Here is a 62,153-nt window from a genome sequence, read left to right as displayed (position 1 = left end):
ACTTCAAAATATCTTAAGTGTTAGACAGAACCAAGGCATTGCATGGTCCTCGGACTCAAGCCTATGGGGAAACTAACTACTTCAAAATATCCTAAGTTAGGAAAGGATCAGAACCCTACCTAACCCTTGGGACATAAGGGGACTGCCCACACATACATTCTTTCCCCTTATCATTGTTACTAACATAATTGGCCAACATATAATTCAAGCTAAATTCAGGCAAATAAAAAGAAAAGAGAGGAAGCAGATTGCATGTAAACGAATAAGCAACCAAAATAAATAAGAAGGGAAATTAAACTCCCATTACAACAATGTGTCCATAGAAGTTGCGTGGCAAGAGCCACCTTACATAAAAATAAAAAAGGAAGAACAACAAAGTAAAATAAAATAACATAAGATGAAAAAGCATAGAAAAAGATCAAGCAAGCAGCAAGGGCAAGTTGGACTGATACGCCGGGGGATCTACTTCTTCTGCTCATGCTGGACAGGGGCAACCTCTGAGTCCTCCGAGCCCTGGCCTAAGGGGACAGCCTGCAGGGGTACGGCGAGAATGGCTGCTTCCTCAGTGGTGGGGATTTGAGCATCAGAAGGGACCTCCGCTGCCTCATGGGGCACCTCCTCGCTCGGATTTTCCCTTAGTTCAGCAGCCCCCACCTCCTTAAAAATCTCCCTAGCCTCGGCGCCATCAGGGGCGGCCTCGCGGATAGTAGGGGGGTAGTACACGCTCTCCGCCTTCCACAGGTCGGACGAGGCCTCCATCCCAGCTTGTTTGAGGGTCTCAGCCCAGACCTGGGAGCAGTAGCGCCTGCATACCCCCGGAACTTGAGCTTTATAAAGGGTCTCTATCTCAGCCACCCCCTCAGCGTAGGCTGCAGTCTCGGCCTCCTCCTTGGCAGCCAGGGCCTTCTCCCCGCCAAAATCTGCCTCGACCTTAGCCCGCCGAGCCTCGTCTCTGGCCCACTCTGCCTCCTTCTGGGCCCCCTCGGCCGTAGCCACCTTAGCTTGAAGATTGGCGATCAGCTTCCTCGTGATCCTCAGCTGCTCCTCCGCCTCGCCTAGGCGCCTCGTCTACTCCCTGGCCTGGTTCTGGGCACCCTCAAGACCAGACTCTACGCTGTCCCGAGCCCTGGTCATCGCCTTTAAGTCCTCTCGGGCCTTGGCGAGGTCAACCTCGGAGTTCTTCAGAGTCCGAGTAGCCTGAAAGCGCCTATCACGCTTCTGGTTAAGGGCCTTCCCCTGGTCGTTGGCCGCCTCTTCCAACCTATAGGTGGCTTGGACAGCCTGCCAAAGTAGCCAATGCACTATAAGCCCAACTAAAAAAAAAAAAAAAAAAGGAGAGGAAAGGGAAGAGAGTCGAAATTATAGTTCTTACCATCCCCAGATACCGCTTAAGGCTGAGGAAGACCTGCTTACTCCTCAAAGAGTCCAGCTCGACTATGTCCGCTGGGAGCAGCAGGCACCTCTCCACTGCGTCGGCCACATGCGCGCCTTCACCCTCGTTGAATTCCCTGAGGGAGGCATCATCCCTCAGGGGCTCCCCATGGAGCATTGGGGCTGGGAGCCAGGCCTGAGCCTCGGATGAGGTGGTGTCGACCTGCCTGTCCTGACTCTTGCCGCCTATCTTAATCTGCTTGGACGGCCGCAGAGTGTTGTCCTCCTCCTGCGAGGACACTGGCTTATCCTCCATAAGCCTTTTGCCCTTATCCTTCTTCTTCTTGGGGTCGGCAGGCACGGACCCAAAAGGCAGGCTCGTCTGAGAAGGAGGAGGAGGAGGAGGGGGAAGCTTCTGCTGAGCGGAAGTCGACCTAGTCTTTGGAGGAGGAGGGGGAAGCTTCTGCTGGAACTTCCCCGGTTGGCCTTCGATTAGGTCCAACAAGCTAGTAGGGGGCTTCCTCTTGTAATCCATTATTGGCAGAGGAGGGGCTTTTGAAGCGAGGAGGTCTGTTTCGGTTAAACGGAGGTTGCCCAAGTCCCCGGGAGGGTCCTCGGACTGATCAAGCTGGGCGAAAATGTCAAACGCGTCCTCTTCCCTCTCTGGATCCTTCTCGGCATCCTCGGCGAATACTTGGGAAGAAGAGGGGACGGTTAGGGTAACAACTTCTGGATCGGAGGGTTCCTCGGGGAACATAAATCCGTCCTCGGTCACAGTAATTCTTTGAAGCCAAGGGCCGTTGGCTCAAATCACGTGCTTCAGAACCGGGAATGATTTCTGGACAGGAGTATACCCCAAGATTTTGTGGGCGGCTCTAACTTGATGGTCGTCCTCGTTTATAAAAACTGATGCCCTCAGTACCTTTTGCAAATCCTCCCAGTTGACCAGGTGGAAGTGGCGCTCAAAAGCGTGCGGGTCTGCAAGGAGAAAACACCACCACATTAGCAAAAAAAAAAAAAAGAGAGAAGGAAAAAGACAAGGGAACTTGAAACCCCTCCTACTCCCACTGCCCCACTTGGTATTCCCTCCGTTGTTGGGCAGTGAAGGCCATCGTGCCACTCCCCGGACACGATGAGGAAATCCTCGTTCAGCCCCTTGCTGGACTTAGGGAGGCACTGGATGAGCCGTACCCTGTCATCCCTCGTCTTCAGGTAATAAGACTTGCCCTTAAGGAGCTGAAGCTTGTAGCATCAGTTCACGTCATGGTGGGTCAACCTTAGCCCCATCTTCTCATTTAGGGCGTCCACACAGCCCAAAATCCTAAAGACGTTTATTGCACACTGGGTAGGGGCCAACTAGAAGTGCGTGAGGTAGTCCCTCATCACCGGCCCCATGGGGATCCTCATCCCCCCTTCAAGGAAGGCGACAATGGGAATTACCACTTCGCCCTCCTATCTTTGTAAGAACCAATCCCGATCCTCACAGTATCTCAGACCTACATTGCTAGGAATCTCATAGTCGGCAATGAATTTCTCCATCGCCTCCTCAGTGTAGACGTATTTCTTAAACCTACCCATCCCAATTGACGCCTAGAGGAACTAAGAAAGAACAGGTGAAGGAGAAGAAGGGGTAAAGAAGAAGAGAGCTCAGAGAGGGATAGAGCGACTTACTGGAAAGAGGAGGAGCTCCTCGGACAGGTTTTTTGTGCTAGAGATGTAAGTGAGAGTGTGGCTGAACTCAGGAAGGACGCGCGAGAATTCTTGATTGCAAATAAGAAACAGGAAGAAGCAGTTTGAATAGGTATTTATACCCCAAATTGAAGAGCCATGTGGGTTTTTCTGCCCATAAATGCGAGACAAACCTCCACCGTTGGATTGGTAACGCCTCGTTAGACGTGGGGAGCACAGAACCTCCTGAATTTAATGATGGACACATTACGCGCTCCAAAACGTCAGCAACGCGCCTTGGGTAGATGAATAGACCCCAGTGCTGACGTGGAGTAAGGCTCGACTGGGCACGGAGCAGGCCCGAGGATGTCAAAATCCTTCTCCCCGCCCGAGGATGCGTGCAGCAAGATTTTGAGGGGCTATTGTGGGGCCAGAAAATCAGGCAGCCTTGGCCCACTCCAAGCCAGACCCAGGGGCCCGCGCCCAGGATGCATGAGGGGTCCGAGGATGAAAGCGCGAGGACTGGCCCCTGAGGAACATATCCGAGGATGGTCCCATCCTCAGGCATCCGAGACCTCGGAAGAACACGAGCACCACCCCACCAAAGAGGGGTCTTCTTGAATATCTGAGGAGGAAAGGGTCCAGTGCCACGCGTCGGCGACGGGAGCACTGCGAAGGAGCAAGCCTTAGGCAAGCTGTCACCTCTGCATTGAATGCCCTCAACTAATGTCCTAGCCGCATTAATGAGGATAGGACTCCTAAACAGTGCTGCCTTGGGTGCTGTAACCCACTGGAGGAATGGGGATGCAGCTGATGGGACAGGCTCTCAAGTGGTGGCCTGATTGATCGACAAATGGAGGGTTAGGATCAGTTTAGAGAGGTATATAAGGTAAGGAGTCTCTCCTGAAAGGAGGACGGGAGATCGGCATTAAGAAGTTCTGTAGTGACCTATGCCCTCTGAACCTTTGTAATCGATCTTAAAAGAAGTAATAAGAACATCAAGCCTCGGAAGACCAGTCCGAGGAGCATCATTGTGCATCTCAATCCATGTTTAAGTTGATAAATCCACATGCAACCATGCAGGGCAGTTGTACCCCTTACTAGGGCCTAGTTCTTGAGCCCACTCTCTATAAATTCATTGAAGGGCAAGCTGGGTTTTGGTCCACTATCTCGACCTGAAGAAGTGTCCCAAATCTGGTCCATACAGAAACAATTTTAATAATTGAGAATTGTAATAAAAGATTTTTGAAATATAGGATTTAATTTAGAATGTCGTTCAGAATATTGGAAAAATAAACTAATTTATTCCATATCTACCTTTTTAAAAAATTTTTTTTTTTAGTATTCTCGATTAAATTTTCTTCTTGCTGGCTGATTTTGAGCGAGTTTTCAAATCACTTTCATAACATCATAAATTATAACCCTCAAACTATAGAGGGCAAATTCTCCTGTTTAGCTACCGCAACAACCTAATTGGATGATAATAACTCCTATATCATCGTGGCATAGTTTTTTTATATTGTATGATACGTGATACTTATTGTGTACAAAAAGTTAATTATTGTAAGGATGCATCGTAAGTGCTCAAGATTCATGTGATATATATGATCATATTTTATGAATCATATCGTATCTTAAAATTGTATATATCGTACGATACATAGATATGTGGGTTTAAAGTGAGTTTTTTTTTTTTGGTTAAAATTTGTGAAATTATATTATTAGATTTGTTTTTAACACAAAATTATTGGGCTACTTAATTGAACTTAATAAAATAATATGTCCAAAAGTTTTTTTTTTTCTCTTCTCTTTTTTTCCTACAAAATTTGCATTATACACTTGAGACTTCACTTTCATATTTGCATTGTAACTATAATTGTTTTTAAATGACAATAAAATTAATTTATTATTATTGTTAGGACATATATGTTTTAACTTATTTAAGAACATATGTCACTTAGTTATGTAAATTGACTAATCCTTTGACAAAACACACTCTGCTCGTAATTGGGTAGTTCTAGGTGTTTTTAATACTTCAAGAAACAATGTTTCAAGGTCAAGTGTTCAAGTCATCAAGTCTGTCCAAGAGAAAGCAAGTTGAAGTGCAAAGTTTTTAAAGCTCGACACCTCTCGACAGCTACCTCGACACCTGCTATCTGTCAAGATTTAAAAAGTCAGATTTCCAATCTGATTTTCTTGGGATCCGTGAATATGTTTTTGGGCCTTCTTTTCTTCTAACCCTAAACATATAAAAGGATTATTTTAAGAGCCTCATTTTAAAGAGTTAATATATATATATATATATATATATAAGAATGACTATCAATAATATTTAAATTATATATGTAAGAATTATACCATGCATTTTAATGTGTATCTTTTAAGTACATCTGTGCATATGCATGTGGTTACAAACTAATATATATAATGAGAAACCATTACATATTTTAGAAATATATAATTTTAAAAAAGTGTAAGCTAATACCTTGTATAATTTAAATATTTTCTAAAAAACTATGTATAATTTAAATTATATAATTGTGATTATTTTTAATTGTATCCATGTATATGTACGAGGCTATGCATCAGTAAATTATAAAGGCTAACAAATTTGTTTCAAAATCTTTCTATAGCTACTCATAAGTCATGAACTTTTATTCTCAATTACATGGAATAGTGTAAACTAAAATACCACTTAGCTCTGCTAATTTGTCAAGCAATCTAGCTAATTTCCATATTTTCGTGCCATTTTGCCAAGTCGTTAAATGCCTTCAAGTTCAACCATTTGTCCCAAATGCTGAAAATTGAAAGCACTTCTGACTTCTGTGTGCATTGGGCACCCCATCTGGACATATCTTCATGCCATCCACTCCCAATCATACACTGGCTCTTCATTAAAATTCTTCATATATCTTACACACCACTCTCCAAGGAGACAAAATCTGTACTAGATGGCCAGAAAATTTTAAAATAAAAGATAAACATTCTAGTGTCAAATGAAATGACATTAATATTATGAGAAATGATATGTCTATAACATTTTTACCACAAATTCTAAGTGATAAGTTGTTACTGGTTGTTATTGTTGGGGCAAAAAAGTAATCTTAGTGTTAGGTTCAAATTTGAACTAATAACAACTAACTACCTGTAATTTGTTGTAAAAATATTGTAGACGATCTCTCATTATTTCCAAATTAATAAGTTTAAAAACATCACAATTTTTTTTTTCAATTATTGATGTTATATGTTGTGATTGATGCATAATAAATATGTTGCCTAGAACTAATTAACAATGCAAGTTAAAAGTACGTAAATTTCAATTAATTTGACTAGTAAAAATGTTTTGTCACCCAATAAGAAACTTGAGAACGAATCCACTTATACTAAAAATAGATCCTTTAAAGCTTTTGACGTGGTAAATGAAACAAAAAGAATGTTATAGTCTAATTAGAAATCACCCTAATCAAGAAAGGGTCCTTGGTGTTCATAATATACTTCTTTTTCTTAATTTTTTAAAACGTTCTATATTTCTTGAATATATACATCTAAATCACAATTAAACCTTCTAATTTAATGGTATTCTTCAGGGAAAAGCCAAAAGTCACTTTATATATCATTAATGCGAGATTGTGAGCTAACAACCATTGTTGGTGAAAAAATCAATTCAATTTCAAACCCCCAAAAAAGAAAAAAAGAAAAAAAACCCAAGTGATGAAATGTCAACAATCGCACGCCAGCTAAGCTAAAGCATGAAAAAGCCAGCAGAATTTACTTCTATTTTTATTTTGATCATATCAACCACGTGCCATAGATGTGTCAAACCTAGCATGGTTCATGAAGGAAAAATAACAAAAGTGCCATTTGCTGTAGTGACAAAAGGGAAAACAAAGAAAAACCCAAAGGAATTAAAAGAATATCCCAAGTGCCTATTCTATGTTCAGTAGGGTACGCCAATGCTACGCCCCTATAGCTATATGCCGTATACGAATTGAAATGTTAGGATTAGGAATACACATTTTTTCACTCTGACCCATTGATTGTATTTTGTAGAAGAACACTATTTTTGTTCAAGTCTATCCAAAATTTTTTATAAAAAAAATGTAAAAATTGTGAAAAATATTGTATTTTTTTTAAAGGTTTCTATATTTGAAACTTATTAATTAAAATATAATAATGATAATAATAATAATGAGAAAATAGAATTCATATATGTAAAATAAAAGGGTCTAATAATAACCATATTCTTATAACGCTCTCACAGAAAAGAAAGTACACATTTCCTTGGACACAAGTTGTCATAAAAACCTTTGCTTTTGTAACTCTTGCGTTTTTATTTTTATTTGTAAAGCTGTGAAAGTCCATCCTCTTAGGCAAAGCCTTCTAAATCCTACGCTACCCTCTTTCTCTCTGTAGAATATCTAAGCAGCAAAGTGCCAATCTTTGGTTCTTCAAGGGGTCTTCGGCTTTGAGGTAAATAACTGCTTGTCTTTCTGTCTCTCTTTTGCAAGCCAAATTTGATAAAATCAGAGTCTTTTTTTAGTTCTTCATTTGAGAATAATTTGTGGGAAATCGGTTTAAATTTTGGTTTATTTTTTAATTCTGTTGAATACCCATTATTTCTGAGGTTGAATTCCATGTGGTTTTTATCTTAAAGATGAAGGATTGTGCTTGTATTTGTTTTTTTGGTTAAAAAATGTTTCTTTTTTGTGTTTTGTTGGTGGGGTTGAAAGTGGGGGTTTTGATTTTGATTTTTATTTCTGTTGCTTTGAGGTTTTGATTTTCTTGTGTTTTTACATGAATTGGTCAATGAATTAGGCATAAGGGTGCTTGGTTGTGATTGTGGAATTTGATTAACTCTGTGCAGTTAAATGAATTTTGGTTGTTGTATTGCCTGTGAGTTTCCTTGATTCTGTGTTAATATAAGTACAAATGCATGTGGGTTTTACTTGAGAGTTGAGAGTTCTGTTGATAATGTTAGTGTTTTAGACATGGATGGATCATGTGTCAATGGGGACGGTTGGTGTTCTTTGATCAAGTTCTTGTGTTCATCTTCTTAGTTCGTGAGGTTTCTTTTAGTTTCTGAAGGATGGAGAAGCTCTATTATAGATCCCATACTATTTACCTTTGTGTTTTCAGCGAGTTATACTCTTAAATCTATGTTAAACAATGCCTTTTTTGTTGTTTCATATGGTTGGGTTCCCCTCAAGCCAAATTTATGCGTTGTATTTTGAATTCCTATTTTTGGAAATTTGAGTGTTGGCCTGGTGTTAGTTTTAGGTTCAAATCTAAATCATTTGAAAAAATACCATGTGGAATTTCTGCAATCAGTTTGCTTTTTGTTCAAAATTTGGGACTAACGCTGTTGTTTATATTACTTCAGAATTTGGTACTAATGCTCTTTGTTGACATTACGTAATCCACATAAGTTCTTACCATAATCTGCTACTCCAAATTTTCTTATATCTGGGATATACTTGAATGTATTTATTGACATCAGCTGGACAACCAACATAAAAGTTTTAGTTTGAAAGATCAACCAACAAAGTTTGGCAATGAGTTATAGCTCAAATGACACTTCCTTCTCCCATAAAAATAAGTGAAAAGTGAGGTTGTGGGTTCAAAAATCATTGAGTGCTTGTATAGCTTACCAATAAAAAAAGTTTTAGTCTGAAAGGGTTTACTCATTCAAAAATCATAGCCATACTCATATTGTTATGCCATTGGCTTACTACAAAAGGATTTGGTTTTGCATTCTTTAGAAAATTACAAGAAAAGATATCCAGTCACCTTCTTGTTTAACTATATTATACTTTTACAAATTAACAAATTACTATGACTTAGAAATCATTGTGACATCAACATTTTGCCTGTTGCTCATTTGGTCGCAAGAGCCTTGTTTGTTGTTTCATTGTATGTATGTACGCATGCATACTTACGCATATGTACATATGGTCCCAAGAGCCTTGTAGTTCAACTAGCACTTCCTAGTTTTTCCAACGGAGACATTCAGGGTTCAAGATCCCCCACCCCCATTGTTATAACCATCAAATATGCATATGTACATATGTTGTTTCATTAAATGTATGTATGCATGTAGCTGTGACATGAATATGTCCATATCGTGGGAAAGGAGAGTTCTTATGAATGTTTTATAGTAAATTCACTCTTCCTTTGTATCTAATAAGCATTGAAAATTTTTAAGTGAGCAGGCTAAATTTTCTTCTAACCAAATCCTCATTTCCTAGCTCAGCTTTGGTCATTGCTTAATCTATAATTAAGGCCAATTGGGACATGGAAAGTGTCTAAACTCTGTTTGGATATGGGAAAATTGAGGAAAACTATCAAATTGATTAAGAAGTCAAGTTCTTATTTAAAGCAGTTTTTAAGTTTGCTTTCCATTCCTCATCCTTTGCGAGATTTAGTGGTAGCATTTATTGTCAATGATTTAGAAGGGCCAGTTATGAGTTCCTATGACTTAATTCCTTGTTTCTAAAGGCTTCATATTTGAAAGCATTTTGTGACTCAAACCTTTAGATTTGAAACTTACAGCTGAGTTCTGTTTTTCAAAAAATCCATATATCATAGGCTGTTGGAAAATTGAGATCTCAAATTGAAAGTTATTTGTCAAAACATTACCCAATGGATTAAAGATATGAACCAAAAATTGGTGAGATCAGATCTCTTTTGTTTGGTTTCATAGGGGACCACAAGATTGTTGAAGAGTGATACTGTATTTGTAGTTAAATAGGTTAATGATGAATGTGAAGTCAGAACACTCATGGGGTTAAAATATTTGAAATGAATATATATATATATATATATACTGGAGTGTCAGGCTTTCAGCCCTATGATTGTTATATAGAGTGTTCATAGGGTCAAGCCTTCTTTTCCTTCTGAATGTTTTTATCTTTTAGAAAATATACAGTAGGACCTGCAGTTTTTTAATGGACATTTGTCATTTGATGTAACTTATTGCCATTCTAAAAAAATTTCATGGTACCTTAAAATACTTATTGCTGGAGATTTTATGATCCATTACAGTACTTTGCATACTGGTTCTAATGGCTGTTATATCAGAATAATTGTCTACCCTCTTTTTCTTGTCTTTGTTGATGAATGTTACCGCCAATATATCGTTACTTAAAAATCAAATCACCCTACCTACATGCTTGTTTGTTACCCTTTTATTTAACTTAGATCACACGGAATTGACCAGTTTTTTAAATTGATCACAAATTCTTGATAAACCATTGAGGCCATTACCATCTATGGTTAATTACCGTCACAAGCCTCCTCTTTATTGGATGTCACTCATCAGCCGCATAGATAAATCCTCATAAATGCCTAAATTAGAAATCACACAGAAATTACCAGCTATTCCCTTTTCCGTTGCTGCATGACCTCCCCCCTACCAATTCCCCTTCTTTTAGATAATTTGTTCAGGTCACTTTGTATTACTCATGGATAATTGGATATACATCATACAATTCTGTATTTTTGTTTGCAAAGGAGTTATAAAGAGTCCACTTCCTTGTCACTGTTGCTTTTATGGTTCTATGGAGATAGTACAGTCACAAATATATGTTACCACTATTGGTGGTGATGCTTGCAGGCTTCAATTAGATGCTTCAAAAGAGAAACATAGTGATTCCATTATCATTTAAACCTTCAATTGCATCTTGATTTGTAATTTATGTTGAGATTCAATAGTGGTGACTTTGTTCTCATATATCCATATCCCTCTATATGTTGATCTTTCAGATTGCATATGTCAATGCTCCTGTGCATCAAGAAATAACCAGTGAAGAATCATATGAAAAGGATGAAACAGTGATTATTATGTCTGAGCTGATTGAAGGACTTCCTGACGCTGTTGCCCTGAGGTGCCTTGCACGGGTTCCCTTCTACCTCCATCCTAGGTTGGAGCTTGTTTCTCGTTCGTGGAGAGCTGCTATCCGTAGCTCCGAACTATTTAAAGCTAGACAGGAGGTTGGAGCAACAGAGGATCTATTGTGCGTGTGTGCTTTTGAGCCTGAAAATTTATGGCAGCTTTATGACCCTCTCCACGACCTTTGGATTACGCTCCCTGTTCTCCCCTCCAAAATTAGGCACCTTGCCCACTTCGGTGCTGTCTCCACTGCTGGAAAGTTGTTTGTGCTTGGTGGTGGCAGTGATGCTGTTGACCCCTTGACTGGTGACCAAGATGGGAGCTTTGCTACCAATGAGGTATGGTCATATGACCCTGTGACTCGACAATGGTCCCCTCGTGCATCTATGCTTTTACCTCGTTCTATGTTTGCATGCTGTGTTTTGGATGGAAAAATTGTTGTTGCTGGTGGTTTCACCAGCTGCAGAAAATCAGTTTCTCAAGCAGAAATATATGATCCGGAGAAGGATATATGGATTCCAATACCTGATCTCCACCGCACCCACAATTCGGCTTGTTCAGGGGTGGTGATTGGAGGCAAAGTTCATGTCTTACACAAGGGGTTATCGACAGTCCAAGTCTTGGATGATGCAAGGCTTGGATGGACGGTTGAGGATTCTGGTGGACTCCAAGGCCCAATGGCAGTTGTTAAGGGTGCGTTCTATTTAATGAGTCATGGAGTTATCTTCAAGCAGGATGGGAAAAAGGTGGTTGTATCAGCATCTGAGTTTCGTCGGAGAATTGGGTTTGCAATGATTGGGCTGGGTGATGGGATTTATTTTATTGGAGGAGTTCTTGGCCCTGACCGGTGGAACTGGGACATTGAGCCAATGTCTGATGTTGATGTACTGATGGTAGGGAGTGAGAGACCAACTTGGCGCCAGGCAGCTCCAATGACAAGGTGCCGCGGAACTATTTTTGGGTGTACACAGCTGGTAATTTAGGTCTCTTATTATTTGTTCTTGTTCCTTCTTGTGAAATTGTTCTCTTGTTGAGAACACAGATCCCTCCTTTTTAAAACACAAGGAAATGAGCTATTTTCTAAGCTACCTTGTTTTGTTTGTTTCTTTTAAAGCCATAATCCTTGGCCTTATTTTCTCTTCTATTGCTTCTTTGTAGTTCTGACAGGAAGTCCTTTTTATAGAGGCAGCATTCAAAGTCTAGCACTAGTAAAATAGTAATCAATCAATCAATATATCTATTACTATAAATAATTGCGGATGACATTTCCACACCCCATGTGTCATGTCAAATTCAGCACCGAACCAACACAATTGTTCATACACAAATTACAACGTTTGGGTGCAGCTTAGGTCCAATGCCCGTTGTAATCATGACATGTGTCTAAAAATGAATACATGTTATAATCGTAACAGGTCTAGGGCACTGGACGTAATCTGCACTAACAACGTTTTACGCAATCTTGTTCTCCTCGAATGAATGACCACACTTTTTCCACCACTTTCTTGCAGTTTACTCTATAAATTAAGTATGAAAGAATTCAACATAATTTCATATAATTATTATTGGGTCTAAACTTTTTTTTGGGGTGTAGATAATTTGATAATTGGTGGAAGGAGTATAGTTACAAGGCTCTTTTGCCTATTTTGTTGTACTTTTTTTTTTTTTTTTTTTTTTGAGATAATTACNTTTTTTTTTGGTTGATAATTTTGATACTTAAAATGGGGAAAGAAAATTTCAAGCTTCAGATGTAATGGATGCATCAAAAAATGCTAACCAAATAAAACCAAATAAAGTTTGAAGCAAGATAATAATACAAAATATAAATACATCACTCAGTATATACAACACTATATTATTATTATTATTATATAATTTAAGTTATAAACTCAACCATACCATTTTTATATATAACATAATAATATATTATAAACAAATACACAAACATCAATTCACCTTTTGTCACATTTTTTAAGTGCTGTACAACACATAAAAAGCTACTCTCTTTTTAACACACATTTAGCCAGGAGCTTTACTATATCTTCCCCCAAAATATAACTTACAATAAAAAAGAATGACAGTACATAATAGCAAAAACAGAGAGAGATAGTAATGGTTGCCATTGGAATTAATTGGAGCAGGAGCAGGCGCCTAGAGTCGAGGAAACGACATTTGTGGATGCACACAAAAATGACAAAACAACTGTATGATACGAATTTGTTTTGTTTTTGTTTTTTGTTTTTGGATTTAGAAAATGTTAAAAGGAGATTTGGGGCTTTGCCAATATTTGGAGAGCTATGGGCTGAGGAATGGGCCAATGGAGAATTTTTTTTTTTTTTGTTAGGCTTTTTGTACCAGATTCATTCTTTTTTTTTTTTTTCTTGGGTTTTTTTTTGCCACTTTAATTTGAAAAGTGGTACGTCTACAATATTTTTACTTTACTTTTACAACATTTTACATTTATAGGATTAGTTCAAAAATTTTAGATGTCAATTTTAAATTTTGAGAGAGTCAATTCTAAAATTTGAGGGGGCCAGTGAATAAATTTACATGTAATTTTAGTAATTTCTAATTTTTTTTTTACTAGCTCTAATGGAGGATTCAAAAAGTTAGGGGAGGCAATGGCCCCCCTAAGCCCCTACATGGCTTTGTCTCTGATTACAATATGCTGCTAATTTCGTAGTTCGAACCATTTACCTTACTTTAACAGTACTCACATGTCTTACACTTGTTATGTGTAGTTTATTTTCTTGTCATTTTCTAGTTGGGCTTCACAAAAAATGGGCTTGTAGTCTTGTATTGTTTCTTCACTTATCATATGCTCATTGGGCTTTATAAATAAATCCCAGATGGGCTAAACCCATCAGAACACTTTTTGTTGGGTCCGAAACCCTGAAACTGAAACTCAAAAAGAAAAACCCTAGTTGTCTCTTTTCGTGAAGAAGAAGAAGAAAAATGGAAGAAACTCTGATCGAAGAGGGAGAGACCAACAAAGATATAGAGGTGGCTCCGGCTCTTATAGCGGTTCACCCGACCCAGAAATCCATTGCCGTCGCTGTCGGGTCGGACCTTCGCGTCTTCGATTTCCAGTAAGTTAAAAACATGTTCTCCCAACTTTTGAATTTGGTTTATCCAATATTTATTCGGATCTGTTACATGGGTCAACCCGGTTTTAGCTCATTTATTGAAAAAAGATAAGCTTTTTAATATAATTAGTCTCTGTGTTTGTGTGTGTGTGTGTTTTCGTGAAGAAGAAGAAGAAAAATGGAAGAAACTCTGATCGAAGAGGGAGAGACCAACAAAGATATAGAGGTGGCTCCGGCTCTTATAGCGGTTCACCCGACCCAGAAATCCATTGCCGTCGCTGTCGGGTCGGACCTTCGCGTCTTCGATTTCCAGTAAGTTAAAAACATGTTCTCCCAACTTTTGAATTTGGTTTATCCAATATTTATTCGGATCTGTTACATGGGTCAACCCGGTTTTAGCTCATTTATTGAAAAAAGATAAGCTTTTTAATATAATTAGTCTCTGTGTTTGTGTGTGTGTGTGTGTGTGTGTGTTTTTTTTTTTTTTTGTTTAATTTCGGATTGGAGGTTAATAATGTGTTGGTGTTTGCTCAAGCATGAAGTTTATGCCTTCTTTGGTTGCTGAGAAATGTGAGAGAAACTTAATAAAAACCCATTTTTTGTTATAATGTTTTATTTGGTTCAATACTTGCATCAGCATAGTTTGGTAATTTTATTAAAATTCAGTTTTTTACGTTTTCTCAGCTACTTAGTGACCATTTGAAGATAGATTTTGATGAAAGTTCTTAACTTTTGGCTTTTGTAAATTGAAATAAAGTTCCCAAATTATCAGCATTTATGGGAAAAAAGTGCAAATTTGATGAGTGTTTGACTCTCTGAACTAGCATTGACTTTCAATGAAAGCGTAGAATGTAATTGAGCAACAATTTTTTTCTCTCTTTTTTTCCTTCCTATACAGAGGGGCTAGTGCAGTTTCTTTGGTGGATGATACCAGCGGGCCCTTTCATAGGGATTCCATAAGAGCTATTCGATATAGTGCCGATGGTAATCTCTTTGTATCTGCAGGGGATGATAAAGTTGTGAAGATATGGTTCACGGAGTCTTGGTGCTGCATTTGTACTGTGTAAGTTCTTGAAGCCTCAATTGGCTTATCTATTGTGAAACTTTTAAGGCTTAAGAGTTCTTAATAGAGGAGATTGTGAAATTTTCATGTTTAACGTTTTGTATTGTGCATGGCTGGTTAAGGTTAGGCAAAATGTTGGATGGTATCTGATTGGTATAACTTTGACATTGAGGATTTGTTCTGCTTGTCTCATCTATGCCATATGTGTCTTACAACCATGGCTTCATCTATGGCATTCAACCTGCCAGAGTTTCTCTTTGTTGTCTCATATTAAATTTTTAAACTTTCTGAATAGGCCCTCTGAGAAAAGAGTGAGTGCAGTTGCCCTGAGCAATGACAGTTTGTATGTATGCTTTGCTGACAAATTTGGGGTCGTTTGGGTTGTGGACCTAGATGGCTTTGATGGCAATCAAATGTTAGCCAATAAGAAGGCAGCGCCATTGCTTGCTCACTACTGTAGCATTATCACTAGCCTGGTGAGTATTGATATAACAGCAGAGCTTCTTGGTATGTAATTTTCAAATTTTTTTCAATGGTTCCTCGAGAAAAAAAAGAAAAGAAATTTGTTATGATATTAATTTTTATTTTTTCATTTATTTGCATGGATTAATTTCCCTCTTACATGATTTTGACATATGAGCTGGCTATGTATACTCTTTGCAGGAATTTTCACCAGATGGGAGGTTTGTTATTAGTGCTGATCGGGATTTCAAAATTCGTGTAATCCAACTTTTCCTACCTACTGCATAAGTGCTCTAGCTACTTTTGTTTCCCATTTGGCCATCTCTTGACAAAGTATTTGTCTAATGTCAGGTTACTGTGCTTCCAAAGAAACCTTTAGATGGAGCTCATGAGATACAAAGTTTTTGCCTTGGTCATACTGAGTGAGTGGATTCATCTTCAAAATAATTGTTCTATTTCCTTCTTCAAAATTCATCATTGGGTTTGACCTTATTCAAATTATCAATATCCCAAAATGTGAATTTGGAAGAATATCTCAATAAGCTTACTTTATTTGACTTGGCATTTTTCTTTTTGTAAGTATTTACGTGATTGGTGATTGAAATATCTGTGCCAATTGCAGGGTAGTAATATTCCCTGTTAATTCTTTATTGCATAAGTTATCTTTTATCTTCATGTTTGACTATTGTTGCAGCTGCTAGAGAGTAATTTCTGCCACTTTCATGTATCTATTGCCAGATTTGTATCCTGCCTTGATTTTGTTTTCACTTCAGATTACCCCCAAGGTTTTCTTGTCTCTGGAAGTGGTGATTCAACAGTAAGATCGTAACAACTTTGCAAGATTAAATCATTTGTTTTAAGGTACTGTTTTGGACTAAAAGTAGATCCATGCCTCTCTTGCAGGTTCGCTTGTGGGATATTTCCTCTGGATCTCTCCTTGATACTTGTGAAGTTGGAGCAAAGGTATTGCACTTGTTCTAAGTTTTTCTGAGGTTCCAGCTGACCTGCTGTTCTTCTGAAGTATCACTCATTGCTCTCACCTGGGTTGGTAGTAAGTCATGAAATTTGTCTCCAATGCCAATGAGCTCTAGCTCAAAGGGCATCTTCTCTCCTTAAAAAACAAGGTGGATCAGAGGGTGAGGTCATGCTTTCAAGACCCACTAGGTGTGTAATTACATTTCAGTGAGCTCTAGCTCAAGCAACACCTCCTACTCCATGAGAAGGGTGTAGGGTAAGGCCATGGGTTCAAAATTTACCAGGTGCATGCGTAAATTAAATAATTAAAAAAAAAGTAATTACCAATTAAAACATTTGTCTTTAAATAATTACCTGATCCTTATTTGGTCAGTGTTTGAACTAGGGGTAGAATGGTTTTTTGGTTTTGTATGGAATGGACAGTTTTTTAGCCGTAAGAAACATAAGTGGTCTTTGAATTACACCCCAGGCTGCATTAATGTTGTTTATACTACCAAAAATTCAAGGTCATTTACCTTCACCTAATAGGTCGGGATTTTTAAAACTAGGAGGTGCAATTTTCTTAGCTTTTCGCTGTTAACCTGGCTGTTTACTTTGTTTCATTTTCACATGCTTCCTGAAGGCAGAGCTTTTAGAGTCTAATGGAAAAGAAGAGGAGTGCAATCTGGCTGTTACCGATCTATGCACCTTCCCAGATGGTACACTGATTGCAGTGGCCACTCAAAGGCAAGTCACCAAGCCTTTCTTACAGAATCCTGTCCTCATGGTGGATTCTTTTTTTGGTTTGTGGTCTGAGTTCCTACTAACATTTTGGATTGCAGCTTGCAAGGAATAGTATTGTTGAGCTGTGACCTGTCCACTCGAACTCTTTCAATAACAAGGGTAAGGACATCAACCACTTGAGCCATAATAACAGTATTACAGTACAACTCCCCACAAGGACAGACTGCCTTTTGATCAGGCACTTTTTGATGCATTGATTTAATAGATTCATTGTGTCTAGTGGATCTGCTTCTTGATGTTGATTGATGTTACCATAGATATTTATAATTGCTCTATCCTGTTCAGCCTTTTAGAATTAGATTCCATCTGTCATGTTAGCATGAAATAGGCATACTTCTTGTCTTGTGTTAATAATTGTGTGAATTCCAACATCTTCGCTGAATTTCTAAATGCAGACTCATATATCATGAAGCATACTAAAATTTATGATTTTTATATTTTTATCCGGTTCAATTATTCCAGGTAGTTTCAATAATGGGTGAGGCCTTCATTCCAACAAGCCTAGGGATGAGCTCTTCTGCTGGATTATTGTGGATGGTGACAGGTGTCTCTAACTTACATGGTTTCGATAACCCTCCTTTGGCCCGTGTGAAGATCATCTCAGGTTTTGAGAAAAGTAGTCCTGGTGATCCAACCATCTTGGAAGATAATGAGATTCTTGGCGGAGATAAACTGCTTGAGAAGTTGCAAGGAAGTGTGTCAGTTGAGGAAAAAGTTTTCCTGGCAGCTGCTGAGGCTGTGAAAACATCAATGAGCAATTTGTTAGTTAAAAAGCAGTACTCTACAGAGAAACGAGAATTTAGAAAGAGGGCAAGAAATGATAGAAAAATTAAACAGTGATGAGCTGCTTGCAATGTCAACAGCCCATTTAGATCTGATTTTTGGAGCAACTGAGTTTGATCTATAATTTGTAGTTCTCAGGTTCTTGTAGTCCTAGTTATTTATATTACTATTTACAATTTAAGAGCAACTATGGTAGGGTGTAGGTGTGATATTTCTTTAGAGCTTAAAAGCTGAACACTTATATGGAGAGGGCCGACAGTGTCTCTAAGCCAGAAGACTCTTATTAGCGAAATCCGTACTCGAACTCCAACAAGAAACTTTAGGCCATCTTAAATTTTTTTGGTTGCTCCCAAACAATATTTCTAAATGTAAATTTTGTTTTCTTTGGTGATAATCCTGCATTCTCTTTAGGAACCAAAAACAATGCATAATAATCTATACTTCTACTATATAAAAATGAAAATTTCAGTGTACAATTATGTGCCAATAAATTTACTGGTGTACCAATACTCTAGTTGCTTTGTAAGCTGTAGATTCTCTCTATTGGTTTGTGTATATTGGTTTTAGATATGTTTTCTTGTCTTTAGTTGTTCGTGTTTACCTCCTCAATAAATAAATAAATAAATAAATAAAAGTAATACTACAATCACAAATTGTTTTTACAAACAGCAAATGGGTGGTTCTTGGTAATTAAAAATGTGATATTAGTAGTGGACTCAATTGAAAACTAGTAAGATTTTTTCGCATTAATATATTGTAAAAATATTGTAAAATAGTTTGTATTTATAATATTACTAAAAAATTAATGACAAGACCTGGAGCGCAGTTCTGCGGCTAGATGAATTAAGTTTCTGTTTCTCAAATTTTAGACACAAGCAAGTACATTCAGAAAGCAATGAAAGATTGCTGTGATAAATTGTATCTAAATAACAAACTAATAAGATCTAACAAAATAAAAAGCCAAGGGAAGGAATGTACTGTAAAGTGTAAACTAGTGTAGAAAAGGAGGAAACAAACTATACGCATTTCAAACCTGGGAAGATACAGCAATAACAAAGAAGCCAGTAATTGGCGAGGAGAGGACTCGGTTGCTGTCTCCGCGTGCGACAAATATTAGAAAATAGGATACAAATTAAATGGCTTAAAAATACAATAATCAAATTACAAGAATGTAAGAACAAGTAGTGTCAGCACAAGAAGAATGAAACCCCGTGGGCCATCACTAAGGTAGTCAAGTCAATACCGTGTGGAGCCCGATGTGAATCAAAGCTTGCATATAGGCTTAGAAAGAAAGGTGAAAATTAAGTGGAATCTGCCGAATCAAGTCCACGCAGTGTGGAGCCGAGGGAAGAAACTTACGCGTAAACTTCAGTATGGAAAAAAAAAAAAAACCCATTAGGCCATGAAGCACAATAGTTGATTAAGCATTTCTGTTTGGGCAATTCACTTCTCTTGAGCTATCCTATATTACGATCTCAATTTGTTGCCAAAGTGAGAGAGAGAGAGGATATGGCTGACATACTTATTTCTGCCCTGGTGAGCTCTATGGTGGGAAACTTGAATACTTCAGCACTTCAAGAATTCGGAGTTGCTTGGGGCCTAAGAACTGAGCTTGAAAATCTTGGAAGCACGCTGTCTACCATCCAAGCTGTTCTCCAAGATGCAGAGGAGAAGCAGTGGAACAGTGAGGCTGTCAGGAATTGGCTGAGAAAGCTCAAAGATGGAGCTTATGATGCAGATGATGTCTTGGACGAGTTTGCAACTGAAGCTCTAAGACGAAAGGTGGAGAGAGAATGGTGTGAAAAGCCAAGTAAGTAGTTTCTTTTCTCTTAGAAATAGACTTATATTTCGCATGAAGATGGAACATAAACTAGAAACTATTTCCATAGAGAGATCTAAGTTTCACTCGAGAGAGGGAGGCATAAACATGGAAGTTTTTGATACTGAAGCACGACAAACTAGCTCACTTGTGAATGAAAGTGAGATTTATGGAAGAGATGAGGAGAAAAAAAAGATAATTGAAGTGTTGCTCGCTAACGTTTCTGACCAAGATAACCTTGCCATTTATGCAGTATGGGGCATGCGGGGTTTGGGGAAAACAACACTTGCACAGTTGATATACAATGATCAAAGGGTTGAGAGGCTTTTTGGGATGAGAATTTGGGTGTGTGTTTCAAATGACTTCCCAGATAAAAAGGTTGGTGAGAGTGATCATAGAGTCCATGGAAGGCAGTGCATGTGGTCTAGTAGAGAGTTGGATCCACTACAGCAACGTCTGCAGGGAAAATTGCGTAGGAGGAGATTTTTTCTTGTTTTGGGTGATGTTTGGAATGAGTAACATGAAAAATGGGACGGCCTAAAAGATGTGTTGAGGTGTGGGGCGAATCGGAGTAAGGTTATAGTGACAACTCGGATTGAGAAAGTTGCACTTATGGTGGCCACACTTCCTATGCACCACATGGGATGTTTGTCCGAGGATGATTCTTGGTCCTTATTTAAATGGCGTGCATTTAGGATGAGAAGGATAGAGGAGAAATCAGAATTGGAATCAGTTGGTAAGGAAATAGTGAAGAAGTGTGGAGGCGTACCTCTAGCAATAAAGGCTCTTGGAAGCCTTATTTGCTTTAAAGTATGAAAAGTGAGTGGTTATCTGTGAAAGAAAGTCAACTTTGGGATTTACTAGCAAGTGAGAATTCCATCTTACCTGCCCTGAGGTTGAGTTATCACCATCTACCTCCTCATCTAAAGCAATGTTTTGCTTATTGTTGTGTATTCCCTAAAGATTGCTACCTTGAGATGGACAAGCTGATAAAATTATGGATGGCCAATGGTTTTATTCCCTTCAAAGGATCATCAGAGTTGCATGATATTGGGCTTGATATCTTTAATGAATTAGTTTGGAGATCTTTCTTTCACAATGTTAGGGAGGTATTTCCTGGCTGCATAATGTGTAGAATGCATGATCTTATGCATGACCTTGCTATGTCTATTATGAGGTTCGAATGCTCTACATTGGAATTTGGTAAAGAGCTAGAAGTTCCATACAAGATTCATTACTATTCTTTTACCATGGTTTCTTCAAATGAGGACATATACGAAGTCCGATCCCTACGATCATGCATTGGGGTAGCAACTGATTATAACTGTAAGCGTAAAGCATTTTTGTCCTTTCTTTTGAAACAAAAGTATCTTCGGGTATGGGGTTTTGATTATGATGCTAAAACACTATTACAATCAGTCAGCAATTTAAAACATTAAGGCATCTTGATATATCTTTTTCTACAATCAAAGTTTTGCCTGAATCAACAACTTGCCTCTTGAACCTGCAAACGCTGAAACTAAATAATTGTTGGTACCTTTGTAAATTACCTATTGGTATGAAGAACATGAAAAACCTCATGTATCTTGAGATGGCTAATTGTAATTCTCTTACTCGTGTGCCTGAAGGAATGGGACATCTGATTTGCCTCCAATAATTTGAGCGTTTTCATCGTTGGCACTGGCAGGGGCAATGGTTATCAGATAAGTGAGCCAAAGGGACTAAACCTTTGAGATAATTTGACAATAAAGAAACTTGAAAATATAAGAAATTTACTGGAGGACAAAACTCACTGAGTTTGGTTTGACAAAGAGAGGACAAGAGCCGTGTATTGGAACATGTTGAAGATGTTCTTGATGGTCTCCAACCTCATTCAAACCTAAGAGAGCTGTGCATAAATCACTATCATGGTTCAAAGTTCCCAACGTGGATGCAAGATTTATTTCTTCACAATCTCACTGAAATTCGGCTATCTTATTGTGAAAGATGTGAACTTCTGCCAACCTTTGGCAAACTGCCATTCCTCAAGGATCTTACTATAACTGGCATGCATGCTGTGAAATATATTGGCAACGAGTTCCATGGGGACAGTGCAATATCGTTTCCCTCATTGAGGAGTTTCAACTTACTTTGTGTGGATAATTTGGAGAAATGGGGAAAAATAAATGAAAGAGAGAGTTTTTCCCACCTAAGCAGATTATCCATCTCATATTGCCCAAAGTTAGTTGAGTTGCCTATAATTCCTTCACTTACAAGTTTGTACATTACGTCGTGCCCAAAGATTATTGAGTTGCCTATAATTCCTTCACTTACACGTTTGTACATTGAAATCAATTGTGCAACGTTATTTAGTTCAGTGATGAATCTCACTTCACTTTCTGACCTTGCGTTATTTAGTTCAGTGATGATAGTTCTTCCAGATGGACTGTTTCAAAAACATAAGATGCTTGAGTCCTTGAATATTCCCTTGGTGCGCAATTTCAAGCCACTGGCAAACCAGTTGAATAATCTTTCCACATTGAAAGATTTAAAACTTAGTTGTTGTGACGAGATTGAAAATCTTCTTGACACACTCCAGAACATGCATTCTTTACGGCTACTGGAAATAGTAGGGTTTAAATTTTTTTTGTCATTTCCTGCGAATGGTTTGCGGGACTTATCTTCACTACAGAAGCTATGGATTAAGGACTGTGACGCATTATACTCTTTATCTGAAGGAATTCAATATTTAACTAACCTTGAGGACTTAATAATTAAACGGTGTCCGAAGCTAATGTCACTACCAGAGGGTATTCAACATCTCACTGCTCTTAGTACTCTACGCATCTATGTTTGTGAATTTTCCATGAATGAATAACTGAGTATGTGCATATTTTGTGTGTTGAAATGTACTTGCTCCGTGGTAAAGCCTGATGGATCTTAATTTCCTATTGTGTGTGCTTGCAGTAAACCTGGTGGCTGAGGTTCAAGTCTACAAGGCACTTGGTATTGCCAAAGACAGTTCAAATCTCCCAAGAGCAAAATTTAGCCTTTGCTTGCTATCAGCCTTCAGGAGCCGAAAAGACTAAATCGACTTGCTGAGGTTCGAGTCTACAGGGTATTAATATTCCCTATTAAATCTTTATCATATAAGTTATCTTTTATCTCCGTGTATATATTGTTGTAGCTGCTAGAAACTAATTTCTGTCTCTTTTTTGCATCTATTGCCAGATTTGTGCCCTCCCGTGCTTTTGTGTTTACTTTAGACCACCCCCAATGGTTTCTTGTCCCCAGAAGTGGTGATTCAACAGTAAGATTGTAACAACTTTGCATGTTATAAGTTGTTTGCTTTAAGGTACAGTTTTGGACTATAAGTAAATTGATGCTTCTCTGACAGGTTCGGTTGTGGGATATTTCCTCTGGATCTCTCTTTGATACTTGTGAAGTTGGAGCAAAGGTATTGCAATTGTTCTAAGTTTTCCTGAGGTTCCTACTGACCTCTTTGTTCTTCTGAAAAATGTTGGCATATTCTGGAAGCAAGGCGGTAAATTAGAGTGTGAATAAGATTAAGAAGGGAAAACCATGGACAGACTAGACTTATTGCTCCTGAATTTTTATTGATAGAGCAATGGATTAGAAATTTCGTTTCTATCCGTATGATGCAGAGCTGCTGCTACTGCATAATACCAGACAGAATTCTCTGTTCTGCATAAGGGCATTACAACAATACATATTTATAATTGAAAAGCTCATTCTAGAACCAAAGAGCTAGCAATCTGGATACAAAGACTGGCCCTCGAATACTCCAACAGCTAGCTTATGATCTTGGAAATACAACATCCCTTCATCTAGAATTTTCTTTATTAGATTACAAATTAATTTCCAACAAAATATCACTCACTTCCCTTGCCTAGGTTGGTGTATTAAGTCATATGAAATTTTCCTATAATGTCATCTTCTTTCCTTGTAAAAACAAGGTGGAGGATGAGGTCATGCGTTCGAGACCTACTAGGTGTGTAATTACTTGTCAATTAATTTTAGCTCAAGTAGCACCTCTTACACCATGAGAAGGGGTGGGGGGTCAGGTCATGGGTTCAAAGTCTACTAGATGCATGTTTGTGTAATCATTTTTATAAATTAAAAAAAAATAAAAAATAAAACATTGCCTTTAAATAATTTCCGGATCCTTGTTTGGTTGGTGTTTGAACTAGGAGTAGAATGTTCTTTTTGGTTATGTATAGAACGGACTCGTTTTTAGTCATAAGGGCCATAAGTGGTCTTTGGATTACACCCCAGGCTGCATTAATGGTATTTATATTACCAAAAAATCAAGGTACGTTTAGTGTTACCTAATATAAAAAATAACAGAAATGAGTTGGGATTTTTAAAGCCAATGGCCTTGTAGCTAAGTAGCACCCGGGTTCCTTTGTAACCTTTTGCTCGGGGGTTTTATCCCCTGCACTTACCTAGTAGCAACCAAAAAAAAAAAAAAAGTTGGGATTTTTAAAAGTAGAATGTGCAATTTTCTTAGTTTTTTACCGTTAGCCTGCTTGTTTACTTGGTTTCATTTTCACATGCTTCCTGAAGGCAAGGTTTTAGAGTCTAATGGAAGAGGAGAAGAGTGCAATTTGACTGTTACTGATCTATCCACCTTCCCATATGGTACACTGATTGCAGTGGCCACTGAAAGGCAAGTCATTAAGCCCTCCTTGTAGTATCCTATGTTCATGGTGGATTCTTTTTTTGGTTTGTGGCCTAAGTACTTATTAACATTTTTTGGATTTTAGCTTGCAAGGAATAGTATTGTAGAGCTGTGTCCTCTCTACCCAAACTCTTTCAATTGCAAGGATAAGGACATCAACCACTTGAGCAATAATAATTGTAGTATAGTGCAACTCTCCAGAAGAACAGACTGCCCTTTGATCAGGCACTATTGGGTGCATTAATGTAATAAATTCATTGTGTCCAGTGGATCTGCATTGGGTCCAATACTTATCAAAAGAAAAAAAAAATGTCCAGTTGATAGTTTCTTGATCTTGCTTGATATTACCATAGCTATATATAATTGTTCTATATTGTTCAGCCTATCAATTTTAGGATTAGATTCCATATGTCATGTTAGCATGAAATAGGGATACTTCTTGTAGTGTGTTAATAATTTTTCTATTTCCATCTGGTTTAATTCTTACAAGTAGTTTCAATTATGGGATAGGACTTCATTCCAACAAGCCAAAGGATGATCTCTTCTGCTGGATTATTGTGGATGGTGATGGGTGTCTCTAACTTGCATGGTTTTTTGATCACCCTTCTCTGGCCCGTGTGAGGGTTGTCTCGGGTTTTAAGAAACGCAGTCTTGGTTCTACGGATGATGAACCAATGTCTTGGAACATAATGAGATTCCTGGTGGAGATAAACTGCTTGAGAAGTGGCAGGAAAGTGTCTGTTGAGGAAAAAGTTTTCCTGGCAGCTGCTGAAGCTGTGAAAACAGCAATGAGCAATTTGTTAGTTAAAAAGCAGTACTCTGCGGAGAAATGAGAATTTAGAGAGAGAACAAGAAATAATAGAAAATTAAATAGTGATGAGCTTCTAGCAATGACAACCGCTTTTTTGAAACTGATTCTTTGTGCAACTGGGTTTGGTCTACCGTTTGTAGTCCTCATGTTCAAGTAGTCCTAGTCATTAAGGGTTGTTTTTTAATTTTGAAATAAGGGAAATGCCTGTTACAGAAACTGTTGCATACACATTTACATGCTAGAAAATTTCACTGAAAACGCGACTTTTTTTTTTTTTTTTTTTTTTTTTGAGAAGGAAACTGAATTTCATTCAAAGAGAAAAAGAAAAACTCAGCCAGAATCGGCTAAAAGAAGGAAACTGAAAACGCGACTTGAAGTACTAATGTTATGCACACATCTCTCTCTCTCTCACTCTCTATATATATATATAGGGCTATGCTTTTTTTTTTTTTTTTTTTTTTCATTTTTTATAAAAATTTTCTTTAAATGGATTATTAACCTATGCACACGTCTCTCTCTATATATATCTATATATATATATATATAGGGCTATGCTTTTTTTTTTTTTTTTTTTTTTAAAAATTTTCTTTAAATGGATTATTAACCAGTGCTCTAAGGGTACTAGTTAGCATTTCTCATATATATATATATATATATATATATATCTAAAAGGTAAGACGTAAAATTTAATGTTGCTGTACTCCTGTTGAGCTACCTCATCAGCCACATCATACTTTTTTTTTTTTTAATTTCCTTTATGATTTTTCTATTTTATTTTACATAAAATAATTAAATATAGTTAATGGAAAAACCTGTTAATGCACTCAATTACCATTCATCATGTTTCTATTCATTTGTTTTTATGCAAACATTTGACTATTCAACTACCTAAATTGATTTCAACTTTTCATTTTCTTCTTTCTAATTTCAAGTAATTGTTAAAATTGAATAATTCATTATCATTTAGTGGATATATATATATATATATGCACATGTTTACTATTCATTACAAACGTTACAACTCTTTAGATGAAAATGTTTAACTATATTTAGCTATCTAAATTGATTTCAATTTTTCGTTTTCTTCTTTCTAATTTCAAGTAATTGAATATTTAAACTTTTCATCTTCCTATTATAAAGAAAAAAAAAAAAAAAACTTTTCTTCTCTTCCTCCAACCTTTCCCCTCCCTCTTTGCCTCTTTACCTCCCTACTACTCTTTACTTTACCGTTAAACTTTCTTCCTCATTTCCTCTTTTTTATATTTTAACTCATTCTTCTCCCCCATCTTATTTTGTATAAATTTGATATTATTTATTCGATTCAATCCATATTTTTTCCCCCCACAAAAACTGTAAGTACTCTCTCTCTCTCTCTTGCTTGATTTTTGTTCTTTCTTATAACTCTAATTTAGGTTGATGGATTTTTTTTAATTTTTTTGTGTTGTATTTTTTAAATTTCCTATCACAAATCACTCTTATATAGCTTTGGTTGAATTTTGGTTTGGGTTAATATTTAGGGTTTTTTTTTTTTTTTAAATCGAAATTTGAGTTTATATCAATATATATATATATATATATATATACATGGTTACGAATTTGAATGTGCCTACCAATGGACTTCCACCGAAAAAAGATGTAATAACAATGTTTTAGCTTCATATACTTCTTTGGTAATGTGAATTTGAGAAAGAGAAAATGGTAGGTAAGGGATGTATGGTCTTTTATAATCCCCTATGTCTTGAAGAAAGTGGAAGGCCTATTAGTCTCCCTTCTACTAGAATTTTGTATAAAAAGCATTTTGTTATAAGTTCCTTGACTTTTTATTATTTTGTAATCGCTCTATAGTCTATACTGTGACAAAAAGTGAATAAAGTTTTTTTATTTTTTATTTGTAGAGTATCAAAAAAGTAAAAAAAATATTCAAGATAGTAATTTTGCATTGTTGCATCCGATATATGTTTTTCTCAAATCTATTTGTTATTTTTATTTTGGTCACTTTATTACAAATAATTAGCATCTCCACCATCAAATTTTTAGTTAATCTGAACTTTCTTGGTAAGCTTTTACTTTACTTAGTTGATCATCTTTACTAAAACTGCCAAAAAGAGAATAAGATAAAATATAATTTAAAGAGAATAAGATAAAATATAATTTACTTTATAGCATCATTATGCTATTAATGTTTTTATGTATAGATACTTAAGGAACTTTTTCATTTTGCATTTTATTTTATATTTCCACTTTATAATATATGAATTATTGATAATGGTCTATTGCATAGTTATCTTTATTTGCTTTTTCACTTAGTTTCAATTGTGAGGAAGAAAGAGACGTGGATCTATGTTTTTGAGAAAAATATATCTATAAGAGTTAAATCTCATACATCTGTACAATAATAAACAAACTATACATAGTTACAACTTGGTCTAATAGTTCTTGTAGAGACTATTTTTGTCGAGAGGACTTAACAAGCTAATGGTACACTCCCCACTTCAGCTCATGCTTATAAGTGGGAAAGTGGGGGGGTTTCTAATCGATGTGGGACTCTGAGCCAAGGATTACAAGCAAGCTATTGGTCCTCTCGGCAAAATAGTCTCTACAATAAAAGGGCCCTTTTGTTTTGTGGCGGGGAACCATTTTTGCCTCTGTCCGATCAAGCGTTGCACTTGTACTCGGTGTTAGCTCAGAGCCCCACTCGTCCCACATCGCAAAGAACCCCCCCCACCCCCACTTTCCCACTTATAAGCATGAGCTGAAGTGGGGAGTGTACCATTAGCTTGTTAACAGGTAATGTACCACTTTCACACAATTTGTTTGAAGGGTTTTTTTTTTTTTTTTGTGTTACTAGGAATGGATTCGAGTATTCCAAGAGACACATCTTTCACTAATCTTTTAGAAGATAGTTATGATGAATATATATCAGGATCTTCACATATAAGTGGTGAAGATAGTGTTCCACAAGCTCAACCATTTAGCCAAATGTCTCCACCCCAAGTTGAATCCACAGCTAAGAAATTACAACGTGACAGCAACTTCTCCACACAAGAAGACATGCTTCTTGTGTCTGCATTTCTCAATGTCAACCAAGATGTAGTGTAAAGCACTAACGAAAAACGCACAACATATTGGTCAAGAATTTGGGAGTATTACCACTTGTGGAAGACCTTCACTTCTGAGCGTATGGTGGGTTCTCTAACGACCCGATGGCCAACGATTCAATTTTGCATCAATAAGTTTTGTGGGTGTTTGGCACAAATTGAATCAAAGAATGAAAGTAGTAAGACTGGCGAAGACAAGGTACATCTTATAAAGAAGTTTGAGTTAATTTGCTAATTTGTTCCAACTGTTTCAAGATAGCAACTATAAACTATTTGTTAATTTTTCAACTTAATGTAGCAAAAAAGCTTTATCAAGTATTGTAGCGTACCAAATTTCAATATGAACATTGTTGGAATTTAATAAAGTACTCACCAAAATGGTTGGCTATTTGTAACAATTAGCAACCAAAAAAAAGAGGGAGATCTAAGGCATCTTCACCTTTTAATCTAGAGTCAATAAATTTAGAGGATGATGATATTTCATAGGTTCCAATTGTAAACTTGGAGAGACCATTAAGGGTGAAGGTTGAAAAAGAAAGATTGAAGAAACAAAAGTGCAAAGAGGGCACGACTTCACATATAGAAGTCATATTGAATGTCATGATGGAAGAAAGAAGAAAAATAAGTGAGATGAAAATGGCTTGTATTGAGAAAGGACGTCTTGTAGACTGAGATGACACGAATTCAACTTAAGGATAAAAAACTTGAAATAGCAAGAATGAAAATGGAATTGGATATGAAAGGATCAAAAGAGGAATATGAAATGGAAAAATTGAGAATGGAAAAGCTGAAGAAGGACAATGAAATGGAGAAATTGAGAATGAATCAGATGAAGGAAGAAAAGAGCTTATGATGATGGATGTAAGTATGTTGTCTTTAGTGCAGCAAGAATATAATCATAAATGCCAAATGGAAATCCTTGAAAAATGAAGGTCTCGTTCTTAGACTATTATCATCATCAATGCTCTCATTTTGTATATGATTAAAAGAGCTCTTTAAACTTGTTTTGTTGCAATGTGATCCTACTAAGAATGCATATTGGGTCACTCATTTTTGTTTTGCTGCAATATGATCCTACTACACTATTCATTTTGTTTTGCTACAATGTGATCTTATTGCACAATATATGTATATCCAAGGTAATGCTAATCTCTGCAGCACATGAAGCTGCGTAATTTCGTTTTGTTCTGCAACACATGAAGCTGTGAAATTTGCTTTAAACTCAGTTTTCACCTTATGTTTTTCTGATGGTAATCTCCCCCCCCCCCCCCTTCGCTTGAGGTAGTTTGTAAGGGAGATGCCTTTACTTGTAGTCCTTCTTAGTCTTTTAATAAAATTACAGTTTATCAAAAAAATAAAAGGTGATGTTCAACCTTATTGTATTAAAGCTTTTGCTCTTTTGTTCAAATTTCATGCTTCCCATATATAGGGCTTTCGTTCAAATCTTTTGTGTGTGTGTGTGTACGCACGCTTCCCATATACAGGGGCTCTCATTCAGATTGTGTGTGTGTGTAGTGTGTGTGTGTGTGTGTGTGTGTGTGTGTGTGCACTTCCCATATACAGGGCTTTCATTTAGATTGTGTGTGTGTGTGTAGCTTTGAAAATATTATTGTTGGGAGATTTAAAAATATAGCTGTTGGGAATTTGAAAAATATAGCTGTTGGGAATGAATAGAGAAAGAATAAAAAAAAAAAAGAATAAAGAAAGGCTAAAGAAATAATGAAGAAATAATATTTAAATGAGATAGAGAAAGGGATAGAGAATCTGTCGGAAAGTGTATTTAAAAAGTAGATAGTAAAAGGTAAAAACAACTGTTCACACTCCAAATAGTACAAAAATTTAGAAAAGCTGCTGGAGATGCTCTTAGGCCTTAAATTGATTTTTTTGTAAGTTACCTTTCTAGTTTTTGGTTTAATTTTTTGGTTGAAAAATATGAAATTTATTCTATTTGGGCCAAACTCTTTAGTTTGGGGCTAAAAAATATAAACAAAATAAGCATTCGAAATTAATGATATGGACCCTAATAAAAATAATAAAAATGATAAATATTCAAAAGATTATTTTAAAATTCAAGTTTTAATAATATAGGCATTATACTTATATTTGAAAAGGAAAAAAAAATGCTACAATTCTAAATTTATATAATAATTTAAACTTAATGAAACATGTTACATGTGCTCCATAGAATAGGGATGAACATTTAAACAAAATAATAATAATAATAATAATAATAATAATAATTCTTGGATATCTTTAAGTTAGTTAACTGATTATGGTATTTTTTTTTATAAAAAAAAAAGTATTTTTAATAACATCTTCTCTATTTATATAAAATAATATTATAATTATGTAATTTAATTTTTTTATTAAATTATGTTATATATATATATATATCACTATTTATTGTTATTGAATGCAAAATATATTATATATTTCATTACATAAAACTTATAAAATAGAAAATACTCTTAAAAAGCATATGTACTATTTAATTTAACTTACAATTTTTATATTATTTTCTTATAAAATAAATACATTACATTTTTCCCCGGCCTGCGTTTGCTACTAGTTCAACCTAAAACCACAATAAAATGAGTGGAGACCTTTATATTTCTTTTGAGGGACTCCTAAAAAAATGGAATGAACCCAAAAGCCCTTTCCCAACAAGAGGAGGCGAAGCTAATTTGAGGCAAAAAAAAGATTAAAGACAGGCACCATTCGAGCTTTAAGAAGGGGGAGAATGCAAACATAGGCCCGAGATTAGATTAGGGTTTCGTTAGAAAATCTTTTAAAGAGAAAGTCATAGGGGAAATCTTGGGTGCCTATACCCAACTTTTAACCTTACTGAAATGATGAAGGATGATGATGCTGACTTAGATGATGATGTGCAGAATCTCTGAGCAGGCTTCGTGGTAGTTAAGCTCTCCAAGTCTATGAAATGGCGGATTTGAGCACTGTGGTCCAAAGCTCTTATAATAAAACTTTGTGGCTGATCTGTAAGCCTTAACTTCATTCAGATGAAATTAATGGCTTTGTGGAACCCAACAGGCAGGCTAGATTGTGTTGATCTTGAGAAGGACTTCTTCCTAGTTCGCTTCTTACTTAAGAAGGACCATGACTCTGTGTTAAGGAAGGGTCCATGGTTCCTAGGGGAACACTTCCTCTCCATTAGGCCTTGGGAGCCCAACCATAGTTGTCAGTATCGTACGAAACGAGATACGTATCGTATCATGTACAAAAAGTTTCGTATCGTAAAAGCATATCGTTAGTGCTCATGAATCATCCGATACATAGGTGCATATCATATGAGTCATATCATATTGGTGAATCGTATGCATTGTACGATACATAGACATGTGGGTTAAAAATGAGTTTTTTTTGGTTAAAATTTGTGGTTTTATTTGATTTAAACAAGTTGTTAGACTTTTTTAACACAAAATTATTGAGAAACTTAATTGAGTCTAATAAAATAGCAAGTCCATGAGTTTTTCCCCCCTTCTCTTTCTCCTACAAAATTTAGACTAAACTCATAACACTCACTTTCATATTTGCATATTTACTTTCTATGCTATTAATAATGTACTAAAGGAAAATATAATTATCTTTTGTTTTGTTATTATTATTTTGAGTCTAAAAAGCTAGAATGCCAAGAAAGAATATAAAGAAAAATCATTAGAATGAAAAAACTAAAAAAAAAAAAAAAAAACTAAATGTTGATAATAATGAAGAAAATGTCTACGAAAAAATAATTTTGCAAGATGTTGAACATGATGATAACATTGACTTAGATGGAGTTGATTATCCAAGATGATGAAAATATATTATTATTTTGATTTATATATCTTGTATTACCTCTGAGTTTAATCAATTTGAATGTGCATGTAATAAACATAAGTTAATTTGATTTATTTAGTTAGCTTTGTTAAATTTTACTACAAAAGTAATGATTAAATTGGTCATTAGTTGAATATATTTCAAATTTATAATGAATATACCTTTTATATATGTATATCTATAATTATTTTATAATTTTATTAGGTGTTTGATACAAAAAAACAAAAAATCGATTTACGATACGATTCACGATTTGACAACTATGAGCCCAACTTCGAGGCTGAAATGGCTAATGTGTCGTCAATAGCGGTCTGGAACAGGTTTAATGGACTACCCATCAAGTATCATGAAGCTCAAGTCCTCAAAGAGATTGGAGATGCTCTGGGTAAAGTTTTGAGGATTGACACACACATTACCTCAGAAGCTAGCGGATGTTATGCGAGGCTTTGTGTGCAGATTGATGTGGACAAACCTCTCATCACAATAGTCCTAATCGGGAAATTGGAGTAGCCAGTTTTGTATGAAAGGATTCAAAAACTTTGCTTCGGATGTGGCAGAGTAGGCCACCGAAGAGAATCCTACCTTTTCGTCATTCATGGCCCTAAGCCATCAGAGAAGGTGGTGCCGAAAAGCTAGTTAGAGCCAATGTCTATCCCACGTGACAAGCATGATCCAGGACCTTCTATCAGCTCAGACAATTCAATTAGGGACATATAAGAGGGGGATTACGGACTGTGGTTAGTGGTGACACAAAAAAAAGGTGGACACAAAAGTCCAAAAGCATAGAATGTATAGGCAGATGAGGTGGGACCAACTTAAGCTAATCGTACTCCAAATGTTACTGTGATGGATAATAGGCCATTAAAGGACAGCGAACAAAAGCTTACTCCGGACCTCAACTCTATTGGGCCCAACACACACAAGCATCAAGCTAGCGAGACCACTAGGCAAATGGGCCAGTCTAGTAGTGGCCTAACTAAAAGACCTGCCCATCCCAACCCCTTCTTGGGGACCTTAGTTAAGGCTAAAAAGGTAAATGCCCATGCTAGGGCTTTTGGCAGCCTCTTACAAAATCCCATTGGACAAAAGCAGCCACCCCATTTCAACCAAGTTTAGTGAACCTCTTTGTGGAAAGAGAATGGAGTAATCTTTTCCCTCAACCAAAATTTCCAATTCTCAAGCATAGCAGAGGTGGGCCATAAATCTGGAAGGAGTAGTCACAGAAATTCCGGAGATAATCATAGCAAAAATTCGAGCTAGTCCAACCCGGGTGATGGGTTGGTTCAATCTAGAACTCAAAAAGGCATAGGAATTTCTCTTTCCCCTTACCAAGAAAAGCATTAGAATGGGGACACTAGCTCTAGACGATCTAGCTTGGAAGGAGATGATAAATCCCTGATGGCAATTCCTTGTCGACGGCTCCAACCCGAAGGAGGAAAGGCGAGTATTTTAAGAATCAATACCTCAGATATCGCCTATACCAATGCTGTGCGAAGTGAATCCATAGGAATATCTGACAGAGAGGAGGATGTTGGAATCCAAACCAATTTCAACGACCATAATGGGCAATAAGCACTTCACCAAGATCGTATAGATCTTTTGTCCCATAAAGGAGTTCAACTTTCACTCGATTGCATGCGAGCTAGAAATAGGGGTCCTAGAGCACTACCTGACTCTAATGCCAGGGAAGGATAAATATGGGGAAATGGTGAGACGAATAGGATGGAATTTGAGGGAGTACGCAAAATCTTTACCTTAAATTGATGAGTGCCCTACCCCAAATCACCAACTCATTATGAATATCATCATTTGGAATAGCAAAGGCGCTCTGAAGCCCAACTTTCAAAGTCATGTAAGAGAGCTTGCCCAGATTCATAATCCAGCAATTATGGTGGTTATGGAAACCCAATTAGGTGGTCCTAGAGCGAGGAGATCACTGATAGACTACCGTTTGATGGTACAATTCACACTGAGACCATTGGGTATGCGGGAGGTCTGTGGTTGCTATAGAACTCGAATAGAGTTGAAATCACCCCTCTTGCGAACACTAAGTAGGAGACCCACGTGGTGGTAAAGGTATATCCTTTAGACACTAGCTGGCTTCTCTCTGCTATATATGCAAGCCCGAGAATAGCTTAACGGTGTATTCTTTGGAACAATCTTCTTTATGTTTTTGAATTAAATAACATGCCTTGAATGTTAGTTAATGATTTTAATGAACCGTTTATAAATAGTGATAAATTTGGTGGGAGGGCTGTAAGTATTAATAACTCCCTGCAATTCAAAGATTGTTTAGACAGGTGTAACATGGTGGGCTTAGGGTTCTAGAGACTAAGATTCACCTGGACCAACAAAAGAGAAATCAATGGGCTTATATAGGAACACATAGATAGATTCTTCATCACCCCAAAGTGGTGACATCTCTACCTTGAAGCCCAAATCACTTATTTTACCAGTTGTCACTCGAATCACTGCTTAGTCATTCAAGAATCGAACCCGAGAAGACCTATGCAACGATTTCAGTCTTTTGTCTTCCAAAGCTTTTGGCTTTCAAATACCTCCTTTCCTGGTGTTGCCTCTTCATCTTGGCAGGCAGTTCCAAATTTAGCTGAGGCCATGGAAAACTTTGCCAAAAAAGCCACCACTTGGAATAAGGAACACTTTGGAAATGTGTTTGCTAAGAAAAGAAGAATCATGGCCAGACTAAATGGTGTCCAATGAGCAATAGCAAATAATCCCTCCTCTTCTCTTCTCCAATTGGAATGAACATTACAGGTGGAGCTTGATCAAGTTTTGGAACAGGATAATAAGCTTTAGGTTCTAAAGTCTTAAACCAACTGGACTGTTTAGGGAGACCGCGACACTTTGTTTTTCACCTTTCCACCTTAGTCAGAAGGAAAAGAAACAGAATCACGGCCATAAAAAATAGAGTGGGGGATTGGATTCTAAAGGAGAGAGATATAGTTTTTTTTATTCAAAAGGGATTTGAAGAAATCTATTCCACCTCTAAAACCTCTTCCCTTCGGATTGCTCCTCCAATCTCTCAATGGTAGGCAGTGCTTCCAGATGAAGTTCGTGACAGTATAGATTATGAAGTGTCAGTTGATGAGATAAAGGCTACACTCTGGTCTATGAAAGCTTTTAAGGCCCCTAGTCCAGATGGCCTCCATGCGGGCTTCTTCCAATGCTTCTGGCTGATAGTTAGGAACTCAATGGTTTGAGCACACTCCATAGTGTTTCGTGTTTGAAGGTCATAACTGTTCTTTAGGCTTTCCCGAATAGCATAAAGGAAATTAATGTCATGGTTTGTAAAGCTAAGGCCATACAGTTGGTTAAGACACCCCACACAGTTTACTACCCTATAAAAATTAGGCAGACACTAGTTAAAGCTAAGCCCGTAAAACTAGAGTTCTAAGTAAAAGGGGATCTACTGGAAATCTAACCCCACCCTCTAGTATTAACATTAAAGGAAAAAAGACCACATGAGTCAATCTTTGGTCCTCTTATCTCCCTCGTGACAGTATGATATGTTCACATCACGAGGATATTAAACCTAGTTTTGAAGGATTCTACATTTGCATTTGTGTTTAAAAGGTATGAAAAACCCATATTTTCCTATTTAGATAACTATAGAAGAACGAGAATGGAAGAAACAGGAGAAAGAAGAATTACTAAGTAAGTTCTTGACGAGAGGGATGGTTTAAGAGAAATTTAAGGCTCGGGAAGAAAGAGTAAGAAGGATTTTGAATTTGAAAAGAACTAAAGAAAGTTGTAAATGAAAAGAGTGACAGTATTTATAGGGGGAATGGTCATTTAATGCAATTGAAGACAACTAATCAATATGTACCGTTGTTTCTACTCATGCGTGCCTTGGTAATCAAAGCTGTTAGGTTCTAAAGGTTTAGGAATTTATGTATTTAGAACTCTAATTTGTAATATTGGCAAACCATGATCAAAACAATATGTTTAGTCTTGTTTAAGCTTACTCAAAGTTGATTAATTATTGTAAAGTTGGAATCGAGAGACTGTAGATGCATTGGGGCATTTCGGTCTAGCTCGATCGATCGAAGAATAGACTCGATCGATCGCAAGTCGACCAGATTGCGTTTTCTGCAGTTTTTCCAACTCAGCCCTAACTCATTAAACATTTAGGGTTTTATGTTTTTGCCCTAGGTATATAAGGCAAAACCCTAGCCACGTTTTTTAGAGTTGCTCCAGTTGTATTGTTGCTCATACATTGCTGTTTTATGTAAATCTTTGTGAGATCTAGAGGAGCTTTCTTTACACAAAGCTTAGGGTTTTCAAGATAGAGATTACTTCAACATCTTGATGATCAACCCGGTTGCTACCATTGAAGCTTAAAGAATATCAAGCGTGGGTGCTTGTAGCTGATTGAAGAATTCAAGAAAGAAGGAGTCGTGGATTCGGAGCTTGCACGGAGTCGTGTCAGTAAGTTCTACTGGTAGGTAGCATTAGGAAGTGAGCGGGGAGCTTGTAAGTCCTTTTGTATGAACTTCGATTCTTTCATAGTGAATTCAGTTTTGCCTTGAGGATCGGTAGGTAAAATCCTCCCCAGGCTTTTTACCGGTTTGGTTTCCTGGGTGATCATATCTTGTGTTATTTATTTTTCCGCTGCTTTATATTCTTGATATGATTGTTTGATTGTTTTAACCTAAAATTGCTTAATTTGACTAAGTAACAACTTGGCTAATTAACTAGGCTACTCAATCTGGTTGTGTGTTAAGGAGTCTAAAACCGTTCAAAAGCGTCAGCTCATCAAGACCATTCGATGTGTCAGATGTTGCCACGCGTTCATAAAGAACAATCTATCATGTCTGCTGCGTTAATGGAGTGACTTTTTGTCTTCCCGAGGTATAACCGTCGTTTTTGTAAAGCCCGACCAAGCACCAAGACAAGAATCCCTGTTCCTATCACCACTTCATGAAAAGAGGATCATAGGGGGGGGGGGTGCGCTATTGTGGGGGGTTTAGGCCCAGAAAATCAATATCGGCCCATTTAGCTAAGGCCCAAGATTGGCCTGAGTAGCCAAGGCCAGCCCATAAGAGGGAAATGGACCTTAAACTCGGTTGGAGTGAGCTCAGCCCTAAAACATGTGTATTGGGACAAAGAAATTATTGTTTGGAGGAAATCCTATAGCGCTTGGCCTAACACCGATTAATGAGATAGTGAGGAATTGACGAAGAATTGACCAAGCTAAAGTCGGTAGCCACGAGTTGTTAGTGCCTTTGGGGAACTCACTACAGAATGCTATTTGGCATCTGGAACAAGTTTCAAGAGAATCCTTAAAGGAATGATGATTCCTTGGGATTCTAACGAAAGTGGAAATGCATGTGAATTGGTGAAACAATAATGATTAGTATCCCACTAAAGAAATACTATATAAGGGGTCGGAAGACAAACAAAGGGGGGGATTTTGGGGGGAAAATAGCTGGAGAAAAACAGAGGGAGAAGAGGGAAAGACACAGAGGGAAGGGATTATGAGCAAAAAGAGAGGATGAAGAACTGTGAGAGGGCGAGGTTTGTAGGTTTAGAGGTTATCAAAATGGATATAGCTTGGACTATCTAGTTGGTGCTTGGAGTTCTGCCCGTAGGATTACTAGAAGGCCCAAAAATAAATAAATTGGGGGCCCAAATCCTTCACTCAGTTTCACAGCCACAGTAGGTTTGGGGTCCACATTGGCTATTCAAGAAAAATTGAGAAAACATCTAGTTACTCAGTTGAGTTGTGGGCATTATGGGATGGGCTTAATATTTGTCTAGAGAAAAATTTCCTTAATATAGAAGTTGAGTTAGATGCTAAGATTATTGTTGATGCTCTAACAAATCCTCTTCTTACTAACTTGAGTCATTCTTCTCTCTTGGATGATTGCAGGCAGCTGAGCACTAAATTCAGCCACATTTGCTTCACTCACTGCTATTGTTAAGCTAACAGATGCGCGGACGGCTTGGCCAAGAAGGGTGCTACTCAAAGCGATGATTTTATTTTGTTTAACAATCCACTTGTGGACTTAGAGACTAGTTTTAATTTTGATTTTAATGGTCTATACTCTATTAGACGATGTTCTGTTCCCTTGCTTTCTTAATTTAATGAAATTTCCTTTTCTACCAAAAAAAAAGAGGGACTCCCAAACAAAATTTCTAATTTCCTTTTTTTTTTAATGTTAATCCTGCATTCTCTTAGTAACCCAAAAGCACATAATTAACGTGGAGCCTAACCCGAAAGCACATAATTAATGTTAAGAGACCGAGGTCACTGGTTAGTGATTAGAGATTAGTGATTGCATAAAAACAAAAGGAAAGTGAATAATGCTATTTTGGACAATTTGCCTTGTGGATTCATGTCCCCATGTGTCACATTTATTGAGAACCATGCGTGTTGAAGACAAGCACTATCGTGACCTTTTGGCTTTTTGTTATGATATGTTCTTCTTTTCCTGTATTCTTCGATTGGCCAGAAAACTGCAAAATTAGGAAAGTTTTGAAATGTCTGCTAACCGATTTGACGGCTTATGAGTAATTCATGCTTCTATAGATCAATGATAAATAGACTTCTTTTAAAAAGGGCCACACTAAAGTTTGAATGCTAAAATATTCAAGAAGATAAGGGAAAGCAATTTTTTAGTGGAAATAAATAAGTAAATGGTATCTGACTATCTGTTGTGTGATGATTTGCTTTTTGTAACTTACACCAAAATAAATAAATAAATAAATAAAAGGAAGGTAATTTACTTATTTTTATATAATTTTGCAATAGATAATTGAAAACTAGAAAGATAAACAGAAGTAAATTTTGTGCTATATAGATTTAGTTTGAGTTTCTTAATATTCTTTCATTTGATTGGTTCAATATGGTGCATTGGGTTTTTTTGTGGTGGCTTATTCAACCAATTTTCAACATTATTGAAGAAAAATACAATGTGGATAAAGTGTTTGTGGAGTGGAGACTCATTGAGGAAAATTCGCCACTTCACAAGTCTTCTTCAAGAGAACAGCACTCTGTTTTCTATGTGTCAGATATCCTTTTATCTACTCGCGAATGGCCTAAAGCCATTAGCAAGAATTGTGTTTGTAAAAACTGTGGAAGCTTTTGAGGCTTTTAATTTTACGACATTCGTAATAGTTGGGATGAAACTATTCTGTGTCACATTGAAAAATCAAAAAAGATAGTTTAAGATGTGAAATTTCAGTGTCGGATTATGTGTTGATAATATATATTTATATATGTACCTGCATACATAAGTAACTAATTAGAGTGGATTAATCCGTCAACAATCTTATATATAGCAGCTTAAGACACCTTTTAGTATTTTAAATAGAGATGTTTAAGGTTCAAATTACTACTCTCCAGTTGTAATTATTGAATTAAACCAAAAGTCTTGTAGTTTAACTAATTGACATTTTTTAGTATTTCTAATGGAGACATTCTAAGTTCAAATTCACCAACTCCCAAACTCTCTATAAAAGATAAACTTGACAACCACCTTGTTTAACTTCCACGTATACATGTTTTGAGAGCAAGATCTTACAATCTAACACAAAATTTGAATAGTATGGAGAAATCAAAATGTTACATGTGATAACTTTAAAAATGGGATAAAATTTTCATTAATAAAAGATGTAAATTCATTCAAAAATAAAAAATAAGCGTGTTGGATAAAATGGTTATTGTTATTTTTACCCAAAAAAAAAAATAATAATAATAACTTAATTGAATAACTCTTTTTTTTAAAAAAAAAAAATAATAATAATAATAATTTAATTGAATAACTCTTTTTTTTTTTTTTTTGAGAGGTAAGTTAGTTAAGTTAGAACATATATATTTAATTGAATAACTAAATAAAATAAATAGACATATATATATCTTAGAATAAACTTCAGATAACATCCAAAAAAAAGCCCAATAATTGAGCAAAACAACTAGAAGTATGTCCCACGTTTAAAGTAAAATCTAGAATGAACCACCATAATGATCACGGATGACACCACCTACTCTTTTATGTACTGGGATTGTCTTTTGAACTACCATCCATATTTAACTTAACATGACCAAAGGGGAGGAAGTGTCCAAAAGATCCAAGATGTAATTATTTCAGTCAACCTAGCTTATATTAGTTTTAGCGGCACAATAAATTAGTTGGGCCACTTGGTAAGGGATTAGAAGAGAGATTGTCTTGTTCAAATTACAATTTGGTTCACATCCATTTCCAAAAAAATAAATAAAATAAAAATTTGTTCACATCTATGGCTATGGTCAAACCATTTTGATGTGATTCCAAATGGTCAATAAAAGGACTTGTATATATTTATATATATAAAAGCTACAGTGAGATTTCAGTTGTAACACTAGGGTTTCTATTGTTGTCATATATGAAGTTTTTATTTTATTGACTAATTAAGATGATTAGATCATAGGAATCTTTCCTCGATGGGGATGGGGATGGGGATGAAAAATATTTTATTGCACCAGCAAAAGCAATCAAAATCAGATCATTTTTTTTTTCGTCAAACTATAATTTTGGTTGCTATATTATATATTTGTCATAGTTTTAGTTTCGTTCTCATAAATTTATTTGTCTCAATTTAGACTTTAACTTTTAAAATCAAAGCCCTTAAATTATTAATTGGGTTAATTTAGTCTATTAATTTAAATTCTCTAAAAAAAGTCTATTAATTTAAATTCATTGAATATTAAATATTTAATTTTGGAAGTTGAGGAGTACAATCGGAACAATAAATGGTTTAGAGACAAAGTTGAGATTATAGGAACATAATTGAAATTTTCCATGGACCAAAAGTGTAGGGTTGAAAGATCGAAAATGTGTTGAAAACACACGAGCTGTTTAAACCCCCTAAATTAAAGTTATGGCTTGGTTAATTTTTCACTAACTTAATACTAAGTGCGGAATAATGTAAACACAAGCGTATAAGTAAGACAACTACTCTAATCTATATTTAAAGCAACTCAGCAGTAAAAATGAAATGAATAAGAGTAGGGAAGAGAAATGCAAATACAGATAACACCGAGACGTGTTATCGAAGAGGAAACCGAAAACTAGGTGAAAAACCTCTTCGCCACCCTCCAAGCGGAAATTGATCCACTAGACAATCAATTGGGATACAAGGGTGAGCAAGAGACCCTTCAAGTCTAATCTACCATCTGTACCTAAGCCCTCCAAACTCCTACTCCAACAAGACTTCTCAGAACCGTGTCTTGTCTAGTTCTCCAGATCCCGCAACAAGCTCAATGTTGCATCTGCCATTCCAGGCTTCTTCTAATACTTCCCAGTAGTACCAAAACTTCACTTGACACTCTCAAAGGGTGTGATAAGTGTTAGGGCTATCAACCTCTCAATGGTATAGAAATGGAGAGGTATGAGATGAGGAAATTCCCAAAACAAATGTGTAGAGGATTGTGGGTATAACAATCTCTAACTCTCAGGGTGTTTGGTTAGGGTTTTCTCTCAGAAGCACTCCTTAACATTTGTGGGTAATGTGGGTATAAATAATGTAGGCACAAAAAGTGTATATCAAATTGGACAGGCTGGCAGAACAAAATGTCTCGCCAGTGTCTCGCGGGAAGGCCTTACTTGCGAGATACTCGCGAGACACAATTGTCTCCATTTGGTCTAACTTTTCGCATTCCAGCATGGGCAGGGCACATGAGTCATTTCGCGGGTAGCTAAGTCGCAATACACCCGCGAGAAATCTTCAGTCTTCAAATGCTTGAGTCTTCACATTCTCTCTCTCTATCACACAACCCTTATAATGAAATCTCATAAAAAATACAGGGTACAACAGATTGAATATAATTACAATCAAATTTGGCACAGAATATAAGCTAACAAAATAAATAGTTGTAAATAACACCTTTACAAGGGTCTTTTTATTTATTTATTTAATCCTTCGTACCTAGCAAATTTTAAATAAGCTACGCTATCGCTTTATTACTTTAGTTATAATTTATGAACCAATGATTAAGGTCAGAATATGATCTCTCCATTTTAAGTTTTTTATTTTATTTTATTTTTTGGGTATCTAAACAATAAACCTAGTACCACATAATTTTAAATGATTTAATATAAAATACACTTTAAATAGTTAAGATTTAATGATTTAATTTCAATCATCAAACAAAGAAGATTATTATTTTTTGTATTGTCCTCACATTTTAAGTTTTAACCCCACTCTCGAAAACAACTAACCAAGTAACTGGGGCAAAGTCTTTAATTATATTAGGGATTGTTCTACGGTTCTATGGTTAGCCTTTGCTAACTAGCCCCGCGAGAAAATCCATACGAAATTGCCCACCATTGGTCCACTACACAATAGTTAGCTTATAATCAAATGCCAGACAAATACTTAATGTTCTTACCTTCTTTATTAAGTAAGTACATTTTTCTATTTTAAATTCTATAGTGATTTGTAATTATTTTTAAATTGACTTTTTTTTTTTAGAAGATTTTTAACTTGAATTTGAGCAATTGGTAGATTATGCAGTTGAAAGTAATGTCCAGAACTCTTGAAGTCTTTTTTTTTTTTTTTTTTCATTGTACTTAACTTTAAAATTTACATACATATAGTCTCAACCAAAAAAAGAAAAAGAATCGGAAAAAGGACACCTATGGTATTTTGATACGGGTTAGGTTTGTGGCTAGTTCTACTAGACAAACTAAGATACAAATATATGTTCAAAACTGGACACATGTCCGTATCTTAGTATGTCCAATGGAACTGAAGACTAAACACAAGCCTCACTCTTTTGATACATTCTCATAATTCTCAAATCTCATCCTTATTTTTCTTTTTTCTTTTTTTTTCTTTGATTGCATTATTTTCATAGGAAAATTATTTGTAATTTAAAGTTGAAATTTTATTTTTGTTAGGTAAATAAAGTAATAAACTATTGAGGAGATCTGAGTCATTTGACCCCGAACATACCCCTCCATTAAGGAAGGAAAATGTCGGTTGGTGCAAATGACATTTGCGGAAAAAATGCAATTAATCCTAAGTTTTTACTAACATCAATATATTTACTAAAGGTAAACCATTGTTCACATTAGTTTTTTTTTTTTTTAAATAAAGCTACTTGGCTTTTCTTCAAACCTCCATACATCAATCTGATCTGATGCTACAAGAACAACTTTTAATAATTTGGTCAGAAAGAGGATTATACTAATAGAACATTAATTTACCACTAAAAATTTGGACCCTAGTTCCATTTGTCATTTACTTTTTATGCAGCACTTCTTTTTCTCTGCAACCACTTGGCAATTTATTTACACTACAAATGGCACAATTTAAGGAGACAGCAGTAGAATTATCTTGGTAAACAAAGTCACTCAATTGGGAGGGTCAATTTCATCCTACTTGGCGCCAACACTAATACCACCCAATTTGATGTGTGATTTCATTTCATTTCAATGCTGAGACTCAGAGGTTTTGCCAAAGTGCCTCAGTCAATATATTCAACAGAAACCAGTCATGTTTCTACATTTGGTATAAGAAAATTATTGTATGACAATTATCTAGTTTGACATGGAAATGACATTTGGCACAAAGAAAGGGACTTCCACTCGTTTTATGGGCATGATGATAGTAATTAAAATTTATTTAATCCTGGAGAAGAATACATCATAAATAGTCCCTAATATCCATCTTCCAATGGTGTGTTGCCATGTGGAATCAAGGACAATTTTAGAACTGTGCCACCTACTTCTTCAAAAATATAATTGATGTGGTTGAAAGGAGTGTGAGTAAAGAAAGTGATTTAATAGAAAAGGCCATGTCTATTGAAGAAAATGGAGACTAGAGAAGTGACATATGTATATCGAAGAAAATGGAGTTTTGTGAAGTGATGTGTGCGTGAGAGAGAGACTTTTCGAGTTCCTTGAGCAAGAGGTAATGACTCTAGTAACTTTTGAGCCATTTCAATGAAACACACGGACTATTGTGAGATGATTGTGTCTACCCACTACACAAAGCATCTTTGTAAGAATTAAGAACAAAATTGATGCTTTTCAAGGCATATCATATGAGAACACTTTATAAAGTTCTTTAAGAAATTTAGGGTAGGACAGATGCCCCATTACCATAAATATTCCCGTGAGTATAATGCACCACTAGACTACCTTCTTCTTCTTCTTCATTTTGTTTTTGTTTTTGTATTTTTTTTTTTTTTTAACAATTTTTGTGTTGGAGAAATGTTTAGAACTATAGGAAAATTTCTTCAATTTATTATTAATTTTAGTTATTCATACTAAATTTGTTGATTCTTGGAAATTATTTTAGATGGTAGAAACGAATTTCAGTTAGCTCAATTGGTAAAGTTTTTTTATGGTTAAATAAGAGATTTAGGATTCAATCTTTACTTACACCAAAAACTGATTGATGTCTTGATATAATGATAAAGAATTATCATTAGAAATGGACGTCATAGATTGAAACTCTCTAAAAAAAATTTAAGTGGTAGAATAAATATTACAACCATGATTGTCAAAATTGCGATATGAAACGTAGGATCACACGATTTTATAATCTCATCTCACCAAAATGTTTAGGATCGCATTAGGATAGTAAAAATGGTAGGATCGTGTAGGATCCTATCGATCCTACCAAAAACAAAACAAAAATTGGTTTTTTTTTTTATGAGATAAATTTTTTGTTTTGATGAAGCTTTAAGGGTTTTTATTTTTTCATGTTGTAATGGCATAACTTTTTATTTTATTTTTATAAAAGTATGTTAACCTAAGCAAATGTTTTCTAGTTTCTAGTTCACTTGTAATCAAAATGAATGAATGTTTCATCATTTCTGAATGAAGAATTTGATGTTAGTTTTGCTGCCTTTTAAGCTATAATGTTGTTAAATTTGTTTAATCAATATTTGTGCTCTAATATTACTAAAATATCTTTTTATATATAATATTATCTGTTATGCTTGTATTTGTATATTGATTGATTGATTTTTTTGAGCATGTTCTTTAATTGTTGCTGAGTGGTATAACTTGAATAGTTGAGTATGAAATTGTATCTTGATATCTTTTGTTGCTCTAGAATACAAATATATAATGTCTACATAGATGATGAAATGGATGATGATGATTAAGAATTTAGGACGGTGGCTATAAGAACCTTGGAATGAAAATAATTAAATGTTCACTTCACCTAAATATTCATCTTGCTTTCGGATTTTATATTGTAGTTAGCTAGTTTCTATTTGCTAACTTATTTTGGATTTCAAACTTGGAAAATATTTTTCATATGTTTTGATAAATATTTTGGTATTTGGTTGCTAATTAAATATTTATTGAACTTTTTAGATACATTGGGTCAAAATTTAAATATATTTGTTTCGTTAGTATAGACTTAACGATATATGACATGCAAATTACATCATATGATATAAATCTTAGTTTTTTTATGGATAGATTTATAATTTACGTGATTATTCAACATACAAAGTCATTATCAATGTGTTTTTTGCTTCAAATCTGAAAATATGTAGGATTTTACGATTCACGATCCGATCCTATAATTTATGATCCCACCTACCTTCAACGATTATACATAGGATCTCGATTTTGACAACCTTGATTACAACTTACTATTTTTTTAATGCGTAAATAGTTATCTGTGCGGATGTGTCTGGTTTCTTATGCATATTGGCTATTTTGAAAAATTTTCGTTTACTTTTTTTTTTACGCATGCATTGTCATATGCCCATGTCCAAAGAACTCCAAGTTTGTACACTTCTCATAGCATTTTTCCAATCAAAGAACTTTTTTGCCCTACTTAACCTCTTAAAAAATTTCTTGGATGCAATCACCAACTATGAGTTACTTTATGGCTAAGTCTTGGAATCAACCTATTGAATTTGAACCACCATTTTTTCGAAGAAAAAAAAAATGTAATGAGTGAAGAATGTAAAGGAAGAAAAGAGAGGATATGATAGGATTGTCTAAGCTGACCAATGGGATTAGGAAGTATGTCATACCGTATATGGGTCAAAATTTAAAACTTCAATAACTTGGGACGTGGAAACCAAATGAAGAATAATCTACACCTCACACTCTCTCAAAAAAAAAAAAAAAAAAAGCATCTCACATATCCACACTTTGGATGACCATCAATGCAGCCCGTATGATTTGTGTATAGAAAAAGTTAATAGATATTTTAAGGACATTTGTTAGTAAATTATTTTAAAAAAAATTTATGAGAAGGAAAAAAAAATTTCAATTAATATTTTTATAGTTTTTTTTTAATTTTTTTATAAAAGTGTATTAAATCTTTTATAAAATGGTTTATTAATAAATACCTTAAGAGCACTCATGAAGTAGATCCCATAAATATAAAGTTCCAAATTCCTACTCATCACCACGCCATACCAAAAGGTAGTAATATCTGTTGAGTAATGAGTAGGCATTATGGATGGCAATTGATATTGATGGTAAGAGGTTTTCAAGTAATTGAAAAGTGATTAACTTTTGAACTCCTTGTAGTTACAGTTTTCAAATCTTGCTGAGGTGTTTCATTAGACAAATACCCAGATGTGGTTCCTGCTAATAACACACAAAAAAAAAAAAAAAAACAAAAAAACAAAAACAAAAAACAAAAACAAAAACAAAAAAACAAAAAACAGAAAAAGACAACTAAAAAGAAACCCTAGGTTTAGACTTTAGAGTTACTATTTAAGACTTTTTAGTAGAGTAGCATAGAACCATAGACCCATAATAACGCATTGTTAGTGGATTTAGCCCCAAAAAAGAGTTTATGAGATTTAATCTGTTAAATAAATCTACGATAATGATTTTATTAATTGAACCAATTAACAATCACGTGATTCTCAAAAAATAATAATAATAATAATAACAATCACGTTTTTCTGTTTTACTTGAGAATTTTCCCAATGAAACCAACTTTGGATCCAACGATCGACAATCACAACGATCGAAATTCCCAATGCAACATAAAAAAATAAAAATAAATAAATAAACAAGGCTTTTGCTAATGAGGCTAACAATTACTACAATTTAAAACACAATAAATGAATCTAACACAACACAATGTGGTGATTAATAATAAAATGGTCAACCTTTTCCTTATCCCAAACGGTAATAAAAACAATAATTGGCAACATTCACGGTGTGGAGTAATAATAAAAGGGAAATGTAAAATTGCTTAAGGTGAATAAAAAGAAGAAGAAGTGTCATGGCTAGAGAAGTTTGTTCTTATGACATCTGGTAAGTAAAATTATAGTATGAAAGACATTCCAGATTTAACCTGTCAGCTTTGCTTGTGGCATCCAGCCTATAACTTAAACTGACGGGATCAATTATGGGAAAAGCTGAAGACCCTAAAACTGACGGAAAATGACAAGGTCGTGGAAGAGAGTCCGTGAAACACACCAAGGGCCTGACACCATTGAAAAGCTGACGCCGATATGGCTGAAGGGAATAAGATAAGTTGACGATCCTGAAACTGACGGTTCTAGTGAAACCTTGCTTGGCCACCACGCATGAGTATATAAGAAAATAACTTGTATCCCACGCTTAATGTTAGTTTCCTACAAGGAAATGATTCCGTAATATACGCTCATAAGGTTTTCTATAAGGAAAGGACTTCTAGCTCAAGGAAGAGATAGTCAACCCTCTACTACTATAAAAACCCCAATATCCTTACAAATCAAGGTACACATAATTGACCCTTCTCTAGCACTCTAAAGTTGTAAGAAGTTCTAACTTGACTTTCGGAGGGTATTTAGCTGGCACTACACCGGTACTTTCTGTTAGATCTTCTCTTTTTCGCGCAAGTGACGTTTCGAGTGTGCGAGTATTGTGGCTCACTAGTGATATTTTCAGCATCATCAACATCCATTGATTAATGTTACTATTTTCCAAGTAAAATTGAGGTTAAATTATAGGTCAAAATAGGAGCACCAACGATCTCTCATTCACTATTTTCATCAAATGTCCTCTAAACATTTGTTCTTTTATGGTCATACCTATCTACTATATTCAATTAACGTATTTGTATTCTTAAAATTAAAAAAAAAAAAAAAAGACTACAAAAAATCTTGTTGTCTATCTATTAAAACGTTGCAAGATCAATAGTTTTATTTATTCATTTTGTTATATAAGAAAGTGGTTTGTGATGGATAGAATTTAAGACTTTCAAATTTATAACACCTTTTTTTTATATATATAAATTTATTGAATCCATCACCCGAGCATTCCCAAATAAAGAGTTTACCTTATGTTCAGCACCCCCAACACGCTACACATGATATAAACACGACGCAAATTCAAAATAACCAGTGTGCCAATTTGGCCCCTTTTTTTTTTTTTTTTTTTTTTTTTTGGACAATCCTCCATTTGTGCATTGAGATTGTAATTGTGTATATCTTTTTTTTTTTTTTTTTGAAAGGGTGTATATCTTTATTTGATCTATTTTTTAGTGATGAGGTTAATATAAAAAGTGGGACCCTTTCACATAAATATATTTTTTTTAAAGTGGACCCCACAACCCTACGTAACTAACGGGAAAGGTATAACAGGGTTGTGTAGTGTACGTCTCTCTATGCGGCCTCAGGTCCGTGGAGCAGTACAGTGGGTCCCCTTTTCAGTTTTCACCATTTTTTTTAATAATATTTTGTTGTGAGCCCTACTACCTCTACTAAGAGCCTAAGCGACAAGCAATATATCAAGCAAGCCCCCAAATTTTGCTTGACCTATAGGGCCTCAATTCAATCCCCATTAAAATATAAAAGAAACCCAAAATAAGAATCCGTTTCCTTCACGTAAAATAATTTTTAGAAAATAGCTTATTTTTTTAGAAATATTATTTTCAGAAAAGAAAAATATTTTCAGGTGTTTGGTTGTATTATAAAAATTGTTGTAGAAAATATTTTCATGTGTTTGGTTCTATTCTGAAAATGCTATTTTCCTACAATTTTTTTACATTTTCTCAGTTATTTTCTCAGTATCCAAACAAATTTTATTACAAAAAATTTCAACATCACAGCCAATTCAACAACAAATTTCAGCAGCAAATTCTGACAATCAAAATCCACAACGACCAAAACATCACCACCACACCGCCACAACAACGACAACAATCAAACTTTAAAAACACAAAACTGAGAAATCAAGGAAGAGAGAGCGATGGGTCTGGGTCTGGGTCGACGACGAGATCTAGGTCGAAGGTCTAGGTCGTCGAAGGTCTGGGTCGAAGGCGATGGGTCGAAGGTCGAAGGTCGAAGGCGATGGGTCGAAGGTCTAGGTCTGGGTCGAAGGCTTTGGGCTCTGGGTTCATGGGTCGCCGGCTTTGGTTCGAAGATTGGTGGGTCGTGGGTCGACGGCTCTGGGCTCTGGGTTCGTGGGTCAACGGCTCGTGGCGGTGGGTCACCGGCTCTGGGCTCTGGGTTCGTGGGTCAACGGCTCGTGGCGGTGGGTCACCGGCTCTGGGCTCTGGGTTCGTGGGTCGCCGGCTCTCTTCTTCCTCTCTCTCTCTCTCTCTCTCTCTCTCTCTTTGTTTTCCAAAAAATGGGATTTGAAGGTAAAATAAAAATAGAAATCAATTTACACCCGGTCACACGGTCAACGGAAATGCATTTCCGGAAAATTTATTTTCCATGCGCAACCAAACACCCAAAAATACGGAAAACCATTTACTGAAACTATTTTCACCCAAAACAAATGGACCCTAAAATAAAAACTTTACCTTTAAATGAAACCCAAAATAAAATAAAATAAAAAGTTTGCCTTCTGTTGGAAGGATTACTTGTCAATTGATAAAATTATTCACTTGCATTTTAAATACATGATTTTTTAATGAATTATATAATTATTTTAAATAATATATATATATATATATATATAGATGATTTTATGAATTGTTATTGAATGAGTTAAATGGATTAAAAGAGATTCTTTCAAATTAGTTGGGTTGAAAACTTTGTCAAAGACAAATATGAAAATTGATTTACTTTGTTTCTCCTTATAACGTGTGCTTATCTAATACTATTAAAAAATATTATTGTTAGATTTATATTATCTATCTAGCATTTGTATAATATCAAGATTATCTTAACATATTTACTATGTTGTTTATAAATGTTCATATTTTAGTTTTTTATTTATTTATTTTTTTCTATTCTAAAATTTTATATTAAAACATGAGTTGAATGAATTTTATACAGTAAATAGCATTTTATTACTAAAAAGTATGACATATCGGATAAGCATGAACCATGAGGAGAATGTGTGATCCAATAATGAAATTTTATTTATTTAATTTTTAAAAAAATTACTAAGCAATGCAAGTATGCAACCTTAACAAAGAATTACACACCTATTAATATTTTTTCATTAGATTACATTATCTTCATAATATGCTTACATTTCAAGCTTTATATTTAAAATTTTAAATGTTAAACAAAATAAAGAGTTTATGGATTGAGTATAAAATGACACCCAATTGACATAAAATTTAACATACATTTTAAATGTAAATAAAACATATAATCTAATAATTTGATTTTAAAAATATTTATACAATTAATGTTATGAGTTGTGTAAGCATTAGCTAAGAGTTTCATTTATTTTATGTGGAAATATCAAATATAATACTTTGAGGTTTCAAATGCCTGGAAGCAGCATAAAGTATAAACCATGATGTGATTATAGACTATTCATGCACGCAAATGGAAAACGCACATATATTATGAAGAAAAGAAACATTATTTATTCCAAAGAAAAGATAGAGATTCCAATCTAAAAAAGAAAAGAAAAGATAGTGACAATAGATTGGTGCTATATATTTGTGTCATGTTGATTTTTTTTTTTTTTTTTTTTGGTTCCACCTCACTAGATCATAATCATTTTTTTTTATATATATATATATATATTTATTTATTTATTAAAGTTTAGGCAGTTTCTCTACCTATGTGCTTCAGATTTTCTTTCTTAATCTTCTTCTTCTGTTTTGTTTAGAATTGGTTTTTGTGGAATTGCATAATCTGGCATATTCAGTATTCTTTTTCATTGCCAACATTAATATTGAAGCAGTATAAGAAACCAAAAGGCAAAGAAAAATCTATGGAGGTATTCCCTAGAATTTTTCACTTGTTTGATGCAAGGTGTTTTACTTTGTCATCTGTCATCTATTACAGTGTGAAATTATTATAGTGAGCAAAAGATAATCTCTCTTCCTTGATTTTCCTACACACATACCTCATTTTAAATGAATTAGAATTTTTTTTTTGGCCCCCTTCTCGATACTTTTTCCCTTAGAACTAGGCTGACGATGTTAAAACCATGCCTTTTATTCTTTATATTTATGCAAGTTCATTCATTATTTATTATGTTTGCAGTATTAGGTGAAGCATATCAAACTTGCTATAGTCAACTAATTTTTTTCTCTGCTCTCGTCTCCCTAACCTAGCTTAGGGCGGCGAGACTGTAGAACTTTTTATCCTCCTTTAGGAGTGATAATCGTTCCCTCTATTGACACTGTTGATAGTAGGGCTAGTGGTTTCTTTGCTTCTTGGGGTGGGGAAACAGCATTCTTTTCTTTTTTCGCTTTGTTTTACTGTTGGTCTTTGTGTAATGGAGGAAGTTCTGAGCGACTGGAAACGGTTCTCCCTTTTGGAGGAAGAAAATAGTAAGGTTAAACTGGATGATGACAACAATGACGCCGAAGAGGTGATACTAGCAGGGAAGTTTATGACAAGAAGGGCTTTGAGTATCGAGGCGGTTGGAAGAACTCTCAAACCGCTGTGGAAAACACGAAATGGCTTCGAAATCCGAGACGTTGGAAATCATGTACTACTCTTTGTGTTTGATAATGAGAATGAGGCTGAAAGGATTTTAGCAACTGAACCGTGGACTTATGATAAACATCTTATTATTCTATCTCGCTATGATGGGTCTTGCCCCATCCAGGAAATTAGATTTCATACTGTCAAATTTTGGGTTCAACTCCATGGTCTCCCAATGAACAAACTAAATGAGAGGACAGCTTATGAGATAGGGAGAAGTATTGGGGAAGTATCAAGGGCATCTCAGTCTGGTGAGTTAATTGGTGGTAATTTCTTAAGAACCAGGGTAGGCATTAATGTCACGAGGCCCCTTAGCAGAGGACGTAAAGTTCTTCTTGGCAATAATAGAGAGGTTTGGGTGAACTTCAAGTATGAGAAAATGCCAAACTTTTGTTACTGGTGTGGATTGGTGTCCCATGATGCAAAGGAATGCAATGTGTGGTTGTCCAGCAAGGGTTCGCTGTCTCTGGATCAACAAGAATATGGTCCATGGCTTCGAGCAGATCCTTTCTCAGTTGGGAGGAAATCTTTTATGTTTGTTCCAGGCTCAGGAAGTGATTTTGGTGGGGAAGATACCCCTAGGAGGACTGGACGCGAAACGGAAGGGAGGTCACAAGGGGCGGAGCCGCCGCAGGAAGCAGTCACAAACATAGTTGACCTCGAATCTCCCAAGGATAATCAGGTTTCAGAAAATCCGGATACTACGGCTAATTTCAAGCAAACTTCCCATGCAGGTAAAGTTCTAGATTGCCCTGAATCTCTTCCCATAGTGCAGCCTGCAAATGCGCATACTGATATGGTTAATTTTGAAGCCCAAATCCAGGATATAGATATGGAATTAAATAAATTTGATAACCATACTTCATGCACAACCAACCCGAGTATTATGGATAAATTGCCTCCTAGCTTGTCTATTTACTCTGACCAGGTACATGCACGTGACAAGTCCATCCTTTCATCCCATAATAGTGCACATGAGTCCATTAATGAACCACGTGACTTGGAGGGTGATCAAAAACACTTGAGAACCTGGAAACGTTTGGCACGTTCGAAACAAACTTCTGAAGAAAACATGCATGCGCCAACCTTAGGCAAACGTCCTATAGTAATGGAAGGGGAGATGGAGGCAGAACAAACTCGCAAGAAGATACAGATTTCTAATGGAGATCAATATTTATTGGCGGAGGCTGCAGAGCAGTCCCGCCAGTACCAATGAGTTTTCTAGCATGGAATTGTCGTGGGCTTGGGAACCCATGTACAGTTCGAGAGCTTGGTGATTTAATCCGGGCTAAAGATCCCTCTGTCTCTGTCGTGTTTTTAGCCGAAACATGGGCAGACGGAGCAAGGCTAAAAGAAATCAAAAGAAATTTAAGTTTTGACAATTTGCACTTTGTGGAACGAATAAATAGAGCCGGTGGTTTGGCTCTTCTTTGGAAGGATTCTGTGAATTTACATGTTGAAACTTCCTCTAAAAATCATATTGATGCGGTTGTGGATAAAGGGAAAGATAGTGCTTGGAGAATTACTAGATTTTATGGAGACCCGTGACTCACAAAATAAAAAAAAAAAAAAACAGCATCTACACTCATTATCAACAACCCATTACCAAACAACATCAAAGAATGAGTTCTAACATTTACATTTTCTAACAATGCGTAACCCACCATGCAAAAAGCCTAATTCTATAACATAAATTCAGCAAAAGAGGAACGGAGAACTCTTACCTAGCAAGCGAGATGAAGAACGACGAAGACACAAAGCAGAAGACTGAAGAACGGCGAAGATAAGCAAAGCCGAAGACAGCTCGTGGAGACTGAGAGCACAGGGGTCGCTGATTTGGGAGTGAGAGTGAGTGATTTTGAAATTTTGGAAGTTTGAAATTTGGGCGTGAGTGTGACTGAGAGTCACTATTCTTTGAGAGTGTTTTTAGGTTTTATGTTTTGTGCAAAGAGTGTTTCTAAAACTGGGTAAAATGAAAAACGTTAACTAGAACTCGAGTTTTATAAAATCGAGTTCTATTTAGCGAGTTTTCAAAACTCGAGATCCGAGTCGACAAATTTGTCCGAGTCAGCAAATGAAAAACGGTAAGAAGGAGTTTTAAAATTTTTGGATCTCGAGTTTTGAAAACTCGAGATGTTAGTATTATATATTCTTTCCTAACCGGGCAACTAACAAAATTCTTAGCAAATTTTAGTTATTTAGAAAGAGTGTCCAAATCTAGAGTATTCTTGCCTTTATTTTCATCTATATCCAGCCACTTTTGCCTCTTGTTTTTTTCTTTTGATAAACACAATCACAACAGACGGTGAGAGGGATAGAGATAAGAAAAAGAAAGAAAAAATTACTAAAGGCAGTCCCTATTTCGGCAACCTCTCTTAGTCATTCATTGTTCTCAATTGTTTGTTATGTTGTAGTCTCTTCAGTATTTGGATGCAATCATATTGGAGTAATTTCAAGTTCTCAGGCAGCGCGTAACCTTTGAATTTTACAAAATATTTAATGATTGTGTATTTTATAGGAGTATATTGGCTATCAACATTCCTTGCTTAATTTATTCGTTGACTATTATTTATATTTGTATAAAAATTTGCAATTTGAATGATTGTTGGTATGAAAGATTTCTTTTCAGCGGTCGATTTTGGTTTGGAGATTATAAAATCAAAATTAACATTTTTTTTTTATGATTGTGTTATATTTTTTTAACTCTTAACATATATTATGGACTTTATTCAAGAAGATCAAGAATCAGTTAACTTAAAAAGTTTCCATTTTGATAACATATAAAGGTAAAGAAGATGTGTTTACAGATAGTAGGATTATTGGCTTAAAAAATTGGCATGAATTGATCTTGCATTCTCTATTAGCAAATGAGGTAGACTTGTTTATGCTGCCTAATATAATTTCTAACTTGGTTTTTCTTTTTCATTTTGTGGGCATTATTTATTCTTTCAAAATATTATAGTTTAAGCCAATGACCACTATAGCTCAAGGGCTACTTCTCCCTTTAAGAAAGGGCACCTTTAACTTATCAATAAATAAAAAAACTTAGTAATTACTATTCCAATAATAACTTAGTTTTAACTATTCTAAATCATATCAGAAAATATTTATTTGAAGTTGGTGTTTTGCACGTGCAACAAAACTAGTTTTTGATAAAAGCTTTGAGTAAATCGTTTTAAATTTTATTTAGTTTCAGTTTCAGTTTCAATTTTAATTTATTAACTGTTGTCAATTGACTTTTAGCTTGAGTATTATTGGTTTCTACAGTCAATTTGGATTTAAAAAGTGTGGCATGCACCCAATATATTATTGGTTTCTAATGTTTGTTAATATAATTCATGGTCGATAAAACACTTCCTCCCCGCTTTTTCTTTTGTCTAATTTAGATCTGTCTCACTTCACTGCTTAAGCACTTCTCACGATCCCTAAAAATCAAACTATTGGGCATTGGATTTGGGTTGTGAGTTTTGTATTATATTTGTTTTCACACAATTGAATTTGAATTTAACTGAGCATAGGGGCATACAGATCGGAATGTTAAATGTGATGTCCTTTATCTACTTTTTTATTGTTAGCCCACCAAAAAACTTGCTTTTATATTTTGTTGAGAAAAATTAAAATGCAGAACAAATATAAATATGCTATAAGTTGAACATCTATATGTCTGCAAATCACATTTACAAATATGTAGAGATGGTAGTGTGTGTGAATGTGTGCAATTGAACCATCTATCTTAATCGATTCCCTTGCTCTTGCGGAAATATATCTTCTGAGGGCGGGCAACACATTCATTTGCAATGTTGAGGCTGAATTGCATGAAATAAAGATTGAGTCTATTGATGTAACTAGAGAAGCTGATGGAAGCAGAAGAATGCACTATTATAATGGTAAGTTTTTTCTAATAGTCAAATTTGCATGAATTGCATGAAATAGTGATCTTTCTATGCCTTAGATATCCCTCGCAACCATGGTCATATTTGTTCAAACCTGAATCTTCATTGCCTTCCCCCTTTTTAAGTTTTTATCGTTTCTGAATATGCCTTAGTAAGAGGAAAATGTCACAAAATATGATGAGATTATGGTTTTTGTAATAAGAAACAATAGTCAGGTGGATTTTGTTAGGTTTTACAAATTACATACATTATAGTAATAGTCATAAAAGAAAAAGTTCTACTAATAGTTAGAGTTAACATTATGAGACAATGGTTTATGTTTTTAGGTTTTTTTCCTTATTTTTCAGTCTAAATTTTGTGATTTTTTATTTGGCTTCATGTGCCTTTTTTGTTTTGTTAATTAAAGCTGTGATTTTTGGTTGATTAAAATTGTTATTATGTGGGCTAATTCTTAAAAACTTGATTTTTTTACCCTATTGCAAATCAACCGTATAGTAGGTTTGCTCTGTCATTCTTATTTCTGAAGTCTACCCAGTATATTCTGATCAATACCTACAAATAAAATTAATTAAGAATGCAGTGGATGCTATGAAAGCAAACTTAGTTGTTGATATGACTCTTAGTTGAGAAAGAAAAGAAAAAGTATGATGGGTTGATTAAAATTTGGTGTGTTTGATGCTCCCTAATTCCTTAGTATGTTTAAGATAATTCTTCAGTTAACTCTTACTCAGATAACAGCTCGTATTGAGGGAACAATTTTGCTGGAATTCTGCAGAATTTTCAGGGAATCAATTAAAAAAAATATAGAGGAAAAGAGACAAACATGGTGGCCATTGTAGTAATTTTAGGCTCAGGTTTTGTAATTTCCTTCCTCCCGATAAACCCTTCTTCTTTACCTCTCGCAAGTCTCTGTTCTCTTTCTTCTTTTCCTCAAACCTATTGTAGTCTGCCTTCTCTGTAACTTCTCTTCCTACAAACAAAATCCCAACAAAATTAGCGGTATTTGGCACCTAAGCTGTCCACATATTTCAGACCTTTGCACTACTCCTTTCAGTTCTGACTACAAAGTCTCTCTCCTTCTCTATGTATATGTGTATGTATGTGTGCGAAGTTTGTCTTTTACAAGTTTTCAATGGGTAATATTTTGGTTTTGAATCTTTTGATTGGGATTTCTTAGATGTTTTAAGTTAGAGTGCGTTTTGAGAAGGATGTGCAAAGCAAGAGGCAGCCGAGAAGATATATGCTAGGTACATGAAACTTTCCCTTCTAATTTCAATTTAGTCTTTGTTTTTGTGAATTATGGTGGGGTAATGGTTTAGTTAAAATTTTACCCAATTTTCCTTGGAAGCGGGAATTTGGAGGATTATTTTTAGGGTGATTCAAGTGTGGTTATTAATGCTCTGCAGATTGGTTCAGAATGTTCATTAACAACAACACCAGTCGTTGAAGAAGCTACGGCCATTTTTGCCCACTTGTGAGAATGAGAATTTTTGCATACCATGAGGGATGCAAATGAAGCTGACTATCCTGAATGCCTAATGTATTAGGCAACCAATACAAAATGTTTTAATGCTGTTGTAGTTTTGCTCTGTTATTATTCTGTTTCATCGTTGATAGCTATAAAGATTCTTTCTTTCTTCTTTTTTTGTTTTTGTTTTTGTTTTTTTATTTTTGTTTTCGTTTTTGTAGCATATTGAGCTCCTATTGGGTTTTCATTGTTGGTGGGAAAGTAACTTTTTCCTCTATAGAAATTTACAGTTTATTGATGACTGAGTTTTTGATATCTATGTCCCTCATTGTTCCCTTTTATTTGATATTTGTGGCTCAATTGATCCTTTTTAATGTTTGGCTTATAAAAAACTTCTTTAAAGATAACGTTCTTTATCTCTCTCAAAGATTCAAACAAATATGTAGCCAAATATTTTCAAAACTCCAGTGTGAATGTTCAGTTATTTATTTGTAGTTTTGGTTGTATTTTGATTTGAGCAATGATTATTAGTTTATCTCACACACACAATCGTGCAATAGTATTTTCCATTTTTATTATATGGTGTTTTTTCACATTTTAATTTTAAAACCAACCTTTCACAATTTGGATTTATTCATACGTTGCGCATAACCTATCCCCTCTCTCATCCATCTTCCTTTGCGTTGTCACTCTCTCATACGCAGACCCAACACAGTAATACCCTGCAAGGGCATTAGCATGTCTGCCATCTCCGACCCGACCTTGGTATCAAACCATTCTCTATTGGTAATCTTTAATTAATCTATGACTAATTTCTTTTCCTATTGTCCATAATTATGTTTGCTGTCAATTTTGGGATTTTGATTCCTAACCCTTTTCCATTCTATTTCTTTTTTTGGTTGAAGTCAAGGAAGCACCCTAGAAGTTCAAATACTACCACCTAAGTTGTTATTAGGGTTTTTCAATTTATAGGTTTTGTAAAGCATGGAGAGACAGAATAGAGGGCTATCTCCACCGGCCTACAGCCATCGTTAGACAGTGGAACCACTACAGGTATATCACTATGATCTCTTGTGTCATCATGCAAGACATCTTATCAACAACAGTTAAACTGACAACAATATCAACAGGTGTTCATTGACCTCTCATCCTAGCCTATTTGAAAAATTGCTTTGTCATGAAATGGGAGGTTTGATTGTTTAGTGTATGATAGGCTATTTGAAGTTTTTTTTTTTTTTTTTTTTTTTTTTTTTTTTTTTTTTTTTTTTTTTTTTTTTTTTTTTTTTAAGTTCCTTTATTTATTTATTTTAAGGAGCAAGTTGAAAGTTATTTGCTTGCTCTTGTTTTGGGTAGTTTTGTGAAATTAATGAAAATGTGATTGTTTTTCAATTTTTTTGGTTAGATTGTGTTGAAGAAAATATTATTTGGTGGAAAGTAATAAATAATAAGAGAGAGAATGCTAGTATTAATTAGGTACTAAGTTAGAAAACAATAGCATTTAATGGTGGTTTTTTAACCGTTAGGTCTTTTAGAAATTTATGGTGCAAAAAAAGTGTAAGTTTATAAAAGTTACACCAGGTGTAACTTGAACTCATCTCATTTATTTATTTATTTATTAAAGTTTAGGCAGTTTGTCTACCTATGTGCTTCAGATTTTCTTTCTTAATCTTCTTCTTCTGTTCTGTTTAGAATTGGTTTTTGTGGAATTGCATAATCTGGTGTATTCAGTATTCTTTTCCATTGCCAACATTAATATTGAAGCAGTTAAGAAACCATAAGGCAGAGAAAAATCTTTGGAGGTATTCCCTAGAATTTTTCACTTGTTTGATGCAAGGTGTTTTACTTTGTCATCTGTCATCTATTGCTGTGTGAAATTATTATAGCGAGCAAAAGATAATCTCTCTTCCTTGATTTTCCTTCGCACATAATTTTAAATGAATTAGAATTTTTTTTTTTTGTTTTTGTTTTTGTTTTTTGGCCCTTTCTCAATACTTTTTCCCTTAGAACTTAGCTGACAATGTTAAAACCATGCCTCTTATTCTTTATATTTATGCAAGTTCATTCATTATTTTTTATGTCTGCAGTATTAGGTGAAGCATATCAAGTTTTAAATGATCCATTGCATCTTCTCAAAAAAAGAAAAAAAGAAAAAAGAAAAAAAGATCCATTGATCGAGATGGAAAAAATTTGCATATCTAGGTATGGTTTTATGCTTGCTCTAATGGAAAAATTTGTGAGTTTCATATTACCATTAAAGTAGAGTGAGGATTCTACAAGTAGAACAATATTTGAATTTCAAATCCATTTCCTCTACTTTAGGTTTATGGAATTACCCCAAGTTTTATCCAAGTCTCTTAACAAATTCCCTAATTGTGGGGCAAGGATGATTAACCCCCTCAAAATCAAAAGACCCAGAAACAGTAACCAACCCTTTAGAACCCACCAAAACCTCACCCTTTTCTTCCGTCACAACCTGAGTTGCAGGAGCCACCGCTGCTAATATCATCGGGTCGCGAGGAGGTTGGGACCATACCGCTGCCGAAATTGACTCGATGGAAGCCTGGGACACCGCCGCTGACAAGTTTAGCTCGTTGTGTGATTGGGTAGGCCAACTCGGGCTCATCTGAACACAATAGCCACCACCACCTAGGATTTCTGGCACCGATATTGCAGTTTCCATGACCATCGGAGCCACTGAAACCATCTCAAGTTGACCCGGTGGCGGAGGCGAGACCATCGAGCACGCTGGCTGCATCGTGGGGCTTGATCCACTCTTTTCTGAGCTCGGGTCAGTGGGAGATGAAGTCTTAACTTCATCACAGACAAACGGGCCTAAGAGAACTGGGCTAGGTTTGTCTTGATTTGTCTTAGAATAGTCACCTGCCTCAAAGACAAATGGGCTTTGACAAAATCGGCCTAGAAGGACTCTTAAAATTGCCCATTAAAGGTAAGTGGGCTTCCGAAGGTTCCTGGCCCATCCCCACAGGACCTAACTGTTCTGTAATTCTTTCCCGTGACACCCATTTGACAGCACGTCTACCACTCTTACAACGATCCATTTTTTTTTTTTTTGTTAGACTAAATACTAAGAGAGATGCTACGTCTACAACAATTTTACAACATTTTTACAACAAATCATAGGTGGTTAGTTATTATTGGTTCAAATTTGAAACTAATAGTAAGATTACTTTTTTGCCCTAACAATAATAACCAGTAACAACCTGCCACTTAAGATTTGTTATAAAATTGTTGTAAAAATGTTGTAGACATAGCATTTCTCAAATACTAATGTTTACATTGAATTGTGTGTGCGCTCGCCTTTCCCCACACGGATAGCGTGAAAGAAAACAATAAGAAGCACATTATGACTAATGTACCTTTTTCGCAAAAATTGGTCTAATGTACAAATGTGTTCTTTTCTATTATTAATTTATTCACATTTATGCGTCAAAGTTGGATATTAATATTAATTTTGCTGCTTCTTAAAGGTATTGGAAACAGTGTTTACCATGTTGATAACTCTGAAATTGAGGACAGGATATCAAATGCTTTGATTTAATGCATAGTTTTAAAAATCGAACCGGACCGGCTGGTCCGACCGGTTGAACCAGGAATCAAGAGCCAGTCCGGTCCAGTTAAAACCCCAAAAACCAGTCAACAACTGGTCAAAAACTGAAAAACCGAGGTTGAACTGGAAATTAAAAAAAAAAAGGTTCGATGCCCGATTCGGTTTTTAAAACCATGATTTAATGTTCAAAGGTCTTTTCAATTTTCACAAGATAATGAATCTTCTGAGTGCTTCAAATGCCCTTTAAATAAGGTAATTCTTTCATTCATGTGGCTTAGAGCTTCTATAAAGATGGGGATGATCTTAGCACTTTCAATACTATCAAGTTTGCAACATAGTGGTTCACCAAATAATATTGCTACAATAATTTGATGTTTTTTTTAGCTCTTAAGATTTAAATTTTAAAAGTAGTTTGACAAAATCTTTTGAAAATATCATAACTCTTTCACATGTTTCTCTTTTTTATTTTAGTGACAATGGCAGCCAAAACTGGATCAGTATTTTAACTTGCTATCTCCTTTAAAACCTTGGCAAACATAGATCAAATGTTAGTGCTTTATAATCAATATTTTGGTCTCTTTCGTAGTAAAACCATGATGTCTTCTAGGAATCAATTTCGTTAAATTATTAGTAGATTATTCTACTAGAGTCAAATTACCGTTCAAAAGGTCTAATTTTGTTTTGTTTTTTTTAAAAAAAAAACACTTTCAAGCTGTTAATGCTGACCTTCACAATAAGGTTCACTCATGATTTGCATGTTCTAAATTGCGAACGATGATGAAGCCTTTAATGTACTATTCTATAATTAGAATCATTTGCATGTTCTAAATTGCGAACGATGATGAAACCTTCAATAATTTTTATAATATGCTTCCTACCAAAAAGACAAATGTTTAGAAAATGCTCATTTGCTGTTATCTCATTCTTAGGCATTGTATGTATGCATGGTTATTAATAATATCTCATAACACTCCTATCTCTTAAAAAAAAAAAAAAAAAAAAAAAAAAAAAAAAAAAAAAAAAAAAAAAAAAAAAAAAAAAAAAAAAAAAAAAAAAAAAAAAAAAAAA

General features: G+C 35.4%; 3 protein-coding genes and 1 long non-coding RNA gene across 7 annotated transcripts; 3 read left to right on the top strand and 1 right to left on the bottom strand.

Annotated features, from left to right (window-relative positions):
- The first annotated feature begins 7,299 nt into the window (after positions 1 to 7,299).
- LOC112013036 (F-box/kelch-repeat protein SKIP30) lies at positions 7,300 to 12,129 on the top strand. The gene is made up of 2 exons (XM_024045430.2): positions 7,300 to 7,509; positions 10,801 to 12,129. The coding sequence occupies exon 2, from the start codon at positions 10,879 to 10,881 to the stop codon at positions 11,908 to 11,910; it is 1,032 nt and encodes a 343-aa protein (XP_023901198.1). The 5' UTR covers positions 7,300 to 7,509; positions 10,801 to 10,878; the 3' UTR covers positions 11,911 to 12,129.
- Positions 12,130 to 14,165: 2,036 nt separating this feature from the next.
- On the top strand, positions 14,166 to 18,266 carry LOC112013037 (uncharacterized). The gene is made up of 10 exons (XM_065779261.1): positions 14,166 to 14,325; positions 14,912 to 15,076; positions 15,372 to 15,552; positions 15,740 to 15,796; positions 15,890 to 15,960; positions 16,277 to 16,355; positions 16,442 to 16,501; positions 17,136 to 17,239; positions 17,335 to 17,395; positions 17,759 to 18,266. Exons 1-10 carry the CDS (start codon positions 14,192 to 14,194, stop codon positions 18,134 to 18,136), a joined length of 1,290 nt encoding a protein of 429 aa, XP_065635333.1. The 5' UTR covers positions 14,166 to 14,191; the 3' UTR covers positions 18,137 to 18,266.
- Positions 18,267 to 19,192: 926 nt separating this feature from the next.
- On the bottom strand, positions 19,193 to 19,718 carry LOC136070020 (uncharacterized). The gene is made up of 2 exons (XR_010631250.1): positions 19,602 to 19,718; positions 19,193 to 19,445 (listed from the first exon to the last, which is right to left on the bottom strand). It is a non-coding gene; the product is annotated as an uncharacterized LOC136070020 (long non-coding RNA).
- Positions 19,719 to 20,763: 1,045 nt separating this feature from the next.
- Positions 20,764 to 25,606, top strand: LOC136070019 (putative disease resistance protein RGA1). Of its 4 annotated transcripts, none has more exons than XR_010631249.1 (6): positions 20,764 to 21,224; positions 22,845 to 22,995; positions 23,109 to 23,187; positions 23,275 to 23,334; positions 24,465 to 24,567; positions 24,665 to 25,606. XR_010631249.1 is itself a non-coding variant. In XM_065779263.1 (6 exons), exons 1-2 carry the CDS (start codon positions 21,829 to 21,831, stop codon positions 22,964 to 22,966), a joined length of 981 nt encoding a protein of 326 aa, XP_065635335.1. In that variant the 3' UTR covers positions 22,967 to 22,980; positions 23,109 to 23,187; positions 23,275 to 23,334; positions 24,465 to 24,567; positions 24,665 to 25,606. The 4 variants fall into 4 exon arrangements, 3 of the variants coding, with proteins under 3 accessions (XP_065635335.1, XP_065635334.1, XP_065635336.1); XM_065779263.1 differs by lacking the exon at positions 20,764 to 21,224 and adding an exon at positions 21,829 to 22,687 and having other exon boundaries at positions 22,845 to 22,980; XM_065779262.1 differs by lacking the exon at positions 20,764 to 21,224 and adding an exon at positions 21,829 to 22,687.
- The last annotated feature ends 36,547 nt before the right edge of the window (positions 25,607 to 62,153 follow it).

Source organism: Quercus suber, unplaced genomic scaffold, assembly GCF_002906115.3.
Source record: "Quercus suber isolate HL8 unplaced genomic scaffold, Cork oak 2.0 scaffold_203, whole genome shotgun sequence".
NCBI lineage: Eukaryota > Viridiplantae > Streptophyta > Magnoliopsida > Fagales > Fagaceae > Quercus > Quercus suber.
Note: the sequence above shows the minus strand (reverse complement) of the source record. Positions and strands in the feature narration are given on the sequence as shown.

Excerpts from the sequence above, each read along its gene's own strand:
- LOC112013036 (XM_024045430.2), top strand. The coding sequence starts at position 10,879 with ATGTCTGAGCTGATTGAAGGACTTCCTGACGCTGTTGCCCTGAGGTGC.
- LOC112013037 (XM_065779261.1), top strand. The coding sequence starts at position 14,192 with ATGGAAGAAACTCTGATCGAAGAGGGAGAGACCAACAAAGATATAGAG. Across the intron at positions 15,077-15,371 it reads TGGTGCTGCATTTGTACTGT|GCCCTCTGAGAAAAGAGTGA; the intron begins GTAAGTTCTTGA and ends CTTTCTGAATAG. Across the intron at positions 16,502-17,135 it reads CTTGTGAAGTTGGAGCAAAG|GCAGAGCTTTTAGAGTCTAA; the intron begins GTATTGCACTTG and ends TGCTTCCTGAAG.
- LOC136070019 (XM_065779263.1), top strand. The coding sequence starts at position 21,829 with ATGCAAGATTTATTTCTTCACAATCTCACTGAAATTCGGCTATCTTAT. Across the intron at positions 22,688-22,844 it reads GCTAATGTCACTACCAGAGG|TAAACCTGGTGGCTGAGGTT; the intron begins GTATTCAACATC and ends GTGTGCTTGCAG.